We start from the raw sequence: 70,283 nt of genomic DNA on the forward strand, positions 1-70,283 counted from the left end.
TAGAGTCCAAGATCTATTTAAGACACACTTAAATCAACACATTTAGTTACCCTTTCACATTTTGAAAGGAGAAAAAAAAAGAAAATAATTTTATCAGATTTGAAGAGAATCCATCTAAGGTTGGAATCGAATCAGCGAATTTTGCACTTTATTCAATGTTACAACACAGAAATGTGGAGCGACTAATTAAATAAGTTTGTGGACACGAATCCTTGAAAGTCTTTTTCCCCACGAGGGTTGTTTTCCTCAAAAATCTTCATATCATGTCAATTCCTTTTAACTTGGGTGTACTTCAGTTATATTCATGTTTTGTGTAAATTATTAATGTCGGGGGTTCTTGACTATGTTCACCCAGAGCCTTGAGGTTTGTTTCAATCGAATCGGTCTTAATGGCAAGGCTACCATTCCAGTAAACAACAGAAAGGCATACCATTGACGTCTCATACGAGTCTAAACCCAATCCATTGTTGCCGGCTGCACTTCACAGACTAGATGGTCACATGGAAATAGTAGAATACACTATTGATCCTCTTGTGAGGAAAATTGTCCTCAGACAAGCCCTCAGGGGCGTTTCAACAGCTTTAACCATCAGGGGTTACATTTCTTGCTTTGGGAAACATCTGGATCGAACCAGCAATATTCCAGTGGGGATGGCAACAGTTGGAAGCTTTTCTCTTTTCTGAAGCTAAAGGTAGTGGTCTCCCATCACCGTGTGATTCTGGGCTGTGCATAAAGAAAGGCAATAGTTTGTATAATTTAGTTTGTATAGAAATGAGTAAAACATAAACGTTCTACGGAATCATTTCCAGTTGATTTAGCCGTGTAGTGAGATGTATTTACCATGCATTAAAGTACATTCTTTTGCCAGTTAAGCAATTTTATTTTCAACGTCCTGATGCTAATGTTGGTCTGAAAAAAGACAGCAAACATTAAACGGGTCTGTGGTGCAAATAATGTTGGCTATGCCTGGCTTTAGGGATGAAACTCATCCTTTGAACTTAAATAGGTTTTCTTTCTTAATGTTAAAGGGCAATTAATGTGTTGATTTGAGTTCTGGTGTGTTTGGACAACATGTGGGAGAACTTAAAGTATATATATATAAAGCAATAAGTTCAAAACATGGTCATGATGAGAGATTTACTGCATCTTGGAGAGGAAGACTTTTCAAACATGTGAGTAAGTCAGGAGAGTTGGAGTTTCATTTTAGTTTCCCTATATTGTCTTGCTATTAGAGGCACTGCTTAAATATACACAAAATTGTATTTTGAGTTAGTTTGCAAAGCGAGAAACATGAGATAGTTTGACATGTAGACAGTACAATAGGGGATGTGAACGAGCCTCTAAGATTTTTGAAGGGAAAAGAATACTGGAAATTCAGACACACCTCTGTGATCAATCCCACTTTACAACTCATTTGAAAGAAACGGGTTTAATTGATTCTAATTCTGTACATTCTTGAATGTTCTATCCCTCCATTCCCAAAGCAATCTAAAGCGAGTCCTCCTATGAAAACATTACAGTGGAATGTAAATTGCTTCCATCGTTCCCTGAGGGCTTTATTCCTCGGTCTTGCATCCAATCACCATGGAGGGCCTTTCAAATCCAGGGCACAGCTCAACTACTGATCAATAAGGCTGGGAGGCTGTTGAGTAGACCAGGGCAATCTTATTGCTTTTAATACTTTCTTTATTTGGACTAAAAAGTCAATCTTTGGGCAGTAATCGTACAGCTAGGGTGAGACCACACTCACCAGCCACTATTCGGATATTGGAGTTCTTCATGGCAGGGGTTACAAGATTTTTTAAAAACATTCCTTAGATGTTTTGGTTCAGAAATATATGGTGGTCACCGTTACTGAATGCCTCATATGACTCTTACTCATATAGAGCCATTTCTATGCCGATTCAGCAACCAAAGCGCTTTACACTAAGTCACGCATTCACCCCTTTACACACACTGATGGGAGTAGGCTGCGACGCAGCGCGCCAGCTCAACCATCAGGAGCAATCAGGGTAAAGTGTCTTGCTCATGGACACAACGCAAAATCTTCTCCGTAGCTGGTATTGAACCCGCAACTTCTCAGGCCACAGGCCTACCACTCTCCCATCTGAGCTATGACGCCGCCTACTGAAGGTTTTTTTTGGCTGCACTCCCATAATGCACATCTTCTAATCAACCACTTACCAAAGGTATTGAGATGTAGTAAAAGTCAACGCTGTCACGGGCAGCCAAATGTCAATCTGTAACCTTTTTCCTTTGAGGAAATAGCACCAACCACGGCAGTCGGACACGGCAAAGGTTTCCAAATTACCTTTTTGTGAGTCTATGAGGAAAAATGAATTTTCTTAGCTGACTTCTATGGCGTCCAACTGAGCTAATCTGCTTCAGACTTAGACGCGATTGTATTCTACACACCCTGGCACATTGCATTGTTTGACCTTTGACATCACCCAGGCATGCTGGATTTTTTTTTAAATCCTTTTCAGATTGTTTTTAGTAAACCATAGCGGTAGATCAGAAAAAAGGTTCTGACCCAAGACCAACCCCGTCTGGCAACCAACAACCATGTCACTTTCAAAGACGCCTTTTTTTTTTTTTTCTCAATTTTGGTGCTTGGCTCGAACTTCGGTGCCTAATCTATAGATTCTTTACCGTGATCGTCATTAGCAACGTTTCTATCAAGCCGAATATATTCTTTTGTCCAGGCATGTTCTCCGTCTACCACTAAAAGCTTTCAATGGAAGTGTCCCTGTCCACCGAGAACATGGCGAACCTTTATGTCGCCTTCACCTTTGATCTACATACTTTTCAACCAAATATCTGAGTGAAGATGGAACTAAAAAGGAAGGACTGAAAAGAAAAGATAAATGAAGCCACCAACGCTCACAGATGTTGCTCCCGAAAACCCAATTGATCCTAATAAGCAGGTGATCTTTGTTACCATTTGGCGTGACGTTGCCATTTCAATGAACGAGTGCACTCAGAACGCTGGTATCCACTCATCCCTTTCAGCAAAAGAAATCTCCCTTCTAACACTAAATTATACGACCTGTTTGATTAGAAGCCTTTTAATTGAAGGGCTGGTTTGTATGCGGATAACATCAGCACTCTACCTCTCCGCACATACATTAGTCATAAGGTGTTGCCATGGTGAAAAAACAATTGTCAAGTTCATTAAATGTGCGGGCGGCTTCGAGATCCCAGTCGCCGCTGTGACGGTTAAGTAGGGTAGATGCTCAACGATTATCGCCCAGCAGGAGGTTATTATTTTCTTTTGTTTTTGTTTCTAATACCTCAGACGCAAAAAAAAAAAAATGAACTGAGAAAAAGTTGATATATAACGCAAGCTCAGGTTAGTGTTAGTTTTCGTTCAGTTGTGATGAAGTTTTATGAAGCATTGGCCTCATTTTTCAAGGCTCCACTAGATGTCACTCTCGACTTTGAGTTTAATTTGGTATCGCCACCGACTCAGCTCGGAAAATAAGGACGCCATTAGAGGCATCCCTGACCACGCCCACTCTCGAGGCTCCAAAGGTTCTAGTCCACCAAACACACTGACGGAGAACCACTTTGATTTTACATCTTACAACTTTTACATATTTGGATGTGTGTTGGTTGAGCACATTTGACCTCATTTCATTTGAGTTTTGTTGACATCTGTCAGGTTAGGGATCTGACTGAGAGTTCAAACAAAGATCATCAGATTTGGTTTGAAGTCGCACCAATTTTACTTGTACAAGGAGAGAGTAATAAAGAGTAGTTTCATGTCCTGGAGCAAGAAATGTTTCGGTTGCATCTTTATGCCCCATCTTGAGTTATTCATAAGAGACCAATGATTAAAAAAAACAAGCAGTGATAGAACATGTTAATATGTACAATATAATAATAGTAATAAATACCTTATTAGCTTCCACCTTGAGGCACCCTGTGTGGATTTTGAAAGTACTCACTGTGCTTTCTAATGTCCAAAAAAAAGTACCTTGTCTAGGGTTTCTTAAATGTGTAATTTATGTAAAAATTAAATTTTTGTTTTGTTAATTTTGTAACTACATTTTAAAGTTCTAAATATAGATACCATTAAATCACATCTGCTTGGAAAGAGATTTTCAGTCGGGCGGAGTGACCGGAACTTCTAGCAGTGAGGGGTCGGGCGACTACCAAGGAATGGTCGTACGTCCGTAGCCCAAATTTAACGAATGAGCGACCGTCGTAGCATTCAGCTGTCCGACTACGTGACTTGATTCTGTGGTCCAGACAGTCGGGTTTTAATATGAACTAATTTATTTCTCTGGTGTGCGCTGCATTATTCACGGGCCTCAACCAACGACCCTCCCAGGACCCCGACAGACACCATTGCTTTGCCATGTGGGTGTGAAATAGGAGGCAGTTGGAAAAACACAAGCTGTCACTGGGCCTCTGTCTCCAAACTCGACTTAATAAATAACTAAATCATTTGCAAAAACACGACGGACCTCTTGAACCGTTTTTTGTGAATGTATTAAATATTTATTTGAAATGACTGCAAGTTACGGATACCGGAGGGAAGGAAGAAGAAAAAAAAGCATAAACTAAATGAGATGTGGGATTTAAAGAAGAATGAAAAAGTGGTTATTTAGTCGAAAATAACTTTTTATTTCCGTTAATGAAATGTCAGAATTGTTTGTGCGACTCACACTCCCTTGAATTGTATTATTAATGCAGACTGAGCATTTATTTTGTATGTAAATTGCATTTTAAAACATCTTGCATCAGGTTTTGCTTCAGCCTGGCAGTAGTTTTACGACCAAATTTCTGCATTTTCTTTGTAACACTGCTGCTTAAAAAGGTCACTGAAGTAGTTTAAAATGGTCAAAGTAATTTAAACCTTGTGTTATCTCAGGGTCAAGATGACCCAGAGGCCTGAAAACAAATGTTTTTGGTATCCCTTGTGTTTCCTAGGGGGCAAGGTGAACGACCTGACCCTGAGATAACACAAGGGATACCACAGATACATTTTTCTTCTGGCCTTTGGGTCACCTTGACCCAGGGACAACATAAGGGATACCACAAACACATTTGTTTTCGGGGCTTCGGGTCACCTTGAACCAGGGAAAACACAAGGGATACAAAAAACACCTTTCGTTTTTTCGGCCCTTCTGGTCACTTTGATCCAGAGACAACACAAGGAAAGCAAAAACACATGTTTTCGGATTTTTGAGTCACCTTGACCAAGAGGACACACAAAAGATGCCTCAAACACATTTGTTTTCCGGGACTTGGGGTCACCTTGACCCAGAGAAAACTAGCGTAATATTTTTTTCGATTTCAAAGAGGCTTTTTTTCCTTCAATATTTAAGTAGAAAAACTACATTATTGCATAGAATCACTCGTTGACACGTGACACGAGAGGTGAGCTTGTTGCCGTGACTACCGCATCCCTGGCAACAAGTGTCGTAATGAAAACATTAAAAAAACAAAAAGAATGTACCTCTGCTAATGGACTAGTTCATGATGGAATGAGAATTTGTTTAAATTAAAATGAATTTGGAAATCATTATTATTATTTAAAAGCACTAGTGATAAAGCTTCATGAAGCATCATTTTTAGAGCTCAGTAGATGGCGCTGCTGGTTCATAAAATAATAGCAGGTTTCATTGAAATATAGCCAAATAGTCTGAAAAATGAAGCTCTATGAAGCTTTGTGAGGTTATCCACGTCCCACTAATGACATATCAATATAAGGGTATAATTTATAATATAGGCTGAAAAAGATGTAGAATATGAGAAGGTTGTGTCCATCAGTCTTTAAGTGCAAGACGCTGCATTGCACCAACAGAAAGAGAAGAAAGGTTGCAGTGAATTAATCTCTTGCAGAGTTTGATACAACAGAACCACTGACTATCTTGAAAAAATGCTGTTAACCCAGTTTTTTTTTTTACTGTTTGATTAAAATATTGTTTGATTCGAGCTGAAGCCTTTTTTTTTAAAAATATACTTCAGCCTGTCCTTCAATGGAAACATGACATTAAAAAGGTCATCTTTTCAAAAAGACATCGGGACGGAGCAGCTTTCTACAGCAGCACAATCTGATATCCGGAGTGTAAAATAAAAACCGACAGGTGGAACAATCTAGCTTACAAGAGCGAGTCCGAACCATCCGGAACTGTGACTTCTCTTAAAGGGCAACTAATGTTAAACTCAACTTTCCTGACTCACCCACAAGTTTCAAGTCTTCCTTTCCAAGATGCAGTAAGTCCCTCATCATCAATATTTTAAACTTATTATAAAGTTCTCCCCCGTCTGAAATCTCGGCGAATGAGCAGTTACAAGAGCGAAGTCCATTACGACCAAATAATGGTTTCACTCCTCCTCCAGCCAGATTGTAATCACGCCCGCTTTGTTTATACAACGAGGCCCTTGGAGGTGGAGACTTCCGGGATTGAGGACGCGTGGTGACATAGCCAATCAATTTTCAGTGGGCGGGGCTTAAGATCTATATTTCACTGAAAAGAGAGTTTTTGTACAAACGGAAACATACTGATGAGTAAATAATAATAAATAAAGGGATAGCCAAAATTCAAATTTCACTCATTTTCTACTCATCCTCATGTCGACTAAGGGATTATTTTCAAAGTAATCTGTTCCTGTTTAGAGAAGAGGAACAATCAAAAATGTTAATAACATTCCTCTTTTCTTAACTTAAAAACATCCAAATACCTCCATACTGCTCGTCTGTGATGTCCTTCTTGTATTGAAGCCTCGACACGAGGAATATTTCAGAAAAAAATAAATACTACCCAGAGTGCTTCCTGTCTGTGTAGCATGTTAGCCTTTTAGCTTCTGCTACATATAAGCCTAAATTATAGATGTATTTGGATGTTTTCAAGTGGACATCTGTTTCTTCTATTTTCTTTACTTGCAAAAAGGAACGGATTTCTCTGAAAATAATCCCAACCCTTAGTCGACACGAGGGTTGGAAATGAGTGACATTTGAATTACTATCCCTTTAAAGCAGCACTGGGTAGTATTGGGTACCTTATTATTTTGCACTAAAATAACTTGCGATGACACATCAACTTAAAACTAGTTGAATGACTCATATACCGTGACTTGAGGCGATTTGTGTGACTTTTATTTTCACTGTAAATGTTCTTGTTCATGGTGTGAACATGCTACATATCGCACTACCACTTCAGTCCACTGGGGTCGCTCGACTTAAAATCCCATTGAGCTGCTTTAAGCAAAAGTCTTGTGACGGAGCAAAACGTTGAATAGTTTTCCAAAATGAAACCTATAAATTAAATTAGTAGCAGCAAGTTGACAAAACAGCAGCTCCAGCGCCTCCAAACAAATCTCCCTCTTCAACTGTCAGTCATTATGCTAATTTGCTAATGCAGATTAAAAAGTAATTGTTAACAGTGTATATACGCAATAATCTGCCTCGGCTGACTGCAGTAGCCGCGATAAGAACGGGCGGCGAAGATGGTCCAGTGTCGAGCATTTTATGCTTCATTACACACTTTTGTTCAGCCACCGCTCGTTCGGAGAGATTCAGAGGGAGGGACACGAAATGTTGAATCATCTCCATCAACGGCTCTTATTTAACCAGCATTACCAGCGTAAAAATGTGACTTTTAAACACTTCTTAATTTGACATCATTTGGGTAAATAACTAAATATTTCTCTCGTATCAATTCACTAACAAGCACTTATGACGAGAGCTGTTTTAAGGAATGAATAGAATTGTTTTTGGCTTTTTTTGTTAAAGTCATGAATGCTTTTGGTTTTATCTTCCCACACAAGCAGCACATACTTGAAGAAACATATTAACCTGTTTTCCATCATTCACACTGGAAACCTCTCATCATAAATCAATTTGTATCAAAGTACTTTTGTCCACTTTTTTTTTTTCCTGAAAGTGAGTTGATAACATGACACCATGTGACATCTTCAGAGCAGCTCAAGTTTCAATGAAACCTTGTTCCTTAATAGATAGACTTTATTCATCTCTCTGGAGATCTCCTTCGGTTCATTGGATTTCCAGTTCAAAGCAGACCATTCTGACAAGAACAAAGTACAAAGTGCAAGGGATGACAAAGTGCAAATATAAAAGAACAAAGATCAATAGAAACAACACACGAAACAGATAAAAACCTTAACTTTAGAATAGCTTTTATCTGAGCTAATGCTAAACTGGTTCATCAATTTTACCAAATATAAAGCAGAGCAAAAAAAATGAAGATTTTCCCAAAATGATTTAGAAACATTTTTATTTTTAACACAATTTTTCTTCAGGTGTGTTGTCAGTAACAGGTTTTTAACTTTGGGGCTAAACTATGTGTGTGAGGCAGCATTGTATCGATCTATACAATACTGTACTAAAATATCAAAAACTTTAAACATTTATTTTTAACAATAGTTCTTTAATGGTTTACTTTTAAAAAAGATTTGATTTCGATAAGAGAATGTGTTGTTGTTGTTTAACTTACAATTGACATGCAGATATTTACAGTGTTTGTTCATATCTGTGTTGCAATTCAACTTCCGACTGCTAGATGGCAGCAGTATTGACGTCCTACGCTGTTTGGAAATATTTCGGGTTCAAAAACAAATGAAAGCAGTTATTAAAGTACTCTGACAATAATCTAAATATATCTTTGTTTCTACAGTATCACACTATATTGTGTTGTTGTCCCTGTATTGTGTCGCCAGATCCTAGCAAATACACACCCCTTAAACTTATTTTAAAAGGAAACTAATGTGTTGATTTAAGTGTCTTTTAAATTCATCTTGGACCCAACATCGAGGGTCGTCACCTCGCATCATCAGTCCCGGAAGTCTCCTCCTCCAAGTGACTCGTTGTATAAACAAAGCGGGGCATGATTACAGCCGGCTGAAGGAGGAGTGAAGCCATTATTATGTCATACTAGACTTTCGTAACCTCTTATTCGCTGAGATTTCAGACGGGGGAGAACTTTATAAAGTAATAAGTTAAAAACATGGTCATGATGAGGGAGTTCATCTTGGAGAGGAAGACTTCAACACTTGAATCATGTGAGTGAGTCAGCAAAATTGCCAACCCTACTTATGTTTTAATTCATTCATTTTCTAACCCAATTTATCCCTTATGGGGGGTCACTGGAGTCTATCTCAGTTTCATTGGGCGTGTAACCCCCGGTTCAGATCTAGGGTCACCCTGGACAGGACACACAAAGACCAACAACCATTCACACACACACACTGATACATCTGGAAAATAGCCCCAAGTTTCTAATCAACTGTAATCTGTACGTTTTGGGATTTTGGGAGGAAACCGTAGTGTCCGGCGTAAACCCGACGAACATACAAACTCCACACAGAAAGGTCACAAGTTGGCTACTGACCTGGAAGCGAACCGGCAACCACCATTAACCACTGCGCCACCGTGAGCGTCACTGGTTTTTAATGTACTTAAAAACCATTACTTACCTTATTAGCCTCAACCATTTCATCTCGTCTTCGTCTCACGCAAGACAGCAGAAGAATGAAGTGAGTGCAGGAGACGTCAAAATAGCTCTTGTGTTGACGTCACGGCTGAACCGTGTTAGCCTTTTAGCTTCTGGAACTAAAAAGCTAGCTTATAAAACGATTAGTCATCTTGGTGTAGTAACACGATGGACGTTACAGACGAGATGTATGGAGGTATTTTGATGTTTTTTAAGTATTAATGGACAAAGATGAAGAAGGCGGACATTAGCATGGATGTACATATTTAAACTCTAAAAAGGAACAGATTATTCTGAAAATAAACCCAACTCTTAGTCAACACGAGTAGAAAATTAGTGAAGTTTGAATTATGGGGGAACCACAACTTTAAGGACCTAATGGGTTGACAACGCCTTGGATTGGATAGCCAAGAGTGCCATCTAGTGGGCTATGAAAAAATGGCACTGTTTCATGAAGGTTCAATTGCCGATTATTGATGAATATATGAAAACATATCTGTATCTTTGGATCACCCTCATGTATTTTCACTTGACTTTTTTTCAGCGCTTCCATGCGTGAAAGACACGCTACTGGTGGACTTGTGAACATCAGACCTACTCAACATGCCTCCATCTGTTCCTCTGCACAGGGAAAAACTCAAGAAAAAAAAAAAAGACAGGACAAGAATGGATTTGAAACATTTCTTATTCAGTTAGGATACAAGTGTTTGTGATGGACACGAGGTGGCAGAAATAAGGACAAGAATAAAGCTTTAAAAATGTATACAGCACAAGATTTAGCAACACAGCTTCAGCGGTTAATCCTGTACGTGCTAAGATACAAGTTCATGGCAGAAATTACAATTAGAAAACTGTGGCGTCGTCGTTGTCGTCGGTGAATCCACGAACTGAATCAGGGCCGTTTCATTACTCTTTTCGTGGCGAGGATGGGGTCGCGAACCTCTCCATTTTACAACATCTTCCGCTTCTCAAACTCCTGACAACAAAGAGAGGCAGAGAAGGACACAGATGATTTATTCATGGTGCACTCATGGATGTTTTGATCATGTCCAGCTGATTTGCCATTGAAGGGTTTGGAAAATTGGCAGCAAAATGCACAAAAAGTGCTCCACGTCCGCCACGCTGACTCGGAAAAGGCCAAATCCAGGAGCGCGGACGCACCGCCGAGTCTGAGTTGTCGACATGAAAACGTCTCACTTTGCCGTGATAGATGGCGGCGGCGGAGCTGCCGCAAATCTAATTTATATCGAAGCAGCAGTTGCTGACTGCGTCTGCAGATCCCAACAATGTGACTGTGACGGAGCAAAAACATTGTGGCAGCCATTAAAATAAGGGATGTGGATATTTACATATTTAATTTTTGGCTGAACCACCCCAGAGAAAAGGGGAGACGGTTTGAAAAAGACATTTCGGGTAAATTTCTTTATTGCACTGGCGGAAAGAGGTTTCATGCAAATGTAATTTATCAAGGCTGCCCATCAGAGGGACTGGAAACCTGAAGGAACACTGCCACCTCAAGGCAGGGAACGGTACTTCACACAATTTAAACTATTTTTTTCCTTCAAAGTTATGTTAATACAGTCAACGCCAATCTGCCATAACATTATGACCTGCTTTAGTTGAGAGTGTCAGGAGACATTAAACTAGTTTAGGATTTGTTTCCAGTTTTAAGAATATGAGATACTCTATAAAAAGGAGAAAAATGAATCTTTATAACTTTGTTAAAACGAGTTTGCATCCGATAACACCGTCAATAAGCTCCTTATTTTGACGGATGAAAAATGTCAATATGTGACAGGAAGTCAAAACGACAGAATCTTTTTTTGTTTGCACCAGGATGACGAAAGAACGACGTCACAACCGTTTTCTCTACCTCAGCCCGTCACCATGGAAGCCACCGACGAGGCAGATTTGAGGTTTGCGAGAGCATTACAACGCCACACACAGGCCTGGCATGTGTACTACATCGAAGGTCGGTGACCGGGATGATGAGTCGGCAAGAAAGAAGTTATTTTTACTTTTAGAGGAATTGACTCAAACGGTTACGAAGTAAAAACCGGAAGTTTCCAAATTGGTGTAAAAGAGCAGAAAAAGGAGAACAAAAACTTATGCACGTTTCAGAGGAAATAAGTAAATTGTTGAGAAAAGTAAAAAAGTTTCTTCTATAATTTCAGATTAATCTCCCTAAGTGCCGGAGTGAGACGGTAAGAAAGCCAACCGCAGCTCAAAGACCAGGCCAAGAGGCTTTCATTTACTAATGATCATGTCTTTTTGAACAACGGCTGCATCTACACAAAACAAACAGCGACTGCGACTCAAAAGAGACATCTGGAAGAAAAAGGTGACTTTTTTTTTTTTTTTTTAAAAACAGCTGCGTCAACACATCTGGAGAAGGAGTCTGCAAACCACATCTGTTTCCACACGTGTGCACAAATTTGGATATCTTAAATGGAGGCAACTATCTTGGGCACGTCAACTTTAATGATAGGACTTTTAATTGCACCAATTATCGTGTGTGTACGGCGGGAATTTGCTGAACGGAAGCAAATAAATGAATGAATAATGCATAAACCAATAAACATTACAAACCTTAACAAGGGGCAAACGAGGCTGCCTTTAAAAATGCATTCGGTTTAATAGTCCAGTGGACTCACGAGGAAGAAATCAAACATTCTCTTAACGCAACATCACTTCTTAGACGCCACATACCTGCGACGAATCTGCTTTTACCAGAGTCTGAATCAATCACATGATCTGAGAGACGGATGCTAGTAAGGCTTGTAGTCGATTGATCGATGGGTAATAGTTATTTTTGGAATGGGGTCACTTTTTAGTCGTCTTTAAATCTATCAAATATGTGAGTTGGGGACATTCCATTTTAGTCACATAATAGTACTACTTACTTACTATTCAATAATTGAGACGGATGGAGATGAAAAGACTTTGCAGGCATTGAGGCAGTTCTCGCTAGTGTCCTCGAAAGCGTCACAATTTCTACTACTCTTTGGTCACCGATAACCCTGGACATCCGGCTGATCCATTCCGTTCGCACTCTCCTCTTCGCCTCCCTCTACTCTCACCTTCACCAAAACTCTTGGGATCGAATCTCCAGAAAATATGACGCAATTCTTCGATCGCAATCAAGACTATAGTAAAGATCAGTCGTTTCTATCTTCACTTGTAAACTCTGATTTTAATCAGATGAATATTGTGAATTCAGACATTATTTTCCAAATAACTCATTACAGAAAATGTAACGAATCAATTCATCTTGAAATCCTTGAGCGACTGTTAGATGTACAGCCCCATATGTACCGTTCCTTTTCTTTGTAAGCATCAAAAGCGAATGAACCTTCGATCACCTTCCATGTTATTGCATCAATTACAGTGGCTCAAAATGGAATATAATGTGCAGTAAGCAAGCGAGCAGCTCACGAGCGTCTAATCGTTACACTCAATGATTATTAATGGAACTTTGGTGGCAAATGTTGGGTAAATCTATATCAGTGTGCAGAGGCACGCTAGCTTTATAAGATCATGACAAATGAGTGCTAAAACCCTCTTTCGCTTTTTACACATCTTGTTAACGGCGGTTCCCCGAGGAAATGGCAGAGGTATCCGATCGGCCGTGATCGTTGGGAGAGCTTGACAAATCTTGTGCGTTTTCTTGTTTAATGTTTTAGTGGGGTGTAACTGCAGAGCCGTATCTAGGAATGGAAATGAAAAATGCGGGACGGATCGCTCACTAGTTTGTATATTATTAAATATTAACAGGGGTAAAAATATCACTCGTTTGTTTTAGCCATTTTGGCTGATTATTTCAAAACAACATCTATAAAAAGAGCAATTTTTAAATACATTCAACAGACATTCATATTGAATGTTAATCTATCTATCTATCTATCTATATATATATATATATATATATATATATATGTCAAATTATAAACAGTAAAGATTATGACCATGATAATAAAGGATATCAAGGCAGATATTGTAATGATGTGCTGCTCTTAATTTTAAAAGCTGGGAGTTATTTCCTTCTTCTAACGCCATTTTGGAAACTTTCGCTAAAGTTTAGTGATTACTTTCCAAATTTAAGTGCTCACGCCATGAGAAAACAGAACAACTGATGGATTGACAGCAGCATGATGTTGTAGAAGTGTGCTGCAATGAACGAAAGACCCGCGTCTGATTGGTTGACATTGTTTGGTGCCTTTTGTGATAGGATAGATTTATGCAAAAAGGACCAACGTTTTTTATCATTAAAAAAAAAAAAATAGAGGGAGATTGAATAGCAATGAGATTTAGAAATCTTTTTTTTTTTTTTTTAAAGCATTTTACACAAATGACTCTCGAGGACTGAGCAAAAAACAAAACACTCATTTTACACCAATATAAATCGGTTACTGTGGACTCATTCATCTGGTAAAGATTAACATAATCATAAAGTAATTGTAGGAGCCCCATGTGACTCTGAAGGGTTATATAGATATTTATATACATCATAATAATTACATAAACATTATCGTTATCATTATTTTAACAATGCAAACGAAATAATAGGACATACATAATGAAATGATTAGATATTAAATTTAACTTAATTTATTATAATCTACAGGTCTGTAACTGACTGACTTGCTGAAAAATATTAAATATTTTCCATGTAGGCGGAAAGAAATCATCACAAATTGGAAATTACATTTTTGAATAAACTAGAAGTATATAATAATAATAGTAATAAATTAAGTAATATAAAATCCGTTGTTGTGCGTGTTACTGTTCCTTTAAGACCGAGATAGGTGAGGAAGGGGGGGGGCGAGGAGTCAGAGTTCTGCATTGAACTCCACATTTTTACCAATAATCATTTTTCACCCTTTCAATTTTTCAGGGCTGAAGGAGCCATGGTTCGCCAACCTCTGCATAAGATGGTGGAGTCACATGATAACTGGTGCCTTTACATGGCTCTGAAACCTTCAAATATATATATATATATATATATTTATATATATGAAGGACAAGTACTTCAATTTTTTTTTGCACACCACGACAAAACCACTTGACCACGGCGTGATTACATCTTGTGAAACCAGGTACTCACCTTGAACATGGTGCTGCCCAGCTGAGCGGGAGACATGCTGACTACGACCCCGGCTGACTGCAGTGCTGAGATCTTCTCTTTGGCCCCTCCTTTACCGCCGGCGATGATGGCACCGGCGTGGCCCATCCTACGCCCGGGAGGAGCGGTGAGCCCCGCGATAAAGGAGACTACTGGCTTAGATTTAGCACCCTGAGAACACAGAGGAAAAAAAACACGGATAAGATTTTTGAGATCTGTCAAAACATGCCAGGCATCCTGGTATTAAAAAAATCTCACAAAACACTGCTCCCACCGCTGCCATGATAAGACGTTTGTCAGCAGCCATCTTCCCCTGCTTTAGCCGGCGTTATTAAAAACAAAGGCGGCCTAATTGCATGGGCTTGTGCGGCGAGATAGAGGCTCTGGCTTTTTATTTTGCGGCTTTTATATCGTCTCATTTTTAGAGACGGTAATTAGTCATGCAGGCTCTGATTAGCATGGCGAGTGTCACCGCCACTTTCTCATTTGTGGTGCTCCCCTTTTACCGTTCCGAGGTGAAGAGCGCCGATACATCATCTCCGGCGAAGAACATCGCCGACAAGCGGGGAAAAAAATGAGGGTATGTGTACAAGTATGTGTGTTAAGGAGGCGATACGTCTTTTCTGGAGAGTCAGACATGCACAAACCAATACACCCTCTGGACCAGAGTAAGCTTTAAAACATGTCCCAACCTTTATAGTTCACGAGGAAATGCAGGGGAAAGTTGCATAAATATGCTGCGAGCATCTGGCGTACGTGTGGAAAATGCAAGTACTTAACAAATTAGCATCAGACCTCACTTGGCATTCAACAGCCAGCGCACGCTTTAGGTAAACAAACCGCCTTATGCGAATTAAGTTTTAAATTTACCTTCAATGAAAAAAAAAAAGTTTAATTACTCCCTGCCTGCCTCTGTGATTATTGATCACCAGCCAAGTGTGGAAGAGGAGATCTACCCTGTTGTTTAAAGAATGCATTTAAATCAGTCACATTGTTAGATACACCTGCACGCCCTGGGTTTAGTGGGATTCGCTGATAATTAACAGGAAGTAGGAAGAGATTTGATTTAATTAAACATGGCAGGGGAGTCAAAAGGCATTGATGGAGTTGATCGTTTTATCTTCTCTCCGGCACTATTGTTGGACACTTTTTTAAAACCTCGTTTGAAGCTCAAAGTGTTGAACGACGACAATAACGAGAATTTCTTTTTCGAAATATGACGTCATATGAATCTCATCCGTCCAGTCAGAAGAAAGACAACACTTTTAAATACTGTTGGGCAAATTATTAGTAACTTGGTAACAGTTACTAGGATATCGTTTCAAAATTAACCAAATTACTTTAAAAAGTTACTAAAGTAAAAAGTTACTTGGGAAAGTAACATCTTTGTTAGAGAAGTGTAGCGGCCACTTTAAAATAGGATGAGAGGTAAAGAAAGTTAGATTAATGAATTTAATAAACAAATAAAATGTACGCAATTTTGAAGTAGGATTTCTTATTTAAGAGCCAAGTAGAGTTTAAAAAAAAAAGGGGATCAAGCGAGAATACTTCCTAATATATTATCAACAGACAGCAATACAATAAACCAATCAGGTGTTTTATGATTATTGTCACCGACAGATGACTAGTCAGCAGATTAAAAGATCTGCCTGCGTCACTTGGCTGTGGACACCTTTGGTAGCTCCACTCTTAATGTGATTTGTTACTTTTTAGAGTTAAAGATAAAAATGTACGTCCATTTTAAACATGCTCGGTCGTCGTCGTCTTGATCCTGGTCCAAAAAGAAACTTCAAAACATCCAAATACCTCCATACTGATCGTCTATAATGTCCATCTTGAATTGAAGCCTCGATCTGAGATTGGCCCAAATAAAAGTGAGAAAAAAAAGTCTATATACATGTATATAAACAGGTTATATTATTTAGGAGTAATTCCTTTTGTTGAGGCTTTAATACAAGTGGGACGTTGCAGGCGAGCAGTATGGAGGGATTTGGACCTTCAAGTCCTTTAGGTGAACAATGAAGACAACTGAACATGGGTTGCTACATTAGGGTGGAGCAGGGCCGGGTCTAGGCAGGGGCAAGAGGGGGCCTGGCCCCCTCAAATAAATGTTGTGCCCCCTCAAACTTACATGTAAGTAAGTAAGTAACAGCACAATGCCCCCTCAAGATTTGTGGCTGCCCCCTCATACATGCCTGTCTAGACCCGGCCCTGGGGTGGAGATACATTTTTGTTTACAACTCTAAAAAGAAACAAACCCTTAGTCAACATGAGGGCGAGTAGAAAAATGAGTTTGAATTTTGGGTGAACTATCCCTTTAAATAGGACAGCTTTTTTTTGTAGTATAAGTAGTTATATTTAATTGAAAACAGTTTGAGAACAATTTTAGAAATGTGTTCTACAGCCAAGAAACATTTACGATCATCCAAATGAGGTTTCCCATAAAAAAAAGGGTCATGGTTTCATTTAATCCGAAACAGTTGCATCAATCGGTTTTGATCCAATAAATGAGACCAGACCCTCTGCTTTGAAACGCTCGCGGTGTAAAACTTTTTAAATCAGGCGCAGCAGAACCGACCTTTTTTGGTGGACTCAAAGATGCATTAGTGATTAACTTGTTCCGAGTAAATATCAAAGCGCCGTTTCATCACGTGCGATACTACATTCACACCGAGAACCAAAATTAAAAGTAGTGTTTGAAATATGTCACCTTAAATGGACAAATACTTTACGCTTTGACACATTTACCATGAGGTATCCTGTTCATTTTCAAAGCGTAAAGTGACTGTCAAGATTCCTTGTTGAGCTCGTTGGGAGTCCGTGAAACGGATATTAGTCACTCAAACTGACAGCCAGGTTGATGGAAAATGTGCTCGTACACAGATTTTAAGTGGGACAGAATGATGTTCTGGCACCTTTAATGAATAATTTAATAAACCTGATTGGCAGTTTGATACATCATGATGTCAGGCAAGTTCATTTTTCCTGTGCCGCAAATTGCCGTTTCCCCGCTGCTGAAATCATGAAGCCTTGTTCGACAAGCATGGAAAAAAACAAACCTAAAATATGTCATCCCGCTCACGCCCTTCAGATGTAGAAATTGTCCATCACTGCACATCCCTCACTTGAATGTGACATTCTTACAAGATCCTTTAATAGCAATGCACCTTTTTTGATTTATTAACAACCCTTAAATGAATAATGCAAAACACACATCGAATCAACTAGTTTAACCGGTTTTCAATTAAACCTATGAGTACTAGTGCCCTGGGACTGATAAGTGACATGTTCAGTGTGTCCTCCTGCCTCTCGCTTCAAGTAGCTGTGATAGGCCACAGACTTACAACTTCTGGAATAAGTTGAAATAAATTCCTTTTTTTTGCCTTACAATCAAACATAAAAACTGTTCAACTCAAATGATATTAATAGAGTATTATACTTCTATTAACATTTATTTATTATCTTTCATTTATTAATTAATTATAAATAAATAAATAAAATATATATATATATTTCTTTGGTGATTATTTAGTATGTAAATAATTAAATTAATACGCTAAAAAAATTGTGGAATGAGGAAAAATAGATCAATATTAGACTATACACATTTCATATATTTGCTTCGTGAAGTCATACTAGGTCATCTATAGTAATTGTAAGTAAGTAAGTAAGTAATATTTATTTATATAGCGCTTTTCCAGACCAGGGTCACAAAGCGCTTAAACAATCAAAACAATACTCAAAAAAGTACATACTTTAAAGATCAAGATAATACTGAGAACAACACAGGAGTTCCAGAAAATCAAGGAAAAGCCTGAACAAATAAAAACGTCTTAAGATGTTTCTTAAAGGAGTCAGTAGATCCATCAAACGCAAAGAGAGAGGAAGATCGTTCCAAAGCTTAGGAGCAACAGCCTGAAAAGATTTCTCTCCTCTGGTCCTGAGCCGTGTGCGAGGAACCATAAGTAGATTCTGATCCACAGACCTCAGAGCCCGAGCTGGGGTGTAAGGCTGGATCAGATCAGTGATGTAAGGAGGAGCCTGACAATGAATAGCTCTGAAAGTAAGAACCAGAATTTTAAAGTTGATCCTGAAAGAAACTGGAAGCCAGTGAAGAGTTTTAAGGATCGGAGAAATGTGAGTTCTTCTACTAGAGCGGGTCAGAATTCTCGCTGCAGAGTTCTGAATCAACTGCAGGCGAGACAGATCCTTCTTGTTAAGACATGAAAACAAACTGTTACAATAGTCCAGACGAGAAGAAACAAACGCATGGATTACACGCTCCAGATCATGTTCCTACAACATTTTCCTAAGTTTAGAGATTTTTCTCAGTTGAATTGAATTGTCCTCGAAAAGTGCTATACAAATAAAAATTACTTACTTACTCATCTCAGGAAAATAAGGGAGATGTTTAATAAAGCTTCATCAGCTTATCTCTAGCTTTGATCAGGGCATGAGTTGAACAATAAAAGTACATTAAAGAGCAGAACAAATTCCATTCTGTCCTCTGGTCACATCAGTGAAGGACAATAGTCTCACCGACGCTCACGCGTTTCTATTTCTGTCAACGTGGTCTGTATAATTCATCACATATTTAATTATGATCACAAGTATTTGTTGGCATTTAAAAGCAGAAACGCAGGTATGCGAGATGGTTTTCATGAAGATGCCAAATTTACTTCACACTCTTTAAAAGATGGATTTATAAAACGTGTTTTTTAAGAGAATTGGTTCCAAAAGAAAGAGCCAATTCCACTGAAAGAGACAAAATGAAGTGAGAAAATTGGCTGAGGAAGGATAGAAATGTCCTTAATGATGCATGAGGGTCAAATCCTGGCTTTCAAACTTTGCGGGCGCACACACACACACACACACAGTGGTAAAGTCTGAGCCGACTTCTGCTTTAATTTAATTACATTTTCGTTTAGTTCCATTGTGCACCTTTGTATTGTCTTGTTGTTTAAGAGCTTTGTGACCCTGGTCTGCGAAAGGCACTTTAAAACTGTGATAATGTCAGTAAGTGACTTCTATTTGTATTGTTAAACTGCTTTTACCAAGATTATACGCTTTAACATTTCTTTAAGCTCATTCAAAAGCCCAGCCGGAGTCGAAGGTGAAGGTCATCTTTCACACAGCATGAGATGGAAGCATAAGGACTGACATAAGCATGTACTTTTAGGAGTTTGCATAGATTTGAATTGTACAGCAGGATATGAACATAGTTTGATTACCTGAAGTGCATGCAGTTATGAATCAATTACTGTTCCTTCATAAAGAACTTTCACCTTCCCTGCGGCTCTAATTCAACCAGAGTCGGAACAGACTGAACCTAGTTTCGTCTAACATATGTTCTCTGAACTTCTTGTTCTGACCAGTCCATATGTTCAAAGACAAGAACTATTAGAAGTAGTTTGTATAGTAACTTTCATAGTGGTCCGTCTGCCATTATCCATCAGAAAGATAACACACAAATTATGAAAGATTTCAATTCAACTTTGAGGACGTGTTGAAAATAGGCCAAGGAACACACTATTAAGATGTAAAAAAAAAATGAAAAAAATACAAGTTTAAAGAAATGTTGTTAGGCTTCAAATCATCTTTTTTTTTGTGTTATTTTGTCCTACGCAGGTAAAGAAACAATGAATTTCAGCAAGATCCCGGCGATGACTGAGGACAAGAGGATACAGACGAGTAAAGCAGCATTAAAAGCTAATGTTTGGACATATTTTGGTTTCAAAACAAATAGAGGTCCTGTCAGAGTCAAGTACTCGACAATACTACAAATATATCCTTGAACCTAGAGTACCAATATATCTCTATAGATCATATAGTAAAGTACATTACACATCGCCACATTCTTTCCAATAAAAAAAACATAATATTTAAATTAAGCAGTGCTACTGGCATCCTGCAACAAACTATCTCATTGGAGACCAACAGCCAATCAAGAATTAGCTTGTAATTCCGGACAATAATGAGTGGAAATGAGCTGCTTGGCTGAGGTCTGCACTCTAAGAGCATGTGAACAGTTTATCACTCGGTCACTCATCCGCAACTTATTTGCAATAGCAGCGTAAGCAATTGAGATACAATAGTTGCTTTTCTTAATAGGGATTAAACAACTCAATGGAGCAGAAACACAGGCTAATTGTATAATTCAAAGTTTATAATCCTTCACTTCGAGGCACGTAAAGATTTCTTCTACAATTCTTTTTAGGATTAATATGGTTTATTTTTAGTCATGACTGTGTGACTGGCTACCACTAAATTCAAAGCAATATCCAGCCAAATTATCTCTTGCACAATAACCAAGTCGACTTTTGAGCAAGATTCTCCTCCGCAGAGTTTCGCTCTATTGGTCATTTCATTCTCTTGATTTATTTAGATCGTCTCATACTGTCAACACTTCCTTGTGTGTGTCCCTGTGTGTGTGTGTGTGTGTGTGTGTGTGCGCACGCTTTATTTGCTGCAAGAAATTATTCAACTGTGACACCAACAGGAGATTTGCATGCATTAGAGCAGTTGATGTAAAATCAAATCCATTCCTCAGCTCGAGAAGGAGAACACACAAACACACACACAGAGTACAAAGCACAAAACCTCAATGGGAAAAAAGTTCTTAAGTACTTGGCTGCACAGACCCATTTCCGTCATACTGTTCTTTATCAAATGTGGCCATCACAGAAGGTCCTCTCTGTTCATCAACGCTGCCGTTTTCCTACAACATGCCCTGTTAGTTTCACCTTCATCCCATCTGTCGCTCTTCATATTTACCAAGTAAATTACACAGCCGTTCATGGAATACAGCCAGAACTTTTCATTTCAAACTTTTTTTTAAGTACTGCTTTGTTAACATGAAACTTTGTCCAGAACTGTAGATCTCTGAATACCCACTCATAAGTGGCAGTAATGTGTTACTTTAGGACAAATGGATTTGTTCGGCACAGGGAGAGCAACATAATGTGGTATTTACTTACAGTGTTGTGCTCTTTCAGGTATTCTGCCGCATTCTCCTCAGCACTGCCACCGATTTCTCCTATGAGGATGATGCCCTCCGTCTTCGGATCCCGCAGGAACACCTCCAGGCAATCGATGAAGTTCGTACCGTTGAATGGATCTCCACCAATGCCTGGCAAAAGAATCAAGTTAAAAATACTTAAAAGCCAACAATTTTTTGTACCAATTGGCTTAATATTTTACAGTCATGAAGTGGATCCCTTTAGCTGTTATTTTAACAAAACTTATTGTGACAATCTACTTATGGTTCCTCGCACACGGTTCAGGACCAGAGGAGAGAAATCTTTTCAGGCTGTTGCTCCTAAGCTTTGGAACGATCTTCCTCTCTCTCTGTGTTTGATGATCTACTGACTCCTTTAAGAAACATCTTAAGACATTTCTATTCGTTAAGGCTTTTCCTTGATTTTCTGGAACTCCTGTTGTGTTATCAGTTTTATCTTGATCTTTAAAATATATACTTTATTGAATATTGTTTTGATTGTTTAAGCGCTTTGTGACCCTGGTCAGGAAAAGCGCTCTACAAATAAATTACTTACTTACTTGTCCGGAGACTATAGTCATGTGTCACATGACTAAACTGCTTAATAGCAGTGGGTCACAGACATCATTTTGTAGTTTTTTGTAGTTAACAGAAAGACGAAATGAGCATGTATCTTGTTTAGTACAGAAACTTAAATGCGGGAAATTAAGCGTAACGAAGAATTTACGACATTGCAGTTACAACTTTGGGACTCTAGGGGGAGACAGAAACACACATTCTAGAGCCTTTGAAATGTTGGACAGTAATGCAGAAGATTGAAAGTTATAATCCGAATATCGAAGAATTTGGAATATGTTGGTTGGCAACTGGTACTTATTGGCAATTTTTTTTTAAAAAAGAATCACAATTTTATAATTATAATAAAGAAATTCATCCATAAAAATGGAGTAAGAATTTCCGTGATAACTTATACAGATGTGCCACACTAATCCCTTTATAAACCTAAACTTAACTTGCATGCATTCACTCCCAAAATATAAGGAGAGTAACTGAATACTCTATCGTTCGGAGGTGCAAGTGCGTTTCCACCGCAGCTGGTATAGATGCTCGCCTGCCCTAACAACGTCACTAGTAGCTTAAAAATAATACAGGAATTGGATGCAGTGGGCGGATAGAGGCAAAACACTAATTATAAATGTTATTCGTTGGCAAAGCAAGTTTTTATCATTCATTACACATTACAAGTGGAAGATTAAAAATTGAAAAATACATTTTACTTCAATCTATTATGTTATAATGACTGCAGATGCCATTTACAATTAATATCCTCCAAGCAAGAAGAGAAGAAAAAAAAAACTGAATTTCATGAATAATGATCAAATGGAAAAATCATTTACAGAGATATTAAAATGATACTAACTGCAATTTGCTTCTGCCTCTGGGCCATAGTGAGGCTTAAAAGAAAGTAAAATAACTACCAATAAACCACACTAATGAACCTCCACAATATTAAGTGCGGTTGAGAAGCTCACTTTATGAAGTCACGATCGCAGCATCATTTAAGTGTCTTAATAATTGCAAAGCCAAAAATGATTTTACATTTATTAGGGTTTACACTAAGACAGACATCTTGCTGGAATGCAAAGGTAGATACCCAGGCCAACTTAATCTGATCATCCAATTGGAAAACGTTGCTAATCATGACATATGTAGTCGTCCTTCCAAGGCCTTGGAAAAAATTATTTCATTCCATTACTTGTAGTGAATAGAGCGGAAAAAAGCCTTGAATGAAGATTGGAACACAACACAATAAAGTAAGTACAGGCCAATAAAATATATCTATTTAAAACATAATAGGAATTGTCAAGAGTCCAATAGCGAGGAATATAAGCAGTGAAGACTTAAAACCACTTCATTTTCTGGATTATAAAGGCGCGTTTAACATCCATTTTTTTCCTTTAAACCGACTGCTTTAAAGTCCGGAGCACTTTAAACATTTGTATTAATGTGGGTTGCGCTAACTGACCTTTAAGCCATTTTGTGTGGCACACATCATTCAACTTCGTCAATGTTTTAGTACGACTTTGGCAAACCACAATGTCGCGTTGCTCGTAGTCAAGAGCATTTGCAGAGTAATATATGCTGTAATGTGTTATGTGAGGGAATCAAGAAGTAAGTAAGCAAGTAAGTCATTTTTATTTGTATAGGGCTTTTCCAGACCAGGTAGGCAGAGTTATGAGTGTTCTTTATTTAAGTTAATGAGTTTGTTCCCACAGTGCAGATCACCATCAAAACACACACAACACACTAAATCCAGAAACTCAACTTTGACCTCGCTATTGTCGTGACTTGACCGTTACAATGTGAACATGAACATGCTTTGCCATCATTCTGGGTGAATTAACTGAAGAATCCCCCGTCACCACTCATTGGTGTCAACAGGGCATTTAGGAGCAGTGGTTGACAGAAGGTGAACACATTCAAGATGGCGAGACGGCGCCGGACGACTTAGGCCACTGTCCAACTTTTAAACTTAGAACTTGAGGGATTTGTGGATGAGAAATTAACTGATAAACCAAATGTATACGGTTGTATTAAACACTATAAGTGAACTATTTTGATTTTTTTTTTTTTTTTAATACACAGCCGGCGTTCTTCACATATTACGAACATGGTTGAGTTATTGCGAACGCGTCTAAAGTTTTACTGACCGACTTATCTGGCTTTTTTGTTACACTTAATGCACCTTATAATCTGGTGCACTTAATGTGAAAAAAAAAGTTCTAAAAAAGAACATCGACAGTGCAGCTCGTGTAGTGTGGAATGTAAAAATCTTACCAATACAGAGAGATTGCCCCAGACCAACTTGTGTGGTTTGGTGAACAGCCTCGTAGGTCAAGGTCCCTGATCTTGACACAATGCCTGAAAGATGAAAAGATATTAACAGATTATACAAGATATATTTAAGTTTAAAATACAAATGCAATCTCACCAATTCTTCCTTTCTTGTGAATGTGCCCAGGCATGATTCCAATCTTGCACTCTCCCGGCTGAAAAAAAGGATATTAAACTTTTTGGATAAACAGAGGATATAGCATCAGACGCTGCATAACCTTCATGATATTACAAGGTAGAGACACTAAAAGTGAACATGTCCTTCTACGTGAGCTTCATAACGCATCAGCTGTTTCACGTTGACTGACTCGGAAGATACAGTTACCTCCGCTATAATCTCTGCTGTGATAATCGCCCCAGAATATAGTGTAACCTTTTCTTTTTACGTTACCAAGATTTAGGTAAAGGGCAACTAACGTGTTCATCCAAGTGTGTCTTAAATAGATGTTGGACTCTATTGTACTCATCAGTGTTCGTGTCTGTTTGTACAAAACTCTATTTTTATTGAAGTATTTAAATTAGAAAATTATTTTAATCCCCGCCCACTGAAAGGTAAAGTCTTGTTTACCATAATCACACCCACTCTGCTGTGATTGGTCAAGCAGCGTCATTATTACTCTCTGCTCTCGTAACCTCTCGTTCGCCTGAGATTTCAGACAGGGGATAACTTTAAAAAGTAATAACTACAAAACATCATCATTATGAGGAACTTACGGCATCATGGAGAGGAAGACCTTAACATTTGAAACATGCGAGTTAGGAAAGTTTCACATTAGTTGCCCTTTAAGCTTTTATACACGTCTTTGATGAGAATGATATTATTAAAGTGTAGAAGAGGTTTATTTTTGTCAATTTATTTTCTGTAATAGTCTGTCTCTTCTTTGGCAAACACAGATAACAGCTGTACGCTTATTAACTCAGATGAGAACGTCTGAATGAGTTCTTCATTTTCATTTAATTTTACGGCGGTAAAACTCAAAAGATGATTATAATTTCAGGACACAGCAGTGCCTTGATAAAAGTTTAAATTCTTTCATGCGTGAGCCCTCAACTCAAATTGAAAGTGTATTCAAAAATCAATATAAGATGCCTTTGAAATGGGGAAAAACAGCTTTCCCTGGTTCTTTAAAAGGACCCGGTGGGGAATAAACAAAATGATTGAATAAAATAGAAAAAGAAAAAATGAGCAGATGGCTGCATTCACACTTTAAACTCAAATAGTAAACACTAGCATACATTGGATGATTGAAGCCACTAGAGAAAGCTATTTTAAGAGCAAGTGATGGAGCAGAAACCACAGAACTTAATAACCGAATGTGCACAAGTTGAGGTCAAACACATCCATTAATATCCCCAAAATCCCAAGAGTTGTACAGGATCTTCGTGACAAACACTTATAATCACACCCACACGCGAATGTATGCTTACGTTGATGACTCCAGGGCAATTGGGGCCGATGAGGCGAGTGATGCTCTGGCGCATCAGCTTGTGTTTCACCCTCACCATGTCCTGCTGGGGGATGCCCTCGGTGATGCAGACCACCAGAGGAATCTCTGCATCGATGGCCTCAATGATGGCCGCCCCCGCGAAGGGAGGGGGCACGTAAATCACACTGGCATCAGCTCCGGTGCCATCCTTCGCCTGAGGCCAAAACCAACCGCACAGGGGGAAGAAAAAAAGAGAGACAGTGGTTAATTATTGAAGTTTTATTTTGTGATGTAATACTGCCATCTATTGCTCGGTAAAACATTATTTCTATACATTCACGGTACAGCAGGTCACACTTACCTCCTTGACGGAATTAAAGACCGGCAGGCCGAGGTGAGTCTTGCCACCCTTTCCTGGGGAGACACCCCCGACTAGCTGGGAGCCATAATCAAGAGACTGTTGGCTGTGAAATGTTCCCTAGAGAGAGAAAGAAAGTGGGGGTGTTTGTTTGTGTAATGAAGTAGGGTACATCCAGTTCTGCAGTGTCACCCCAGAGATGCAAAAGAACAAATACAAAGGCAATCAAAATTAATCACCACAGATGAGCAGAGAGACAAAAACACAGGCAGCAGCCTTCTTTGTCTTTTAAAAGAAAACTTCAAAAGAACCAGTGTGGAGAAATGTCCAGATATCAGGGTCAGTATTTGAAATAACAGAAACTAAGCGCCCTTTCCAAGATTGGTCAAATTGTCCACCATTCTTTTACAAGGAGGAAGGAACAACACAAAATAGAAAAGTGAATAAAAAGTAAGTTTCAGTAAATAAACATTTTAAAAGGATAATACACAGTCATAAACAATTGTTTCTTTAAGTCACTGACATACAACGGCTGTAGCTTTGTAATGTTTAGCTGTAACCGTCCATTCTCAATAATAATAATAATATACATCAAATGTACATTCTGCTGTAAATTCTAAATATTTGTCCATCATAACTGAAAAAACGTCTTTTTCTGGAAAAGTATTCCCATAATTATAATTCCAACCTGATCAAAACAATTCAGAAGCCTCCGTTGGTGGTGAAAATTGCTTAAGAAAAAAAAGTAATGGGTGATAAAACAGTGACAACATAGTAATTAAATATAATAAATCTGGATTTATGTCACACAATCATACTCTCCTGCCAACTTGGCTATTCCCAACAAGTATTAATAAAAATGAAAAAAAAAAACATTATTGTGAAGGGCGACCCGCGTGTCGAGCCAGAACACATTATGCACTTAATACCAATTGCTTCATTTCTCATCCTTTTCCAATTATGTGGAGTGTCGAGGAGCGCTCATCAAGAAACATGGTAAAGGACAAACGGGAGAAATTTAGACCCGATCAGAACGTATTGTATTGTAACGGTACTTCATCCATGCGAACAGGAATGATAAGATAAGAAAAAGATAAACGATCATCCCGTTCACGGTCAGTCATTTAGATTCGAGATTGAACATCATTACATTGAAAATGGAGTATCTGACCACGATATGTTCTTGTGGAATGAAACAACAGCAACAAGTAATGGCGTACAAACCTGCTTCCCAGTAAAGCCTTGGCAAATGACCTTGGTGTTCTTGTCAATGTAGAGGCTCTTTCTTGATGCGGTGTAGCAGTGTCGGACTCCGCTTTGCTGCACTAAATGAGACAGAAGACAACTAATTGTGAGAAAAAAAAGAAAGAAGGTAGATGCAGCATTGGGATTTTGAACACGAGGAATTTTATTCAGAATGACGTGTGGTCACATGTGTCTTTGGAGAAGACCTCTTCAAATCAACTGCTACATCAAAACTGCAGGTTTGAAACTTTGGTCGTTTTGTGGAACAGACCAAGACGCTTGCAGAAGTACAGAGCATTAAAGCTTTGTCTTTCAGTGCAAACCTGTGATCAAACTTGATGTGTGAATTTGAATGAGGGATAAACCAAGTACTAATAATACGTCTACATTACAACCCCATACAACGACACTGCTGCCCTGATTGAGCAAAGACCTTACCATGTGATAAACATGCTTTATCCCTCGTGTTGTCTCTGAGGTCAAAGTCAACGACCTCCCTGGCTTCCAGAAATGCCTATGCAGTGGTGGAGGTCGTTCACCTTGACCCAGAGACAACACAAGGGATACCACAAACACATTTGTTTTAAGATACCGGGTCACTTTGAGCCGTAAAAACAGTATTCCTTACTGCAAAAAAAAAAAGTTTCCCAAATAATCCAGGTTGTCGCTATATCAACACTGCGGTCATGCAGTGCAACAGGATGCATTGATAAACATGCCTCATACGATTTCTTCTCTCCGTCTTAGAGACAGTGTTCTTCTGGGAAAACAGTTCTTCTGTTCCATTCATAAATATACAGTAGAATAATTACAGCACAACTTCAGTGTTTATCATGCAAGCAAGTGAATAAACCAGAATAATAAGAACCTATGACATTCTTCCAGTCAGATAAGGACATTGATTTTGTTAAACCAGGGGTGCATACACTAAACTTAGCCTGCCATTTCTTTTTTGAAAAAAAATTATATGCTATTGATTTCCCTTTTTTTTTTTTGATCTGTGGAAATTATAGCAAGTTAGTTTTGCCACAGTGACAAAAGTTGAGAAAGAATGGAAGACTGAAGTATTTTTTTTTAATGTTATCTCGTTCATGCAAGTTCTGTGCAATAAAAAAAAACATGAATAACCTTTTAAAAAAAGAAAAAAAAAAAAAAAACGACTGACCGACTATTTCACGATAGAAGTAGTAGTAGTAGTTGATCTTACTGTGAATAGATTATATAATGTTTTAAAGCAACAGGATTTAAACTCAATTTTACAACAATTGCAAGAAAAATTATCTGCTTAAAGTGATGGTTGAAGCAAAATTCAAATGTCATTCCTTTTCGACTCGTATCGACCAGGGGGTTAGATCTTTTTTTTTTTATTTAATCAATTGTTTTCAATAATTCTAGAAGTCCAATCTAGCCATTGGCGCTCAGTTGACATTGTAAAGTAAGTAAGTAATTGTTATTTGTATAACGCTTTTCCAGACCAGGGTCACAAAACGCTTAAACAATCAAAACAATATTCAATAAAGCATATATTTTAATCGTCTACATCTTTGTCCAAAATGACTCACTTAAAAAGAACCAAATACCTTCATACTGCCAGTCTATAATTTCCCTCTTGTATTGAAGCCTCGCCATGAGGAATAATTAAAAAAAAAATTTAAAAAATTGAAAGATTATACTTTAAGCTTGTTTTCAGCGGAAGCTGCTCGGCCATCAGCATAAATCTAAAATACAGACTTATTCAAGTATTTTTCCGATTCATAATGTCAAGACTTCAATACAAGAGGGACGTAACAGGTGAGCATTATGGAGATATTTTAATCCATCTTTTCTAACGAAGATGACAACTGAGAACCAGTCGCTATTTTAAAATGGAAATACATATTTGCCAATAACGGATTACTTAATATAAAAAAAAAACTATTGGTTGCCATGGGGGCGAGTAAAAAAAAAGTTATAAAGTTTTTATTTTTTTTAGTGACTATCACTTTAATGCAGAGTTTATTCAGATTGTAGTAAAAAGTAAAACATGTTTATTTGTAACTTTAATTCAGGCTCTATTACAAAATGTGTGATTCGTTGCGTTCCCAAACAAGACAAACAATGACTAACATACAAATCCAATTATAGATCTAAATCAAAGTAAAATAAATCGAAGGTCAACAATCAGATCTAACCAGCTGTCGCTCTCTATCCCTGTGTGTGACATTCATAAGAATGCAACACAAGTGTCTGAACTTTGGTCTTCAGTGACTTATCACAGAGGGGTCAGAGTTCAACACCAAAGCGGGTACACTGTAAAACAAGACAATCCACACACATTGATAGCTAACTTGACAACTTTGAATGCATCATGCATCATAATAAGTGTTTGGCAGATGAGAACTAGTGACAATGTATTAAAACACCACCAGGCAAGTCAAAGTATTAACTGGCATGAGTATTCCGGCGTGCCAGATCAAATGTCAAGAGTTATTCTAGCCTGTGTTCTTGCAGGCTGGAGGTTAAAGTTGCACTGAGGCTAGGTGTTAGCAGCAAGCTAACTTGCTAACAGACAAACAACAACGATAAGCTGCGACTGTAAAAAAGACGCACGATTTTCTTCAAGCATAAGAAACAAGTTTAAGGAGCTCAGTGGTTGGAATATATAATTATTACGAAATGATATAAAGAAATACATACAGAGCAGCCTCGCGAACAGCCTGGTGTGTGACATCTTCGGTCATTCGCCAATGACACGGGAGCTTGACGTCCTGAGAGCAGGCTTGTAGGTGACCTGATATATTCCTGTTCACAAAAACACCAAACAAGGTTTACTAAAAAACGTAATTTTCTCGGATTATGAATAACTGTTGCAATGAATTAATAACAAATAATAATAATAATATTGTTAAGCCTGTTTAAAATATATAGGCAGGCATAGGCGCAGGATGCGTCGGTAATTGTGGATTGTGGGAAATGTAGTATTTACCGACCGGATTTATTCAAACATAAAAATAAACATCATTATTGTGGTATTCGCTACGTAAGTATTTCTTTTTTTAATTAAATACAAATTCCAATCAGAAGAAATAAGTAATACATTGGTGTAATAATAACAAGATTAATTAAGATTAATTTATCTTATTTAAGGATTCATATTGCTATCACGTGCATTTCACGATTTTAATTTAATATTAGTGAATATAAATCTTTATGAATGCGTGAAAATGTACGTAGAAAATGCATGTTAAAAATACAACGAGTATTTACGTAAGTATTTCTTTTTTTTAATTAAATACAAATTCCAATTAGAAGAAATAAGTAATACATTGGTGTAATAATAACAAAATTAATTAAGATTAATTTTGCTTATTCAAGGGTTTATCTTGCTAAGAGGTACATTTCACGATTTTAATTTCATATTGGTGAATATAAATCTTTATGAATGCGTGAAAATGTACGTAGAAAATACATACAAAATACAACACCATTTTAAGACGCCCGTTTATAGGGACACTGCAGTAAAGGTAAAACTGTACACTTAGTTGTAAGATAAATACGTGAATGTATTTAATTGTGTAGTTTTTATTTATATATAATATCTTTCTATGTAGTTGATAAATAAAAAGTTTTCTTCTTTTTTTTGTTGTACTTACCAAATATGTAAGTAAGTAAGTAATTTGTATTTATATAGCGCTTTTCCAGACCAGGGTCACAAAGCGCTTAAAAAATCAAAACAATATTTGTGAGGATCCTTATGGTACAAAAGAAGAAATAATATATAATATAATAAGAATTATTTTTGCAATTTACGGAAACAAAATTACAAAAGAATAACTTCCGATTTCAGCGAACTACACAGAGACTACCGCCATTGTGCCGCCCTCCAATCAGATGGCACCAACTCCTCGCACGCTGATTGGCTTTTAAAACCGAAACGTCACTGGTCACCACTTTTTTTTTACGGCTATTCAGGAAACGATCTACGCTTTTTCCTGGTTCACTTCAAATGACATGCATCGGATTTGCGTACCGGTTGACGGATCGTTCTTAAGAACACAACGACGTAAACAGAGGAGACAGTAAAAAAAAAAAAAGCTTCTCCATCAAAAGAATAATCCAAGATGTTTTTAGAAAGCATTTCAAAGATCGTTAAAGTCCAGCTGCCTGCGTACCTGAAGAAGCTTCCTCTTCCAGAGACGATCGGCGGATTTGCAAGGTTAACAGGTACGACTGAAAAGTACTGAGAACAGTTTTTCCTGCACAAAAACTTTCACCTTCAGTCGTCAAACATGTCATTTTGGTGAACCATAACAAACACGATGATCCATGTTTTTGATGCTTCGAATCTATCGTTCAACGACTAAATAGTTGTCAGCTGATCTTTAGCTGAATATTTATAATTTATCACTCAATTCAATGGTCTTGCAAATTAATTTCGTTTGCTTTTCAGTCGCTACATTAGTGCATTTTGTTATAATACTGAAATACTTGCGTAAAATTCCCGCATTTATATGTTTTTTTTTGTAATATTAAAAAATAAAAATAGTAGACAACAGTAATAGACAAACTTTGCTTGTAAATATAAAATAAAATCATCACTAAAAATTGTGCGGAAGTCTGTTTTTACAGATATATATATATATTTATAAATATAACACAACTTAAAAAGTGTATTAGTTGTTCTTTGTGCTTCATGGATCTACTTCAAGAAACATCTTAAGACATTTTTATTTGTTCAGGCTTTTCCTTGATTTTCTGGAACTCCTGTGTTGTTCTCTGTGTTATCTTGACCTTTAAAGTATATATTTTATTGAGTTTTGTTTTGATTGTTTTATTGTTTGTGACCCTGGTCTGTGAAAGCTCTCTATGAATATAATTTACTTACAGCTGACGATACTTTTGCATACACAGCTGTTCCCTTATGATCATGTTTTCCTATGTTTCGTTCCTCACTGGTCAGTTTAATGAAATTCACTGCATGTCTTCAAAAGCGGGTTTTCATTTTTAGCTCAAATGCACTTTAATTCAGGTGCTTATCTATAACTACTTTTTTTTTAATCTAATCTTAAGATCTGATACAATGCTGCATTTTTCACAAGTATATGAAACAATAATGAATTCCCATGAAATCATATCAATTTACCATCTACAGATGGATAAGAAACACTCATCCATCACATATCATACTTTATTCTTTCACCTCTGGTAGAAAATAAATGGCTGGGATAAACAATCTTTTTTTTTTTTTTTTCCAGTGTCCGAGTGGCTCCGCCTCTTACCCCTTCTTGGTATCCTGGCTCTGCTTGGCTATCTGACCATCCGACCTTTCCTCCCCAAAAAGAAGAAGCAGCGAGACTGCCTCATCAACCTGAAAGTCCAGAAAGAAAACCCTAAAGTGGTGAACGAGATCGACATCGAGGATTTAAACAGCTCCAATGTTTGCTACTGCCGCTGCTGGCGTTCCAAAACTGTAAGTCAAACTTCTTCTTAATTTCTAAGTAAAAATTTGAATTTCACTGGATCGTCGGGTTTGACCATGAATAGATCTGAAAGTAAGAACCAGAATTCTAAAGTTGATCCTGAAAGAAACTGGCAGCCAGTGAAGAGTTTTAAGGATCGGGGAAATGTGAGTTCTTCTACTAGAGCAGGTCAGAATTCTCGCTGCAGAGTTTTGTATTAACTACAGGCGAGACAACTCCTTCTTGTTTAGACGCGAAAATAAACTGTTTAAATAGTAATAAATTAGAAGACACAAACACATGGATTACAAGCTCCAGATCGTGTTTTTACAATTCTAAAAAATAACAATTCCGTCGGAGCCACATTATATCCTCTGAATGAAAGATGAACAATATTAATATACATATTGTTTCAAAGACGAAAAGTGAGAATATATTCTAAAATATTATGTTGTTGAAACTGAAGCAGTCATTTTGTGGATTTAAACATAAAGAGAATAAAGATTAAACCAAAACTTGTTCCCTTTTTTTACCTACTTTCATCTTTTTAATGTTTTGGTTTTTTCCCTGTTGTTTTCTGTTTCAGTTCCCAGTCTGTGACAAGTCTCACCTAAAACACAACGCGCTGACCGGAGACAACGTGGGTCCGCTGATATTGAAAAAGAAGATTTTATAATCACTCCCTGCGATACTAGCTGTCCATGTGCAAACTTTATCACGTACTGTGGGTTGTGGGGTTTTTTACATGCATTTATTTAACACAGCTCTCAGCTTCAACCCTTTTTGTCTCTTAATGAATCGTTTATTTGTGAAATGCATTCTCTTTAAAGCCTCAACATTTCAGGTTTTTGGATTTCTTTGTAACACAACAGGACCAGAAACACATCATGACTCATAAAAACAATAACGTAAGAGATTGTTCTGCTTCATTTTTTTCTCTTGTTTGTTTGTAGCTTAACGTGTTATTGTGTGAATGCTGAAGGCGGCAAGATCCACTTTTTCCTCTTCTGACTTGAACTTTGTACTGGATCTCCTCCTGCAAATTGTATCTATCGATTTGAACCCATCAAAGTTTTATCAATTCAGCTCATTCCTGAAATGCAGGCTATGTTCTAGCTTTCTTTTATCTCTTCAACTCTTTTTTTCTATTCCTCCTTTCACTTGAATGGGGAAAACTCATGTTTTAACTCCTTCCACTTTGACCTTCAGGTACATTCATCTACTCAAACTTCATTATACTTTAAAAACACTTTTGCCTACTTACTACCACTACTACTACTTTACTACTTATTCTACTACTACTTATTCTACTTCTAGTACTCCTACTACTACTTCTTTTACCCCCACTTCTACTACTAATTCTACTACTTCTACTATTTATATTTCTAAGTATTATTCTACTACCACCTCTACTTTTTCTTCTACTCCCTCTACTACTTCTTTTACTTCTACTACAAATTCTACTTTTTTCTTCTTCCTTTTCTTCTGTTTTCTTCTTCTCAACCTTTTTCAGTTTATTTCAATGTTCTCACATAAGTCTTTCTTCTTCATGCCATCATTTCAGCCGTTTCCACACATTTTTACTTTACATACTGTACATACATACATACTTTACATATTCAGCATTCACACTCGATTTCTTCTGGAAATGCAGTTCTTATAGTTATTCTAGTTATGTTTCTCTGTCAGGACTCTTAGAGATTCTAAGTGACTCAAGAACGTCGCGGCATTAGAAACGCACTCGGAAACAAAAATCCATGTTTATAAAATTTATTAGCGAAAGGTAAAAAACAATAATTACAATTGTCTTAATAACGCTATTTCTTTTTGTTTATTTTACAACACTTGCTAATTTATCTGACAAAACATTTACAGCAGATAAACACAAAATAACTTTATGAAATCACACTGCACAGTAGAAACATTTTTAAATAAATCATTCCATAATTTCCAGATAAATAAGTCTCTGGTATGATAAGAGAATTATCGTAGTGATGAAGGTTTACAAAAATAACTTTGGTTATTACCTGAGTGTTGCTTTGCTGCTTGAACCAACAACACAGCCCTCATTTAAGAGACACGTCACACAAAACATTCATCTGCTGAATTTTCAAACATTCTACAAATGTTGCTACCAAGAGCACTCAATAAATAAGATACCACTCTGCATTATAAAATTGTAAACAATATCCTCTAGAAAATTATTACAGATAAAAAAAAAAAAACGCAGGTCACTTTTGAGGTGAACGACACCTCAGATGTGAACACTAGAGCAAAACACACACAAAAAACTACTCGTGGAAAAGAAACAACAAAAAAAACAACCTGTTATGTTCATCTCTGTTTATCATCAACGGTTTATAATCCTTCTTTCTAGCTTGAGCATCACTTCAAATCAAATCATTATCTCTTATTCTTCAAAGAGCAATGTAAGTTTTTGTAAATGTTTTGCCATATTATGCTTTTTTTTCCCCCCCCAAACATGCTTATTTTGGCAACAAAACAGAATTGGCCACTTGAACAGCTTTATGATTAAAATAATAATCAGTAAAACATTTTTAACGCCACATTTGTCAATTTTGATACGAAATACAAACAAATACTGGTCGAGTGTGTCGATTATTTATCTTTTCAGGTGATCGGACTCACTCGCCTTCTTCTAATTTCCATAATTCCCATTTTAAATATCTTTGTCTTAAACAAGGCAAAACCTAATACCAAGTTGCATCAACCGCTCAAGTGTGTGTGGTTGTGTTTTTGAAGTGTGACTCGTGAGTGGAGACGGAGCTGACATGATTGATGATGATTTACCGGCTGAGCTACTGAACTGTAAGAGCCCGGAGAAAAGGATTGTGGGTACAAGTGGATGAGCGATGGGGTGAGGGACTTAAGAGAAGAACTGAGAAGCTTCCTCCTCTCTAGGAGGGAAGGGGCCACAGTTACTGGGGCCTCTGGGCGTCTTTGAACCGTCTGCTGCTCCAGCGATACGATATATTATGGTACTAAAAATTGTGATCTTGTAGTACGCGTGTATTCAAAAGAGAGTAGAGCGGCTCTGACTGGCGTCAAAGAGTACTTTCATAGGTAACAGGGGTTTCATTGTCATCTTCTGTTCCTGCTTCCGCACCTGAAGAACAACAAAATGAAATGTATTCAAATATAATTCAGCAGCATCCAACAGAGCTGGCAGACAGACAGATTTGCGAGCTCCAACTACGACATTACGAGAGTGCGGTCCTTGACGTACCCAGGAAGAAAGACGATAAATTCGGTTTGACTCGCTCACCGCAGATTGAGTTTTTGGGTTTCTGGAGGAGTCGAGGCCCGGCCAGCCCTATGATCAGAGCTCCTATGGGGGCGGTGATGAGGATGGAGAGGACGGCCACGGTCAGCACGATGAGGCCGTAATCCACCAGCTCCTGGTTGTCTCTGGACCGGGCCATGTCCAGAGCTGTGGAGCCTATAGCAGCCTGATGTGGACGGAGGAGATCTTTAACATTTCATTGCATGCGATGGCTTCGGAGTGACGACGGGGGGGGGAATTTGGTGGCAAACCTGAACTGTAGCTTTAGGCATCCACGCAAGTGCGATGAAGATTTTTTCCTTCAGATTAAAACCGGCTTTCAGCACACACACGTAGGTGAACAGCAGTCGTACCAGCAGGGCCATGAGCAGACAAGCCACACCAAGACCTTAAACCACAACAGAAATGTCATATAATTGTATATATATATATATATATATATACATACACATACAATTGATGAACACATGTGGAATTATGTACTTTACAAAATCAGCGTGAAATAACTGAAAACTTGTCCTATATTCTAGTTTAACTGGTGATAGTGGCTTCCAGTGATCACTTTCAGGGTTGTTTATGTTCCTCGCAAATTCCTCATTTGTTGTCAAACAGTTATTGTTTGCAGGTTATATGATGAACATAGTTTTCAATTCAACTGTTTTTTTTTGCAGATAATCATAAAAAACTTTATTGAAGTTAATATAATGTAGTTGAATATGTGGTAAGTTTTGCCTTGTTATTCAATGCACGACTACAGTATGTATCAATGCAATGGGTGCATCCCTAGTTTAGTTCTTTAGTGACAGAAAACATGGACTCTTTATCTTTTAAGCGCAAGTCACCATGGCTTCCTGAACTTAAACAGTACGTCCGAAGTCCTGTGGTAGAATCAATTGAATTTTCTTTGTCCATCCATACTATCCTCAAATTGATTAAATCTGATATCACTCACAATTTACTGTACTGCACTGCTTTTTACGTGATAAAACAGCGTCATCCTTTCACATCATCATCACATCACAATCCTTTATTTGTCCCGCGAGGGGAAATTCGGTTTAAACAGCAATATACAAAAAAATAAAAACACCCAGAAATAAAAATAAAATGAAAAAAATCTAAATAGAATAGAATACAAATCTGCCCTATATTATATATATACACTAACATATTTACAAAAATAACAAGAAGAAAAGGTGCAGTTAAATATTATCTGGCTGTGTTCTTGTTGTGGAGTCTGATGGCAGTAGGGAGGAAGGACCTGCGGTACCTCTCCCTCACACACCTGGGATGGAGCATCCTATCACTGATGGAGCTCCTCAATGCCCTCAGTGTGTGCTGGAGAGGGTGAGATAAGTTCTTCCTCATGGAGGCCAGCTTGCTCTGTATCCTCCTCCCAGACACTTTAACACACTCATGACAACAAAAAACATCAAAGTAATCTAAATGTAATTCATTTTCTTTGTATAGTTTTGTTAACAAGGAATGACAACTTCATTATGTCAGGACACTTCCCAGCTGCCTCGTCTGTGTTTGTTTTGTGTTTGTTTTATTGACTCACCGACTTTCAGTCCCTCCAGCTCAGCAACTCTAATTTCTGCTCCTATTAGTCCAAAGAGCAGCGGCTGGAAGATATCCCACGCCCAGCTGACCACCTCTTCCACACGAGCCTTGCATTCAACAGTGAGAAAAAAAATTTAGTTTGTTGCAGAAAAAGTTGAATTGAATTACTTTTTAAACTTAAATCGTTTATAAGATGGACTAATTGGGTATTTGAAATAATATTTTTAGGGGGCACCTTTTCAACACCCCATCCAATGCCAGCAATGAATGCCAGCACCAGCGTGCACAGGCCTCCAGAGCCCGGAAACCCGGCGACGGAGCTGCCGAAGACGGCAAACACAGAGAGGCCGAGCACCAAGAACGAGCGCTTCATCACTAAATGTTTCTGGAAAAGAACAGAAGGACATTTAGATGACTTGTATCTGATGAACCTCATCTATATATGGAGGTTTTAAAATTGTGGATGACTCCGGAATACTTGACGGAATCTCTACCTGGTCCAGACTTGGGAAGTATTGGATGAGAAAACCGAGAAGAATCCCTGCAAGCAGGCCGCCGCCCACCTCCAGAACGCCTCTCAAAAGGTTGTACCAAGTGGAGCCTTTTTGAGCAAAGCAGCAATGAATTCCGTTACATATCTGACATAACTCAAAACACATCGCATGGCAGTGAAAAAATGAGGAGAACTCACCGGTGGAAAACGCCATGCCTAAGCATGTGGTGAAGCCCGTGATGGCGAGAATGTCGTCAAAGCTGCCGGCCGCCATCAGCAGCGTTGGGATGCCCTGCTCCAGTCCATAGCCACCCTTCTGCAGCAACAGCATGGAAGGAACCACCACGGCTGGAGAAACCGCTCCGAGCACAAACCTGGACGATCGATCATGTCGTTATGTTTAAAAAATGTACTCAAGTTCGTGTTTTTTTGCATTCCTTATTACAAAGCTAGAATTTACGAGACCATGACAGATGTCAGTTTTACATACCAACCCTTAAAACGACATCACACCACTTTTCAAGAGCTAATATCTCACAAATGTACTGTAAGTTCTGACACAATTTGATATCATGCATTTGCTTTTTTTTTTATCATAACTTTACTACCCTTTAACATAATACATTTTTTAGAGGACATATAAAAATATTAAACTGGATGATAAACAAGTTGGCCCAAGGGGGTTTAAAGAAAATCCTGTAGTACTTTATGTTGCAGATTTAAACTACTTTCTATGTAGAATTTTTAAGACTTTTTTTATAATTCTTGGGAAAAACAATGTTGCATTGTGCCTTTAACAGAGCAAAATGAAAAAGATTTAAAGAGGAATATGTCTGATATGGGAAATATATGTCATGTTGATAAGATATGATGATTTTAAAAGGGAAGTGGGAATGTAAATTATTTTATAATCCTCAGGCGTGACTGGATTACAATGTGCTCTACATTCTACAATCACCCTGTAACTTTAGCGTTTAAGCCTGGAAACTGAAAACTGTGTAAAAGATTGTTGTGTTGGAAGTGACGATAAAGTTTGCTCTCAATAGATAAAGCGGTAATTACCCGAGGATGAAACCCCACACCCAGGGCAGACCCAAGAGGAAGTGCGAAACCAGAGCAAGCGTGCAGGCTTCTATTATGCACGGGCCCATTGCCATGCGTAGACACACCGATTTGAGTTTTCTCAGCGCCTGGTGAGGAGAATAAACTCGTTAGATCGCACTTAAAAACATTATTTTATTCTCTTGTGCTGTGAAAGATGCAATGATCTGGTTATATGGAAATATGTTTAAAAGGAAATGGGTAAAGTGGTTCAAACAACCTTCTCAATAATGTAAGTAAGTAAGTAATTTTTATTTGTATAGCGCTTTTCCAGACCAGGGTCACAAAGCGCTTAAACAATCAAAACAATATTCAATAAAGTATATACTTTAAAGGGCAAGATAAAACTGATAACACAACAGGAGTTCCAGAAAATCAAGGAAAAGCCTGAACAAATAAAAACATCTTAAGATGTTTCTTAAAGTCAGTAGATCATCAAACACAGAAAGAGAGGAAGATCGTTCCAAAGCTTAGGAGCAACAGCCTGGAAGGATTTCTCTCCTCTGGTCCTGAATCGTGTTCAGGAACCATCAGTAGATTCTGATCCACAGACCTCAGAGCCCGAGCTGGGGTGTAAGGCTGGATCAGATCAGTGATGTAAGGAGGAGTCTGACCATGAATAGATCTGAAAGTAAGAACCAGAATTTTAAAGTTGATCCTGAAAGAAACTGGAAGCCAGTGAAGAGTTTTAAGGATCGGAGAAATGCGAGTTCTTCTACTTGAGCCGGTTATGCTGCAGAGTTCTAAATCAACTGCAGGCGATACAGCTCCTTCTTGTTAAGACATGAAAATAAACTGTTACAATAGTACAGACGAGAAGAAACAAACGCATGGAATACAAGCTCCAGATCATGTTCCGACAACATTTTCCTAAGTTTAGAGATTTTTCTCAGTTGAAGGAAACTGTTTCTGGTCAGTTTTCTGCAGTGTTGAACTAAAGACATGTCTTTATCAAATACAACACCCAGGTTTCTCGGGCTCATTTTGACAGACTGACATAAGTCACCCAAGTACTGACTCAACCCTGGAACCTTATCATCAGGAGCAATCACCAGAGTTTCAGTTTTGTCCACATTTAGCTAATAATGGAGACCTGAACAGCTCCCATAAGGCTTTGCCGCCCAGCCAACCAATCACAGCTGTTGAAGACTTCAAATAGCAGCATAGACGTTCTGTAGAATGTAAATACAGTATAGTAGTGACCAGTCAGCCGACATTAAATAGATCCATGTTTAAAGGCATCACTGTTTTGTTGGCACCATAAGTAAAGTGGATGCTGAAATGAGTGCCTCAAAGAAAGTTCTGCGGTTGTGTTGAAGTTCATCTGCTGCTCAAATAAATCACATGTCTTGTTGTAAACAGTGTGAAATATCAGTTTGTCCAGGAGAAATACTAGAAAGAAATCCCAAGCCACTCTCTTGATGTGGAGGATTATTTGTTCTACCTCTCCTGAAAGACTGAGCTCTGCACCTACACTGGATATTATACCAGAGCCATAAAAAAAGACCCTAGAGCCACATCTACAAGGCCTAGGGCTGTGTATTTGCAAGAATCTGGCAATATGATAAACATGTGACGGTACTGTAGCAACAACGATATATTGTTTGTATTGTTTAAGAACCTTTTTCTTTTTTTGGCACGGAGGAAATGACAGAAGTTCAATTGCACCAAACAAATGAATAAATGCTCTGAATATTTAATTGTTAATTGCAAAATAAAACATAGAATTATCTTCTTTTATACACACACTATTGTAATGTAAACCATAAAATAACTTTAAAATCCCATTTTATATTAATTCAAAGTCGTTTTGCTTATTGAAAGAGTGCTATTGAATATCGAGTCATCAATCCTGTAAGTCTCCACCTCCAAATGACTTGTTGTATAAACAAAGCGGGGCGTGATCACAGCAGGCTGGAGGAGGAGTGAAGCCATTATTACAATATAATGGACTTTGCTCTCGTAACCCCTCATTCGCTAAGATTTCAGACGGGGGAGAACTTTATCAAGTAATAAGTTCAAAACATGGTCATGATGAGAGACTTACTGCATCTTGGAGAGGAAGACTTCAACATTTGAATCATGGGAGTGAGTCAGGAGAGTTGGGTTTTGATATTAGTTGTCCTTTAAATGTCTTTTTTGACTCGTAGAATCATCCCGGTCGGAGAGTTGAAAGTCTCACTTGCTAATTGTGGTCGTCGGCTCACAAAAGTGTCTGGAATAAACATCACAAGGAGGCTCTAAACCCTGCATTCACGAACGCCTCATCTGCAACCTTCAAATGTCAACATTTACATAAAGACTTGCAGGACAAATAATTCAATTCAAAGCCCTTTTGATTCATCAATCTCCCATTTCCACTGCTACGCTTCTGACGAAAGTTTGAAATGCAAAATAGTTCCGGAACAATTTATACTCACAGAGGGATCCAGGCCGAGCCCGGCTCTGGCCAGAATGATGGCCAGAGCAATGTTCCTCAGGGAGGCCGACCACCTGTAGTCGATGTAAACCCAATCTGTTACAACCGGGATGTTTCTCAGCGTCAGGCCCATCAGCAGCATACCTGCATCACAGGGAAAGTATTAGCTTTGTTTTCCCTCGAAATTACATATTTTCTTTCCCACATGTAACGCTCTATACAGTGGCAGCTGGTGAGAAATATTTTAGGTGGGGCTCTTTTCCAGTACATCCCCCCCCATGCTATATATTACATGTGAAAATCAACACATTAATAGTAAGTAAATAAGGGTTATGTGTAAAGCGCCTTTAACCTTATCACTTTAAGTTAATGATGGATAATAATGTTTATTGTGGTCCTTGTTTCTTTCCAAATGAAAACATATTTTAATTATACTTTTATATACTCTTATTTGTTTAGGCTTTTCCTTGATTTTCTGGAAATCCTGTTGTGTTATCAGTTTTATCTTGACCTTTAAAGTATACACTTTTTTTGAATATTGTTTTGATTGTTTAAGCGCTTTGTGACCCTGGTCTGGAAAAGCGCTATACAAATAAAAATGACTTACTTACTTATATACATCATACAGAACAAACCAAGTTATTAAAAAAATAAAAACCAACCGGTTGTATGTGCCGGAACAATAGATATACTTTCTACCAAATCATCACGAATGCACAGAAATATACTGCAAAGAAAATAAAATTGTATTTATGAATAAGTATTACTGAACGAATAAACTAACCAATTAAACTACTAATAACAGAAAAAAAAAGTCAAACTAAAATGTCGGGAGAGGGACTTGAATCGGCGAAACTTCACGCGGTGAAATTTAATTAAGAACTATAAAACGATAAATAAAGTTTAAAAAAAAGGCAAATCAGTGGGATGTCGGCGCCCCAGCGCCCCCTATGGGCCAGCCGCCACTGGCTCTATACAACAGTAATTATTTGAAACTTTAGGAGGAAATAAAATAAAATATCAGATCAAGATAAATATTATATCGTGAGTTTTAGATAAAAAGTGTGAATGAATTAAAACTTTTTTTTTCACGAACAATGACCGAGTACTCACCGAGAAGTGGAGGGAAAGGTGGAAGTTTTGGGAGACGGATGAGAGCGACGATTTTGCCCCCAGCGAGTGCAGAGATGAACAACACAGTAATGCCGAATAGGTTTCCTTTCGGGAGACACTCCTTGCCCGTGATGGACCAAACCACTCCAAACAGAACCGACGCTAGAAGAACTGAGGAGGAAACAGGAAACGAATGTCATAATGAATGTTGCGCAACTGTGTACAATGTCAATTTAGTTTACATGTATGGCAGTATATCAGTGCCATCAGAATATTATATGATTTAATTTAATATTGCTAATCTCTCTTTGCGCTTGATGGAGTCTACTGACTCCTTTAAGAAACATCTTAAGACGTTTCTATTTGTTCAGGCTTTTCCTTGATTTTCTGGAACTCCTGTTGTGTTATCAGTTTTATCTTGATCTTTAAAATATATACTTTATTGAATATTGTTTTGATTGTTTAAGCACTTTGTGACCCTGGTCTGGAAAAGCACTATACAAATAAAAATTACTTACTTACTTACTAATATTTAAACTTGGAATTATTTGATTAAAATGTTTTTTTTAAGCATTGAATAGTTGTTTTTTTTAATAATTGAATGCAATCATTTCTGTATTGAAAGGTAACTTTTCTTCGTTGCTTGAATTTAAAAACTGGAATATTAAAAATGTCAAAAGTTGGACATTCCAATTTAAATAATTGCAAAATACGTTTTTTAAATCCAACAAAAAGATATAAAATATAAAACATCCAATGAAGAAATTGTTGCATGAAATTATTTAAAGAAATATTTTAATTTAATATGGCAGACATAATAATAGTTACTTTGTCATTCGTTTTTTTCACCTTCACAAGAAATATTTCATTGAGTTTCAAACATAATCTACTTTGTCAATATGCACAAAACTGACGTGTAACATGTGATCAATTCTGCACAGTTATTTCCTCTCCATGTCATGAGAAGTGATGGATTTACCTCTGGTGATCAGAGAGGCCAACAGGCCTCTGGGAGGACACGGGCAGAATCTTTGCAGCAAAGGGCAGCAGATAAGTGGCGGTTCTGTGTTTGTGCCGGCATCCACCACAGGGTTCCGAGGAAGAAAATAAGTTGTTTCTTCAGTGACATTTGGAGTGGAGCAGCGCCGGACCACCACCTGGATCTGGTTGACATTCAAGTGCTGTGGCAGAAAAAGGATGTTGAGAAAAACATTTCTGTATGATTGATTCACGTCTGGTACATGATGCAGTAGAAGGGAACCAGACGGAGCTCATACATAGATAGTGTTGGGAGTAGTTATTGAACACTTGCCTCCTCTGATTCTTTCATTACTTTTGCCATTTATATCCATACAAAAATCATATAGCGATAGAACTTTACGTTATTAATCTTTCAAAATAAAAATTAACAATGGATACATGGAGGAGGTAGAACGGAACAAACATGAACTTTCACTGCATTCCTTTCTCACACGCAAATGATGCATTAAAGGACAATGCTATGGTGGGTTTAAGAATGCATGATATTTAACTAAACACTGTATGCTGGAACACTGTTTTAATTTTAAAAAATGAAGACAAAGAAAACATATGGACTTTCAAAAAATGGATATTTGTAAATGATGAGGAAGAGCCGTCTGTCAGGTAATCAGACATAAATACTTCTTTTTGTGGAGGAAAACATGCCATTATTGAATTGATAAGTGAAGTTTACATCGTGGGTTTGATTAGTTAACTGTCTGCTCTTGCTTTTTTTCAAGTTGTTTATTACTTTATGTTAAAGTTTTTTTTCTAATTGTATTATGTTTATTAGTGATTCATGTGTGTGTTAAGGTTAATGGAGAAAAATCAGTGTCCAATCCTGACGAAACAACCAAATAAATTATATAAATAAATCGCTACTTGGTTTGCAATGTCTGACAATCCTGGAACATTTTACATTACTGTTTAATTTCTTAGCTAAATGCAAACTAAAGGACTAACTCACACCAGCAAAACATTAACTCAGAAGTTGGCAGAAGTAATACACATCTTTCTTCTATGGTTGTCAAACTACTTCTTTTTTTTAAGAACAATTATAGCCGATGAAGGGCCACTGTGACACAAAAACCAAGTCTCATTGTTCAGCTACTGATACTGTTCATATCAGCCAGACGCGAGTCCTTGCCAGACGTTTTATTTCACAACATATAAACTAAAGATATCAACTCGTTCAACCTATAAGGGAGCAAAGGTTTGAAAGACGATGTCTATAAAATGAACGGTGGAGAAACCGTGAGCTCGAACTATAGTGAGGTCAAAGAGGAATCAGATGATACTTTTATCACTGAACCCATGAAGACCTGCAATAAACTAGGATAACATTAGGAAACATCTTGTTGAAAAACATGGATTTTTTGGAATGAAATCGAAAAGTTATTTGTCACAGAAACAAATTTAAAAAAAAAAATGTGTAAATGTTTTACCTCAACATGGTTTGGGGCCGGGACGAGAATCCTGTCCAGCATCGGGCTGGGAGCTGGACTAGGAGCCGGGCTCGGTGCCCGGCTGTGTGCAGGACTTGCGTCCGGCGAGGCAGGCTTGGACTGTGTCTCCTCCATGACAACTGGAAGCAGGATTCCTGGTCCACTCCCCTAAATCAGCGCTTGAAGATGAGGGGTGGAGTTTGCCATGGAAGGGAAAGTATTCCCTCTTTAACTTCCGTGAAGAACTCAGCGCTCACCACACAATGTCCTGCTGATAAAAACAGGACTTTATCAGGACTTGGGAAATTATTTTATAACAAGCTGGAACTGTCGGGGGTGGCAGCCTCAAGTAAAGATTAATTCATGACATTTACAATTGAGAATGATCAGATGAAATTGTCACAGATTATTGCAGCAGATACAGGAAATTCTGAGCTTATGTATGTATTAATTTTTAAGGAAATATTTTTGATGGGAAAGGAAAGAAATCAAATGTTAATGGCGTTTTCGCCGACAAAAATAAATAAATAAATAAAGCTAAAACCTGACCATTCATTACAGCATACAATGAGGCAAATTCCCTTCCAATTGACATATTCATAGACCTTTATTCTTGTCACATTGAAAGAATAAAATGAGTTGTTTCTGCAGGACAAGATTAAACAAACATACATACATTAAAATAATAACAAAAATAATTATGAATAAAATGATTAATGTTAGCTTAATTGTGACCCAGATATGCCCTTTTTCATAGAGCACATTAAAACATAAGCATGTAGGTCCAAACCCTGGTTTATAGTTGGATTTGTTAATGAATAATATATATTTTTAAAATGTCACTGAAATAAGCCATCTGCAATAAACCTTTGCATTATTGCATCTTTACAGGCACTTGACTCCTGGTATGTTCTACAGGCCCTTATGCAGGTGTATCCGATTCTTCGCATCTTTTCTGGCACCTCAATTTTCAAAAATCTGTGGAACTTTTGTCGGTTTCTCTGATTCTTGGCTATATATGACTGGCACATCTTCATTGGTACCTACGTTCTGACATCTTTACTGGCACCTCAGAGTTCTGGATTGTTAGCAGGCACCCCTGTGTGTTGACTCCGATTCCGGGCAACTTAACTTAAGGTAAGGTAAGGTAAAACTTTATTGATCCCTCAGGAGGTCTCCTTCGGGAAATTGTTTTTTTTCCAGTAGCCAGCAATTTTTCATAAACAATAAAAAATAATACATAAAAAATAAAATAAGAAAAGAACATAAGAGGAAGAAGAAGAAGATGACACAATCTAAGTCTAAAGATAAAGACAAAGAACATAGAGTCAAAGAAAAACAAAGACAAAGGATACAAAGACTAACATGGAACAGAACATCCAGATACTTTCACTCCACTCCTGCCCCCGAACTCAGAATTGTACAATTTAATAGCCCGAGGAATGAATGAGTCCCTGAGTCTATTAGTTTTGCACCTGGGTAGGAGCATTCGTGCACTCATTCTGCTTCTCTGCTCACTGATGACAGTGTTCAGAGGATGACTGTCATCATCCATGATGGACAGTAGTTTGTTCAATGATCTCCTCTCAGCAACTGTCACCAGTGAGTCCAGCTTCATTCCAACCACAGAGCCAGCCCTCCTGATCAACCTGTCCAACCTGTTGACACTCCTCTTGGACACATTCCCACCCCAACACACCACAGCATAGAACAGGACACTGGCCACCACAGACTGGTAGAACATGCAGACTTGCACCTCTATTGGATTCCTTTGATTCCTGTTATCTTAACTGACACTACTGATACCGAATATCAATAAAGTGACAGACTAGCATCCTGTCCAGGGTGTCCCCTGCCTCTCGCCCCATGATACTTGGATAGGCTCCAGTCTCCCCACGACCCGACATAAAGCGGTAGACAATGAATGATTATAAAAATAAAATGTAATTATATATATATATATATAATTTGACAACAATACAGCAAAGTGGTATAAGACAGCAAACATTACTAAAAAAAAGAACTCATTAAGAACGTCATATTTATTTATGAAGTAGTCTGAACACAGTGGGCAGAAAGGAGCGACATGATCCCTTAGAGGAATGGTAACTTTTGTTATTATCGTTTAAAAAATTAGTAATAGTAAGTAAGTAAGTAATTTTTATTTGTATAGCACTTTTCCAGACCAGGCTAATACAATTAATGAGCATAGTAATTCACAATATTGATCAAGGGCTTTATTTTAATACTACAATTATTCAAACGTTTTAATTATTATTTAGATAGATAGAACTTTATTGAAATTGTTTTTCCAATTACTACACAGCAATACAGACGATAATTAAATACACATAAAAAATACAAATAAGAACAAGAACAAAGTTTCTATAAAAAGAAAGTACATTGATTGGTTATTCACGACAGTAGTTTATTAAGTATTGGACGCTTGGTACAAGAAGACCCACGTTATTTTTATTTTAAAAAGAAAAAGGGGCCAAAAAGAAGTTTTATATTTACAAGGAATTAAAAAAAAAAAAAAATCCCTTCAGGTATATTTTTCCGAGCCATGAAATATTAGACAAGAAAAGTAGACGGAATGAGTGAATGATATCATCCCAGATCTGTTAACCTATTTAAGGAGCGACGTTATTATTCTGCGTGTGTCGTTCTGGGCTCTTAACCTGTGCAGGGATGAAGCGTCACTACGGTGTAGTGACACTAACGCGTTGAGCTCCACAGACGCTCCTTAATCTACTTTCAGGCGTAATCGACGCTTAAAGCTCCACCATATGTTCACTCGCTGCCCGGCAAGCAGGTTAACACACACACACACACACACACACACACGGTTAACAAATCTGGTCAGCGAGGCTGTCACAGGCGAGAGATGCAAGAGATGCGGGGGTTAAACTCCGGCGGTTTTTTTGGGGTGCGTTTTTCCAAACCACGTGACTGCTAAAAACATACACCTCGGCGCTAGTTAGCACGTTAGCTCCTTCTCCGTCGTCCCGGGGCGTTAAACACCAAAATAAGGTCAAACGAAACGTGACGACCAATAGGTTAATTGTTGACAAATCGTTTTCTGTATTTTATTTTAATTAAAAAATATTCTGTTTTGCTGTATCTCTTTAAATAACCCACTGTCAAGCTAGCTTGCTAATGTAGCTATACAGTGCTAACACATTGCTAATATTATAGGACAAAAAGGCGACAGGAAGGAGTTTTAAAACTACGGAAGCCTGTAGTGTTAAAAAGCACACAAAAAAACATGTCGTTTGGATTCAACAATACTCGGAACATTTTCGATCAGGCTGTTTAAATTAGCTTCTGTGTCCCCGGTGTGTGTCCTCCATTAAGTCCACCCCTTAAATAAAAAGGTAATAATAAAGAGCCACCTTACATTTCTTGGAGCCTGGATCATCTTCCTGAGCAGAGACGCTTCTTCATGAGGTCCCGCCGACGACAGGTCGTTGAAGACTGAGGAGGATTAGTGAAATCCATGCAGGTCCAGGAGAGACTCAAGGAGGAACTCGGTCAAGTTGTGGAAGAGTTTCAGCTACGTTTTAAAAAAAAAAAGGTTCGTTTTTCACATCGTAGTATTGTTACATTTTAACATGTATATTTAATATACCGCTCCCACCAAATACTACGGAAGCCCAGAGCGAATTGTCTTATTACACTTTAATATAAAGTTAGATTGGCTTAATTCGAAAATAAAAAGAGAACAATATACAATTACATGAGGAGATACGCGTAATTCAAAATGTGAAATATGTTGTAATCGAAACAGAAGATTTGCGTTATTATTTCTATTGATTTATACACCCCTGAAATATGCCTCTCCTGTCTTCAACAATTATTACCATTCAACTTAGTTGTGTGTAAAAATATACTCTTAAAATGTATCATATACTAACAATGAATGGGTTTGGGTTTTTTTATACAGGAAATTAAGAATAGTAAGTAAGTAAGTCATTTTTATTTGTATAGCGCTTTTCCAGACCAGGGTCACAAAGCGCTTAAACAGTCAAAACAATATTCAATAAAGTATATACTTTAAAGATCAAGATAAAACTGATAACACAACAGGAGTTCCAGAAAATCAAGGAAAAGCCTGAACAAATAAAAACGTCTTATAACCATTCATATTGCTGTGTCCTATGCAGAACTTTTCTTGTGTAAACAAAAGAGATGTATATGTCACACTAGAGACTGGAATAAAGTAGAGTCCGGATCTCTACTAGTAGAGATTGGAATTCTTCTAGTCAATCGGGATCTGAATATTGGGATTCCAATCTCTACTAGGAGAATTCCAGATTCTACTAGTACATAAAACATTTGCGTATGGCCAATATGAGTTAATGACTCAATATGCGAAACTGGTTTTTCCCGTTCCTTAGTGACTCGGTATATAAAAGTCAGTTCCAAAGTTGATGTCAAAAAAAGTGTTAGAAAAATGATGTTTGTATTGTTTGAGATTTTGAATCTTACCTATAGAAGTTCAGATTCCAAGTCTGTATGTGTGGATTCTGATTAAAATCATGGTTCGTTTAACACCATATCATGAAAATAAATTGGAGTCACGGGACAATCCGCAATGGTCCAAATGAATAAGGTCTATGACCTGGACCAGACGGCTGTCCCCATGGTTACAGTGTGTATTAACAGAGGCGTTTTCAGATATCTAAAACATGAAGTAATTCACCTAAAACAGTAATGGTGAATGTAGGTATGAAATGATTCAGTCCATTTTCCAAAACATTTTGATTCAATCCGAATTTCTCCTATTAGAATCGGAGATTGTCCTGGTAGAATTCCAATCTCTACTAGTAGAGTTCCGGACTCTACTGGATTCCAGTCTCTACTGTAACATATATACATTATTTCATTTATGGTTTATTTTCTTCAGAAATGCAGATCTATGACCTTTGCCCCCAAGATACTGTAGCTATGCCTTGTTATTATAGCATTGAACAGAAATGTGATATTTATGGAACCAACAGTGTTTTTTCTTCAACCCAAAGCATTTTAATCTTTCTATAATTGACGATGATAGTTTGATGAACTCAGAGTCAGCCATTTTAATTTGATCGGTTGGAAGCCAGTTTATGAAGATGTTTATCAAGTTAATAAAAAAGAAGACAATTTTTGCTTCATTATTTATCTTGGTAAAATTCAACGTGACATTTCTACATATGTGGTTAATTTCCTAAACTGTCAAAATATTAGTTTCCGATTCAGGAATATTTGGTAGTGCTTGATCAATATTCACAATTTCTGGAGTCCACTTTCATCAAAGTGTATTCGTATTTCATTTTAAAACGGCCTCATTTTTAAGGTTCCATTTTCTCATTATTCAGAGACGCCATCCTCCGTCGATGATCTGCTCGGTCCCGGTCACGTAGGCCGACTGCGAGGAGTAAAAGCACGGTTAATGGAAAATGAAATTAAAAAAAATCGCTTGTAGGTTTGGTTAGCTTTTCTTCAAACAGTCACGAGCAGTTAGTTTAAGCAAACAAAGTTCAACAACGCTGACCTCGTCTGAGGCCAGGTACACACAGAGGTGCGCCACTTCTTCCGCTGTGCACATCCTGCCATATTTCTGTCGAGCCATAAAATCCTTGTACGCCTGCGAGGGAAACAATAATGAATTCACGTGGTTATCTTAAAGAGTTAACCCGGAGTCGAAGGAGGCAGGACCTGGTCCGGATCCGGTTGAGCCTGGATCCGATCTCTAAGCGATGGAGTGTCAACGGTACCTAAAAGGGAATATAAAAATTCTACGATGAGACGAGGCAGTTCTTAATGGTCGAATGACATCGTGAGCCAAGATGAGTAACGAGACCATTAGCCCCCGTTATTATTATCATTTAATTTACTGCCACGTTTTAAAAAACATGGTTACGAGATGATTTCTTACGCTCTCAACCGGACATTTTTAAACTGCTTTTATTCACGGGGAAGGTGGAGATGGTCTCCTCACCGGGGCAGACACAGTTGCACCGGATCCCCTGCTCGATGAAGTCGGCGGCGATGGATTTGGAGAGTCCGATCACGGCGGCCTTGGTGGTGCCGTAGACGCAGCGATTGACGACACCTGTGACGAGGGAAACCCATATGTCACTCACACGTTCGACTGCTAGATTCACGTAAGAGGATTACACCTCAAGACATTACTTAACGCCTCTTCTGGCCGATAACGTTATGTCTTCACCGTTGGATGATTATTAACCTTTAATGCTTGAAACTACAGACGCCATGTTGATGATGTTCCCCGATTTTCTCTCCAACATCTACAATGGGGGGGGAAAAAACAAACAGATTAGCAAGATTAATTATTAAAAGAAAAGCTACAAAGTTTGAGGCGGGGTTAAGATTTGATTTTGTGAAGGACAAATGAAAGAATGGCAAGAATCTAAAAGTCCACGTCCAGAACGGTTCGACATTAAAGCTGGATTAGCTTTTGGGCAGTTGCCAGCCTTTGAGACGCAGGCTCAGGTTAATACAGCTAATCCCGAAAGACAAAAGGATGAGAGCAAAGAAAAGCATATGCCACTCAAACCCAACGACAGCAAATATGTTCTTGGTTCAACTGAAGGATTCAAATAAAAGGTCAAAGGTCACCTTCGGGAGGAAGGCCTTGCACATGAGGTACATGCTCCGGATGTTCACGTTCATGGTGAAGTCCCAGTCGGCTTCTTCGCACTCCAGTATGGATCCGTGATGCACGAATCTGAGCGGAACACAAGTCATGACTAGGACCACGACATTTTAGTGCGTTACGTGCAGCGGCTGTTGTGTAAACAATTTTTTCTTTGTCCTTCAGGGCCACCATAGTCTGTGTCGTAACTAGCGATGGTCTGATGAAGCTTCATGAAGCAGTGTCATTATTTTCAGAGTCCACTAGATGGCGGTCGCTGCACTATTTTCCTTTGTTTTGAACATCATTTTGAAACTGATGGGGCCACCTACTGACCTCTAAACAGCATCACACTGTTTCATGAAGCTTCATCAGCCCATCACTCTCTGTAACAGCACTCGGTACATACGGCTGGCAAAAGCTTCCAAACGTTAATACAAATTAGAGTTTTTATCATTAAATATTTTCAATAAAAGTCCTTAAAATTCATATTTGTTATAGATGTATTTAAGTTATGCCCTAATAAGTGACTATTTACACAAGTCGTCAAAAAATATGTGAAATTGCATCATGAAGTTGTGCTATGTTGAGTGTCTAAGGTTGTCATTATGAAAATAAATAACTGTAGTTTTTTTGTTGTTTTTTTTTAATGGTAAATGGAAGGAAAATATGAACTATCTTTTACGAATGAAACATCATCACTGGCCCACAAACTGTTTATCTTCAGATAAAAAAGAAGAAAAAAAAGAAGTAAGTAAGTAAGTAAGTAATATTTATTTATATAGCGCTTTTCGAGACCAGGGTCACAAAGCGCTTAAACAATCAAAACAATACTCCAAAAAGTACATACTTACCCAGCTACGTTGAACAGCACGTCCACATGCGCGTGTTCCTTGGCCAGAGCCTCCACCTGGTCCTTCTTTGTCACATCCACCACCTTGATCTTGATGCCTGTCGAAAACCATTAAATAAAAGGATGATTTTTTAATTTATTTGTCAGTCCCGTCGCTGCCGACAGGAGATGCATCTCATCACTCAGAGGGCGTGTTGATGCTCCACAAGTCACTGTAATTACCTTTTAGATAAACGTCAACTCAAAGACACAGGTGTCTTAAGCAAGTGGCAATAAAAATTCAATATGGATTCTGACGATCAATCTACTCCGTTATCTACTAATCGGGTTGCAATTAAACCACAGTATAATTACTTAACTCTTAGGGGGGGGATTTAATGTCCTTAATGGCGACAAATATGACATTTCTAAGTGGCTTTCGATAAAAAAAAGAAGAAAATTAATAATGATAATGATAATTACATTTTTTATATACATACCAGTTTTGCAACACAGATGTCAGGAATAAATACAGGCAAAGGGACAAAACTGATCTTTTGCTTCAAATTCTTTGGCCTAGATTATTAAAAAATAACCAGTAAAGTGCGACCATCAATCCTGGCATCATCAGAGAATAAAAACACATAACGAAACGATTTAAGGTAAGATAAGGTAAGGTAGAACTTCATTGATTGAAATTGTTTTTATCCAATAGCCACAGCAAATACAGCAATTTTTCATAAAAAATAAATCAAAATAAATTAAGAACAAGAAAAAAGAGAAATAAAGAGAAAGAACAAGATGATACAATCTAAGTCTAAAAATGTACATACATTTACATTTTTACTAGCACTTAACTAACCCAAAAAAACAAACATTCCTATACAGTTGATGACCTCCTCTTTATTCAAAAGGCTTGTTATAACCAGCAGAGGGAAGTATTGTACCACCTACCTGGTACTCCATCCAACTCCTTCAGCTTCTCACCATTGATATCTGTGGCAGTGACTTGAGCTCCCTCCTTTGCAAAAGCCTAAAGAGTGTTAATTACAATATTTAATTAAAAATTAAGACTTATTTTTTATTTAAACCTGGGATGCATGAGAGGCTTCTGGAAAAAAAAAAGATTTGACAAGAGTATGGATGATGTCATAGTTTTCCAGGGTCCACATAATGTAAGGTAGGCCATGTTATCTTAGTTTTACTGAACTAATGTGTACAACTGAGAAAATATTTAGCTTTATTTTGGAGGTGTGAATATAAGCAGAAGATTCTGAGCTAATGAAACTATTTGTATCATGTCTCGGTAACTATTGTTTCGGTAAACAACAAACTATTATCTTTATAGATGGCATTTCTAAAAGAAAAATTATAAAAGCTCATTACAATGGCGGCGGCGCGTCCGATCCCTTGCGCCGCGGCTGATAACACAATCACTTTACCATCCAGACGACCCATGGTGCTGCGTTCACTGGTGCAAGAATAAATACAGAGAAGAGGGAGAGAGGGGGGGGAAAAAAAGACATTTGTTTTTATGATGATGCCATTATGAAAGTCCTGTGATGTTGTCATTAGTTATTCAACAGTGGGAAGATTGCGTGTTTTTCACATTTGTTGCTTTTGACACTAGATTAAATACTGGACAGTTATTCCAAGAATACAAATGGGTTTCATGAGTTTTCAAACTTCAAAAAATGCCTCAAAACTTAAAATGCATGTTACACCTGTTAATATTGGTTTACATTATTAATATTATGTATTGTAAAAAAAATATTAAGTTCCATATATAAGTAAGTAAGTAAGTAAGTAAGTGTTATTGGTATAGCGCTTTTCCAGACCAGGGTCACAAAGCGCTTAAACAATCAAAACAATATTCAATAAAGTATATACTTTAAAGGTAAAGATAAAACTGATAACACAACAGGAGTTCCAGAATGTTCCATATATAATAAGCACTTTACATATTTTAAAATGAAAACTATTATCACTTAAATGTTGCTTGTTTAATTTTTTTATATATATAGTACAGTAATATATATAAATACCAATTCAAAACATAATGTCTGTCTTTGACAAAAGCTCCCTGTTCTTTTAAGAAAGGATTAAAATAACCTTTCGAGTAATAATCCATAATACATACCAGATTAAAATATGTATCAAGTCAAGTTCAAGTTCTTTTATTGTCAAATATGCATGTATTAAGACATACAGCATAAATTAAATTGTGGCCCTCTCTGACCCACGATGCAAAACATGAATACAATTGAAAGGACTTAACAACAGACACTAAACACTTAAAACAATTAAAGACTTAACAATTAAAGAATTAAACAGACATTAATTAAGAAATTCAAGAAAATAAATAACCAACAATATGAAATAAATAATCAAACTTAAATAATCAACTTATAAACAGAATATAAACAAAAAACAATGTACATGTATGCATGTGCATGTGTACGTATTAATTTAAAACAGGGTTATTCGACCTTAAATATAAATGGTAACTTGATATACTTGTTCAATGTTTTGCACTTTTTATTTAACATTAGGATGTTATTACTTACAGTTAAATACAAGAAAATAACAATAGTTTGAACTGAATAAGTGCATGTTTGTCTGAAAAAGAGTCACACCTGGAATACAATTGGATCCTTATTTAATCGATGATTTGTGTCAAGAGGTACATATTGTCTTTAAAAATAGATGTTGCACGATGATTTAAAATAGTATTTTAACCGCTTTATGAGTAAAAAAAAAAGCGAGTGTTACACATTTACTGAGTTGAGGACAAAGTGCATTTGTTTAGCTCTCGTTACATAAGGTCAACTGGAATTTAGTGACATGGAAATACTTCAGTTTTGCACCTCGAAGTAGAAAAAACAAAAGGTTTCTTGATACAACGGTGACATGTAACTTTGCAGACTGGATGAAGATATAAAACACAAACTTACCTCGTGCTGCTGACCCTAAGAGACGCTGTCAATGGATGTTTGCACGTGACACCTTTTTAGTCGAATATCATTGGCTGCTGAGAGGTCACCCGGAAGCGAGTTGTAAACAAAGAGAAAGTGAATAATGAGATGCTTCACTTCTCATGGTTGTCAGTAACGCTCTCACTTTGAGTTTCTTCAGTCCGTACTGACGACTCCCATAAGTTTCTTTATGATGTCATTCTTGAACCTAAAAAAATAATTTTCATATTTACTTTATTTATTTGAGTGTTTTGACTATGCTTAAGAGATCTTGAATAGCTATTCCAAAGTCAGTGTAAAATGAACGAGTTCAGTTCATAGTTCATATTTCAGAAGTTTATAGTTACTTTTTCTAAACTTGCTACACTATTTTTAAATATTATCGCCACAGTCCATATATTAAAACGGATGGCAATTATTATACCTGTTTTAACATTAAACATTCAATTTTCATATCATAGTATTTTTAGAATTTATTTTCAAAACAACACATGAATTGTATGGTGTTGTGGAATACAGGAAAGGAGCAAACTCAAAATAATAAATCTAAATAAAATGAGATGAATAAATATAAAAGTGTAAAACCTTCAATTGTTCAGGATCCAGAACATCTCATTTTAAACCCTAAAGAACCAGGGTTTACATCTTTCTGTCAATTGTCGCTGGTGTTGCTCGATTGTGTGTTTTCCCTCTTTAAATAAACACCTGTTTACAGTGTGTGTTGCAGTTTCTGCCTGAAAGGCTTTGTAAAAAAAAATATGGCGTCCTATTGATCGATGAATTAGTTCATGAACTATTGTTGATTGAACTAGTTCAGGCACATGACTGTCCTTAAAATGTAAATGTATATATTGTATTCAAATACTAAAGTACACTCGTAATAAACTGGTGACTAAGGGTTCGGATTCATTTCAGAGTAACCTGTTACTTTTTGGGGTTATAGGCAAAAATGTACGTTCATTTTAATCAAGTGACTAGTCCTTAGTGATCTTGTCTAATAAGACACACTTAAAAACCAAATATCAATACATTATAAAATCCAAATACTTGTATTTCACTTGTAAAAAATTGCACTGTAATTGCCTGTACATGTATCGGGACATAGGTTCCAGATTTAAGTTGTGCCTGGAGTTTTGGGGACCAAGCTCGCCAGAATACTATTATTAAGAATAACAAATCTATACAACACATGTGTGACTATTCGTTTTAATGTGCTGGTCTAAAGGGAGAAAAATATCTCTACTGTAGGAAAAAAAATTAAAAATGTATAGGATTGGAATTCAATTTGCTCGCTTGTCCTTTGATTAGAGTCAAAGCAATCTCTAGATCCTGTATTCAGTGGATTCAGCTCAAAATAGGTTTCCTTTATCTGCATTTCTTTGCTGTATATCAATCAGAACTGAGTGGAATGTGACGCTGGAGGAGGAAGACTCAATTTCACAAATATGTACGGCTTAGTTTTCAATCACGAACAAATGAGGTTGAACTATTTTCTTCATTTCTTGACCTTTTCTTTTTAATCTATTAATCCTATATCTAAATATAAATCTGAATCTATTTCTATATTTATATCTTTATCAATCTATTTCTATATTTATTTTTAAATCTATATCTACATCTACATCTATATCTATATCTATATCTATATCTATATCTTTATCATTTCTATTTCTATTTCTATTTCTATTTCTGATTCTATATCTAAATCTATATCTATATCTATATCTATATCTACATCTATATATATATCTACATCTATATCTATATATATATCTACATCTAAATATATATCTATATCTTTATCTATATCTGTATCTATATCTAAATCTTTATCATTTCTATTTCTATTTATGATACTATATCTATATCTATATCTAAATCTTTATCATTTCTTTATTTCTGATTCTATATTTAAATCTGAATCTAGATAGACAGACAGACAGACAGACAGACAGACAGACAGACAGGCAGGCAGGCAGGCAGGCAGGCAGGCAGGCAGGCAGACAGGCAGGCAGACAGACAGACAGACAGACAGACAGACAGACAGACAGACAGACAGACAGACAGACAGATAGATAGATAGATAGATAGATAGATAGATAGATAGATAGATAGATAGATAGATAGATAGATAGATAGATAGATAGATAGATAGATAGATAGATAGATAGATAGATAGATAGATAGATAGATAGATAGATAGATAGATAGATAGATAGATAGATAGATAGATAGATAGATAGATAGATAGATAGATAGATAGATAGATAGATAGATAGATAGATTCATAAGCCACACTTTAAAGGCAAATTCATGCAATAATGAATTGCTCTGTCACTTTTTCACAGATTCTGTACTTTATGTGAGACGGTTTTACAAACCTTTTAAGATTTATTATAAATTGAAGCAGGTTAAGTGTTTTTTTATTGATCCTGAAAAAGGTTCAAGGCTAACATCAGCACTCATCATGATCCTGTTTGATTGAAGATAAAAAAAATGAAACCACTTTTTACTTGATGTATTGAAATACGAGGACACAAAGATGGGATTGAAAAAAAAGTGAAAAAACTCACTGAGGTATTGTTAAAAGGTAAAAGGGTCCAGTGTGTATCGACATATTTTCTAAGATTACAATGTTTCACAGTCTATTCCATCAGGCAACAAATATAAATGTTAACAACGATTCAAGAAACTGCTGTTATATTGATTCAAACAAAAGGAATGTTTCAAAAGATATAATTTATGTCAACGCTAACCACCAGGTAAGAAAAGTTCATGGAAACTTTGTTCCACCCTAGACTTGAAAAATCTGCATGATTGAGTTTCACCCCATAATTTTTGAGAAGACAGGAAGTGACATTGAAACTGTAGTTGATGGTGATTCGTGTGTTTTATGAGGTGTTAGTTTGGATTTGAGTGCTGCAGTGATTTTTCTCAGACGCCAAATGAACCATCAACTCTCACTTACGCAGATCTAGCCTTGTTGTTTCAGGGCCCTCAAGTCAGAACGGACTATTATCGCAAAGTCTGAAGGTCACTGTGGAGGTACTTACGGTGATGGAGATCCACACTGAGGTACTAGAGCTAAATGAAGCTTTGAACAGGTAGGAATTCATTTACTTAAAAAAAAAAGAGAAAGAAAGCCATTTGATACTATATGTTGCTTTGCATTTCACTTGACACTATCATAGTTTTGTTCCTTTAATGGCATACATGTCAAACTTGTAGTTCTTTTGTCTGGTTTCATTTGGTTTTGTGAGGGGGGGGGGGCGAGGGTTCTGACAATGTTATGGCCTAGTTCTGATAAAACGCTGGATATTCCATAGACCAGCATTAGCTCGTTTTACAGTTCTGTCTGATATGGTGTTGATACTCCCTCGCTCCCTCATTCATTTTTTGACCTTTTGAATTTTGATTCTTTTTATGGACTCTTTGTATTTTGATGGAACTTTTTCAGTGTTTTTTCAAAATTCAGTTAATTTTATTATTAGATTTTTTCCCTTTTAGTTGTTGGGCGACTGGCTGCCATCTTTGTCTGTGTTTGTTCAGACTATTTGAGATTTGGACTGAAAGAAAGGACTTGTTGTTGTTTCCTGCCATCTTTTTTAGTAGTATGTTTTCCACGTTTGTGTGTGTAAATTAATTAAGTTGTATTTGATCAATTTACTATTGTTTATGCAATGTACTTCCTCTGTCCTCTTCGTTTAACTTTGAATTACAAAATTCAAGGACGGACTAAAAGTCATTTGTGAATTTGCATAATAATGGCTCAGGTTTCGTTGACTGACAAGGGAGCGAAAATAAGCCGCTGTTGCCTTAAGCTAAATGTTGGCAGCATCATCATACAATAATAACTCAATCGGGCCGACCTCCGTCTTTTGACCGGAGCTTTGTCAAAAGCAGACTAGATTTCCGGATTGGCTTCAAACCAGTCGTCCAGTAACAGATCGATGATGTCACAGATTCTACGCCATTACCCAGTCGTTGCTAGTGTTTGGGATGAGCTAAGGAATGTCAACTTTACTTCCAAAGAGAGAATTCAATGGAGAATACGTGGATGTTTGTGCTTTAAATACAGTGTATTTCAGTATTTTTCTGTCGTTTTTGGTTCAGATAATCATGCTATTCTTAGCTATCGTGAATTTAAACAGTCTGAAATCACAGTCACATAAACAAAAACTTTTTAAAGTATAAATCTACATAAAAAAGGCCACCATAGTTTGTATCAGTAACTAGTGATTTTCTGATGAAGCTTCATGAAGCAGTGTCATTATGTTCAGAGTCCACTAGATGGTGGTCTCTGCACTATTTTCCTGTTCTAATGAACCATCAAATCATCGTTAAACTGATGGTGCCACCTACTGACCTCTAAACAACATGACACTGCTTCATGAAGCTTCATCACACGATCACTAGTTTATAGCCTTTTGACAAGTTTTTATTTTTGATTAGACAAATGTAAATCATTGAAGGGATAATATTTGTTTCGTATACATAATATAAATAGTATCATTTTCTACTATAATACTCAATGTCATCAAGAAAAGAACAAAGTTTAATTAATCAACTACCATCTATAATAAACTATTTCAACTGTGATCAAACCATATTTTAAATGACATCGAACTTTGTCTTTAATTATTATTAATAACATTATTATTGTTATTATTATTACTATTTTTGAGACTTTTCTCCTTCTCTGAACAAAAAGTGACTTTTATTATCAGCCGCAGAAAAACAAAAAGAAAAAAGAGATCAACTCTATAATCAAATATCTTTTTAACACGATTAATATTAAACTGTCCAAACATCTGCTTTGAATAAACATTGAATTATTTTGATGTGAATTGATTTACGGAGCAGAGATATGGTGGCTCGTGCGGGACCGATCATTTGTTTAGCTGACGGGGCAAATTAATGCCATAATCAATCGTCAGATCCGATTGTGTCGGACATCTTTGTTTCTGCCGTGGTACCATGAGTTGTGTTTATACGGGAAAGTTCTCGACTTTTTGTGGACATAGACGTTTTTTTTAAATAAACTTCTGTTAGGTATGATGATTGACACTATTCACAGGTCCCTGTGGTTTCCACATTGAAAAGGAGGAGAAGGAAACAAAAGGGATGTGAATAGTACACTGATTTTCTTTGTTTTTCAAATAAATATTACATCATTTCTCATCCTTAATACGTCCCAGAAGACTTTACCGCTGCTCGTTCTTTCTTTTCCTTGTAAAGGGAATATCTCGTAACTCAAGCAAACAAAGCTTTTTCCCTTCAAAGCAATCCTGGCTTTAGTTAATCTTCAAAAAGTAACTTAATACAGCTCTTTATAGCTCATCCCGAGGAAGATCTTTTCTTGTCACATGCTGCTTAAAGTATTTGCTGCTGGCTCACCATTCCGAGGAGAAGTGTGACTTGTTCCTCGCTGTTTTATTTTCTAGTTCTAGGAAAGGTTTGTGATTAAAACAAAGCAGGTACAAGTTTATTCATGATATTGAATTCAGGTGCATGTTTACTTCTTAAAAACTTTTACTTATTGATTTTTTTCGGCAGTTCAAATGTAGTTATTACTTTATAAAGTTCTCCCCCGTCTGAAATCTTGGCGAAGGAGAGGCTACGAGAGCGGAGTCCATTGTTTTGATTGTTTAAGCGCTTTGTGACCCTGGTCTGGAAAAGCGCTATACAAATAAAAATGACTTACTTACTTACATTATGACGTTATAATGGGCTTCACTCCTCCTCCAGCCAGCTGTAATAATCCCCCGCTTTGTTTATACAACAAGTCCCTTTGGAGGAGGAGACTTCCGGGAATAATGACTCAAAGTGACAAATCTTGATGGTTGATTTATCACAACAGAGCGGGTGTGGTTATGTTAAACAAGATTTCATCTCCAGAAAAATTACGTGTTTTAAGGGGGCGGAGCTTAAGTACATTTTCTAATGTAAATATTTTAATGAAAATATAGTTTTGTACAAACAGACACACGGATGATAAAACAGAGGTCCAACATTTTTTAAGACACACTTAAATCAACACATTTGAAAAACATGAAAACTATGGGGATTATAACCTTGCCCATTTGGTGAAGACTCACCTGTCAATCAAACTCGTTATTATGATAAAACCAGGGTTGGGCAATTATAATTCTTCAAGGGCCACACTAAATTCTGTGCATGTTGTTAGGGGCCGTCAAGCAAAAAGAAAGACGAAAAATCCCTAAAAAAAAGGACATTCATCATCAGACAGTGACATTTATTAAGATATATGAGTTTTTTTCTTAAGATTTCTTCAACTTACTTATAAAAAATATTTTGAGGGATTAATATTTATCAAAAAATTACACACAAAAAGTAAATAAGTGTTATGTTGAAATGTAAATGAATAATAAATACAAAATACATTTGTTAATGCATTAGAACCATTTATACATGATCATACTTTGACATTACAAGGGTTGCACTTTGCCCAAGTCTGATAAAACACTAATTAAATAGAAAAAAAAATAAAACACTAAGATAAATAAATGTCTGACAAACTGATGTCATCCGAAAAAAACACAGTTCGAGGTACGAAACTCTTCGTTAACAAGCCATTAAAACGTGAACCGACACTTCATTAGCAGAACTGAAGTCAGTTCAGTTTGGATTTAGTTCAATTTTACCCAGAGTTCACGTCTCCTTTGACGCGACAGTCCATTTTTTTTTTTACCAAAGTCAAAGACTGTTAATGAGACGGTGTGTGACGACGTTGATCCATCACTGTCGGCGCTTTAATTGGATATACAATTACTAACTTGAGCAGATGAGAGGGGCGTGTACACAACATGTATGTTTCTGCAGCACAAAGAAGATGGCAGCTTGTACAGGAAATGACCCGTCAGGTCGTCCGACACACACCGGCGCCGCCGACGTCTCAACCGTCGCCTTATTTAGCCGCGAACCCCTCGCTCCGGAGATTGAAAAGCAGCTCGAGTTCAAAATCACTGTTATTTGACTTCAGCAAAACCGGTGACTGATTTGTTTCTTCCTTTTCTTTTTTTTTTCCGTCGGTCTGTACATCTCAGCTGTGTGTAGGTGTGCGTGTGCAGAGGTTCTTTGGTGTTAGAAAAACAATTTGGATCAATTATGCTACATTTTCTGTTTGTGTGTAAATGTGTGACGTGTGTGTATCTGTAGGCAATTATATGTGTCTTTTGTTTTTTTTTGTGTACGAGTAAGTGTGTGAGTGTTTGCCAAAATGAGCGAGTGCATATGTGTTAATGTGTGTGTGTGTGCATATAGCTGTGTATTTTTGTGTGGGTTCCTTTGTCGGTGTATTTGCGCGAGTGATCGCGCTTGTGTATTTCGTGCCTTTATACTTGTACGTGAATGTGTGTTGTGTATAGGTGTTTGTGTGTACTTGTGTTTCTGCATACATGTGTGTGATTGCATGCGTTTCTCTGTGTATTTTGTGTGTGTATGCATGTATATGAATGCGTGAGTGTTACTGTGTGTTTATGTGTTTTTGTGCATACATTTGTACATGTTTGTTTGCCTATTTCCATGCAACTATATGTGTGTGTATATATATGTGTATGTGTAGGTTAATTTGATGTGTATTTGCATGAGTGGTTGCATGGGATTTTGTGTATTTTGTGCATTTATACACATATGTGAATGTGTAAGTAAGTTAATAAGTAAGTAATGGTTACTTGTGTTTTTTTTTGTATTTTTGTGAGTGTATGCAGGTATTTGAATGTGTGAGTGTGTTTTATATATATATATATATATATATATATATATATATATATAGGTACCTGTGAGTGCTGTGACAAACACATATTATATTATTTTATATATATATATATATATATATATACAGTATATATATACAAAATAATGTTCAAAATAATAGCAGTGTTTTTAAAAAAGTGAATTAATCTCAAAATCCTTATTATATTTTTTATTTTCTTTCATTAGGAACGCTGCACATGGTATTGCACAACAAATCATAAAGAAAAAAGTATCAATGTTTAATTACTTTACAGAATATGAAGGCATCAGCAGTGTCGGCATTTCTCATTACAAACTCAAATATCTACTAAATAAACAGAAACAATATTAACATTTAGCAATCCTGACAATGAGTTAACTAATATTTGGTGGAATAACCCCTGTTTTTGAACCTCTGGCACCTCTGAACATGCCAGCCCAGGAAGATTGGACAATCTTCCACAATTCCTCTGCATTTTTGGGGTTTTGCCTCAGAAACAGCAAATTTTACGTCACACCACAAGTGCTCAATTGGATTAAGGTCTGGGGATTGGTCTGGCCGCTCCATAACCTCAATTTTGTTGGTCTGGAACCAAGATTTGTCTCGCTTACTGGTATGTTTGGGGTCATTGTCCTGTTGAAACACCCATTTCAGGGGACATCTCCCATTCGGCATAAGGCAGCATGACCTCCTCAAGTATTGTGATCCAAATTGATCCAGGATCCCTGGTATGCGATACAAAGGCCCGACACCATGGTAAGAGAAACATATCATGATGCTTGCACCACCATTCAGTCTTCAGAGTGAGCTCTGGCTTCAGTGTTTGGGGCTCGTCTGACAAACTGTCGGCCCTTGGATCCAAAGAGAAGAATCTTACTTTCATCAGTCCACAAGATGTTTCTCCATTTCTCCAGAGGCCAGTGGACATGATGTTTAGCAAATGCACTCCTCTTCAGCACATGTCTGTTTTGCAACGGTGGGACCCTGCGGGGGCTTCTTGCTGGTAGATGAGCCTCACATAAGCGTCTTCTAATGGCCACAGCACTCACAGGTACCTTCAGACCGTCTCTGATCTCCCTGGAGTAGACCCTCGGCTTAGTCTTCTGACTATCCTTCGGTCCATTATACTACGTTTTCTTCCACGTCTCTCTGGTTTGTCTTTCCATTTTAAAGCATTGGAGATCATTTTAGCTGAGAAGCCGATCATTTCCTGCACTTTTTTTATACGTTTTCCCCTCCAATCAACTTTTTAATCAAAGCATTTCTTCTGAACAATGTTTGATCCATCTTTCCTCAGTTTTCACAGAGAACTGCACAACATGTGCTTCATCCTTAAACAAGGGCCTCCTGATTGAAACCTGTTTCTTTCACATAATGAATGATCTCACGGATTGAACTCCACACTGCTATTTTTTTTTTTTTTTGTGTGTGTGTGTGTGTGTGTGTGTGTGTGTGTGTGTGTGTGTGTGTGTGTGTGTGTGTGTGTGTGTGTGTGTGTGTGTGCATGTACGTGTTTGTGTTTTTTGTGTGTGTTTTTGTGTTCTTTACATATATGTGTGTAGTTATGTGGGCAAACATGTGAATGCATGCGTGTATTTGTGTATTTTTGTGAGCTAATGCAGGTATTTGAATTTGTAAGTGTGTTTTTGTTTTCTCTACATATAGATTTGTGTATGTGTACTTGCCTGTGTGCATACATACAGTACGTGTTTGTGTGTGTGTGTGTGTGTGTGTGTGTGTCTGTGTGTGTGTGTGTGTGTGTGTGTGTGTGTGTGTGTGTGTGTGTGTGTGTGTGTGTGTGTGTGTGTGTGTGTGCATGTACGTGTTTGTGTTTTTTTTGTGTGTGTATGCATGTATATGAACATTATGTATTTCTGTGTGTTTTTGTGTTCTTTACATATATGTGTGTAGTTATGTGTGCATACATGTGAATGCATGCGTGTATTTGTGTATTTTTGTGCGCTTATGCAGGTATTTGAATTTGTAAGAGTGTATTTGTTTTCTCTATATATAGAGTTGTGTCTGTGTACTTGCCTGTGTGCATACATACAGTACGTGTTTGTGTGTGTGTGTGTGTGTGGGGGGGGTGTGTGCATGTACGTGTTTGTGTTTTTTGTGTGTGTAAGCATGTATACGAACATTATGTATTTCTGTGTGTTTTTGTGTTCTTTACATATATGTGTGTAGTTATGTGGGCAAACATGTGAATGCATGCGTGTATTTGTGTATTTTTGTGAGCTAATGCAGGTATTTGAATTTGTAAGTGTGTTTTTGTTTTCTCTACATATAGATTTGTGTATGTGTACTTGCCTGTGTGCATACATAAAGTACGTGTTTGTGTGTGTGTGTGTGTGTGTGTGTGTGTGTGTGTGTGTGTGTGTGTGTGTGTGTGTGTGTGTGTGTGTGTGTGTGTGTGTGTGTGTGCATGTACGTGTTTGTGTTTGTGTTTTTTGTGTGTGTTTTTGTGTTCTTTACATATATGTGTGTAGTTATGTGGGCAAACATGTGAATGCATGCGTGTATTTGTGTATTTTTGTGAGCTAATGCAGGTATTTGAATTTGTAAGTGTTTTTGTTTTCTGTACATATAGATTTTTGTCTGTGTACTTTCCTGTGTGCATACATACAGTACGTGTTTGTGTGTGTGTGTGTGTGTGGGGGGGGTGTGTGCATGTACGTGTTAGTGTTTTTTGTGTGTGTGTAAGCATGTATACGAACATTATGTATTTCTGTGTGTTTTTGTGTTCTTTACATATATGTGTGTAGTTATGTGGGCAAACATGTGAATGCATGCGTGTATTTGTGTATTTTTGTGAGCTAATGCAGGTATTTGAATTTGTAAGTGTGTTTTTGTTTTCTCTACATATAGATTTGTGTATGTGTACTTGCCTGTGTGCATACATAAAGTACGTGTTTGTGTGTGTGTGTGTGTGTGTGTGTGTGTGTGTGTGTGTGTGTGTGTGTGTGTGTGTGTGTGTGTGTGTGTGTGTGTGTGTGTGTGCATGTACGTGTTTGTGTTTGTGTTTTTTGTGTGTGTTTTTGTGTTCTTTACATATATGTGTGTAGTTATGTGGGCAAACATGTGAATGCATGCGTGTATTTGTGTATTTTTGTGAGCTAATGCAGGTATTTGAATTTGTAAGTGTTTTTGTTTTCTGTACATATAGATTTTTGTCTGTGTACTTTCCTGTGTGCATACATACAGTACGTGTTTGTGTGTGTGTGTGTGTGTGTGTGGGGGGGGGGGGGTGTGCATGTACGTGTTTGTGTTTTTTGTGTGTGTGTGTAAGCATGTATATGAACATTATGTATTTCTTTGTGTTTTTGTGTTCTTTACATATATGTGTGTAGTTATGTGTGCATACATGTGAATGCATGCGTGTGTTTGTGTATTTTTTGTGAGCTAATGCAGGTATTTGAATTTGGAAGTGTGTATTTGTTTTCTCTATATATAGATTTGTGTATGTGTACTTGCCTGTGTGCATACATACAGTACGTGTTTGTGTGTGTGTGTGTGTGTGTGTGTGTGTGTGTGTGTGTGTGTGTGTGTGTGTGTGTGTGTGTGTGCATGTACGTGTTTGTGTTTTTTTTGTGTGTGTATGCATGTATATGAACATTATGTATTTCTGTGTGTTTTTGTGTTCTTTACATATATGTGTGTAGTTATGTGGGCAAACATGTGAATGCATGCGTGTATTTGTGTATTTTTGTGAGCTTATGCAGGTATTTGAATTTGGAAGTGTGTATTTGTTTTCTCTACATATAGATTTGTGTATGTGTACTTGCCTGTGTGCATACATAAAGTACGTGTTTGTGTGTGTGTGTGTGTGTGTGTGTGTGTGTGTGTGTGTGTGTGTGTGTGTGTGTGTGTGTGTGTGTGTGTGTGTGTGTGCATGTACGTGTTTGTGTTTGTGTTTTTTGTGTGTGTTTTTGTGTTCTTTACATATATGTGTGTAGTTATGTGGGCAAACATGTGAATGCATGCGTGTATTTGTGTATTTTTGTGAGCTAATGCAGGTATTTGAATTTGTAAGTGTTTTTGTTTTCTGTACATATAGATTTTTGTCTGTGTACTTTCCTGTGTGCATACATACAGTACGTGTTTGTGTGTGTGTGTGTGTGTGTGGGGGGGGGGGGGGGGTGTGCATGTACGTGTTTGTGTTTTTTGTGTGTGTGTGTAAGCATGTATATGAACATTATGTATTTCTTTGTGTTTTTGTGTTCTTTACATATATGTGTGTAGTTATGTGTGCATACATGTGAATGCATGCGTGTGTTTGTGTATTTTTTGTGAGCTAATGCAGGTATTTGAATTTGGAAGTGTGTATTTGTTTTCTCTATATATAGATTTGTGTATGTGTACTTGCCTGTGTGCATACATACAGTACGTGTTTGTGTGTGTGTGTGTGTGTGTGTGTGTGTGTGTGTGTGTGTGTGTGTGTGTGTGTGTGTGTGTGTGTGTGCATGTACGTGTTTGTGTTTTTTTTGTGTGTGTATGCATGTATATGAACATTATGTATTTCTGTGTGTTTTTGTGTTCTTTACATATATGTGTGTAGTTATGTGTGCATACATGTGAATGCATGCGTGTATTTGTGTATTTTTGTGAGCTTATGCAGGTATTTGAATTTGGAAGTGTGTATTTGTTTTCTCTATATATAGATTTGTGTATGTGTACTTGCCTGTGTGCATACATACAGTACGTGTTTGTGTGTGTGTGCATGCATGTACATTATATGAATGTTGTGTATATCTGTGTGTTTTTGTCTTCTTTATATATGTGTGTACTTATGTGTACATACATACATGTGAATGCATGAGTATTTGTGTGTGTTTATGTGTCTGTTGGTGTTACTGTATTGTTGTGTTCTTTTTATATGTGTGTGAGTTCAAACATGTTTGTGAGTTTTTGTGTATGTTTTTTTTCAGATCTAGCTTTCGTTGATTCATTCTTGACTTGCAGTAATTAAAGAAAGAAAACAACTTTTAAAATAAAATAGTAAATATTAAACAGATTAAATAATAATGAAAAGATAGTGAACGTCACTAACAAACACTCTCGTTGTCTTGAGTCGTAATTGACGTCGACGCACACGAGACTCAGTCTCTTATTTCCCTGAAGGTATTTTAATTAACCTCAGATATTTATTGATAAACTCATTCGAGACATTAGCAGCTGCAGATGAAGATCCTGGAGAAAGAATCCATCTGAGATTTGAAGAACAGGTTCGTGCGTCGGACGACCTTCAACGGTCGACGGCTCATTTACATTTTTATAGTCGGAGTAATTAAGAACGTCGTCTGATATTTCCACGGCGGCTTCATAATTGTATTTTCTCAGAATCAACGTCAACATATTTAGTTTCAACTTCAAACGCACCTTCAGACTGGAATTATGATAAAAGTTACATTTATTATCGAGACACATTTTTAGATTCTTCCAAGAGAAGTATCTGGGGGTTTTGTTCATGAGTGAAGGACAGCTGGAGTGTGTAAGTCTAAATATTTGTTTGTGCATCTGTGTATGTGTTTGTGTGCTTGAGGGTGTTTGTGTACCTGTGCAGACATACGTATAAACTTGTGTTTTGAGTTTTCTATGTGTGTGTTTGTGTTAGTGTGCAGGTCTTTGCGTGTTTTCGTGTGAATGTGTCACCGTATATGTGTGTACTTGTGTGTGTCTGTGTGCATGGGTTTGTATAGTGGTACGGGAGAGTGTGTTTGTGTGCGTGTGTGTGAATATGTACTGTATGTGTATGTTTGTGTACGTGCTTGCATATATGTCTGTCTGTTGTGTATGTTTTAGGGTTCGGGACTGTGTGTTTGTGTACAAGTGTGTAGGTCTAAATATTCATCTGTGGATGTGTTTGTGTGCTTGTGTCTGTTTGTGTACCTGTGCACACTTACGTATACACTTGGTGTGTGTCTTTGTGCAGGAGTTTGTGTGCATGTGTGTTTGTGTGTGTTTTTGTGCATGTGTGTATGTGTGTTTGTGTGTACGTGTGTACGTGTGTACATATTGGGTGTTTGTGTTGTTATATATTAGTGTGCAAAAGCATGTTTTTTTTGTTTGTGTGTCTATGTGCATGTTTGTGTACGTTTTTGCATGTACTTTTGTGTGTGTATGTCTTTGTGGTCTGGACTGTGTGTTTGTGTACAAGTGTGTATGTCTAAATGTGTGTATGTGATTGTGTGCATGTGTGTGTGTGTGTGTTGACATGTGAGTTTGCATGAATGTGTGTTTGTAGATGTGTGCGTTGTACATTCATGTGTATGTGTGTGCAAATCTGTGTGTGCATGTTTGTGTACGTGTTTGCATGTGTATGTTTTAGTGTTTGGGACTGTGTGTTTGTGTACAAGTGGGTATGTCTAAATGTTTTTTTGTGCATTTGTGTGTATGTATTTGTGTGCAGGTGTCTGTTTGTGTGTGTGTGTAACCTGTAAGTGTGTGCGAATGTGTGTTTGTGTACGTGTTTGTATATGTGTTAATAGGTGTATTGTACCTTCATGTGTATGTGTGTGCATATCTGTTTGTGTACATGTGAGCCCATGTATCTGTATCATTGTGTGTGTCCGTGACTGTATGTGTGCGTTAGTGAGTCGAACATCTGCACGTTTGGTAGCAGCAGAGCTGAAGGTTGTTGCTGCAGTGAAGCGTCTTCTCTCTCCTCCAGGGCGGGAGG

At 37.3% G+C, this 70,283-nt stretch overlaps 4 protein-coding genes across 8 annotated transcripts; 1 reads left to right on the top strand and 3 right to left on the bottom strand.

Moving 5' to 3' along the window:
* Window positions 1-10,131: 10,131 nt before the first annotated feature.
* Window positions 10,132-30,296, bottom strand: suclg1 (succinate-CoA ligase GDP/ADP-forming subunit alph). The gene is made up of 9 exons (XM_087806567.1): window positions 30,185-30,296; window positions 27,488-27,588; window positions 26,267-26,383; window positions 25,907-26,119; window positions 24,576-24,633; window positions 24,422-24,505; window positions 21,564-21,715; window positions 14,569-14,757; window positions 10,132-10,440 (listed from the first exon to the last, which is right to left on the bottom strand). The coding sequence occupies exons 1-9, from the start codon at window positions 30,216-30,218 to the stop codon at window positions 10,414-10,416; spliced, it is 975 nt and encodes a 324-aa protein (XP_087662693.1). The 5' UTR covers window positions 30,219-30,296; the 3' UTR covers window positions 10,132-10,413.
* Window positions 30,297-31,477: 1,181 nt separating this feature from the next.
* cisd2 (CDGSH iron sulfur domain 2) lies at window positions 31,478-33,858 on the top strand. The gene is made up of 3 exons (XM_087783708.1): window positions 31,478-31,711; window positions 32,743-32,957; window positions 33,533-33,858. Exons 1-3 carry the CDS (start codon window positions 31,609-31,611, stop codon window positions 33,620-33,622), a joined length of 408 nt encoding a protein of 135 aa, XP_087639834.1. The 5' UTR covers window positions 31,478-31,608; the 3' UTR covers window positions 33,623-33,858.
* Window positions 33,859-34,738: 880 nt separating this feature from the next.
* On the bottom strand, window positions 34,739-48,980 carry LOC148089402 (sodium/hydrogen exchanger 9B2). Of its 5 annotated transcripts, none has more exons than XM_087806557.1 (13): window positions 48,802-48,980; window positions 45,402-45,672; window positions 43,916-44,117; window positions 42,937-43,107; window positions 41,825-41,967; window positions 39,366-39,493; window positions 38,502-38,677; window positions 38,305-38,411; window positions 38,046-38,195; window positions 37,809-37,917; window positions 36,502-36,638; window positions 36,233-36,416; window positions 34,739-36,073 (listed from the first exon to the last, which is right to left on the bottom strand). In XM_087806557.1, exons 2-13 carry the CDS (start codon window positions 45,534-45,536, stop codon window positions 36,012-36,014), a joined length of 1,704 nt encoding a protein of 567 aa, XP_087662683.1. In that variant the 5' UTR covers window positions 45,537-45,672; window positions 48,802-48,980; the 3' UTR covers window positions 34,739-36,011. The 5 variants fall into 5 exon arrangements, with proteins under 5 accessions (XP_087662683.1, XP_087662674.1, XP_087662658.1 ...); XM_087806548.1 differs by having other exon boundaries at window positions 36,194-36,416; XM_087806532.1 differs by having other exon boundaries at window positions 36,194-36,416; window positions 38,305-38,677; window positions 45,402-45,669.
* Window positions 48,981-49,397: 417 nt separating this feature from the next.
* Window positions 49,398-55,878, bottom strand: bdh2 (3-hydroxybutyrate dehydrogenase 2). The gene is made up of 10 exons (XM_087783720.1): window positions 55,828-55,878; window positions 54,260-54,344; window positions 53,828-53,906; window positions 52,896-52,992; window positions 52,026-52,134; window positions 51,634-51,694; window positions 51,385-51,498; window positions 51,102-51,160; window positions 50,938-51,030; window positions 49,398-50,811 (listed from the first exon to the last, which is right to left on the bottom strand). The coding sequence occupies exons 2-10, from the start codon at window positions 54,329-54,331 to the stop codon at window positions 50,758-50,760; spliced, it is 738 nt and encodes a 245-aa protein (XP_087639846.1). The 5' UTR covers window positions 54,332-54,344; window positions 55,828-55,878; the 3' UTR covers window positions 49,398-50,757.
* Window positions 55,879-70,283: the final 14,405 nt, after the last annotated feature.

This window comes from Callionymus lyra, chromosome 1 (assembly GCF_982586985.1).
Source record: "Callionymus lyra chromosome 1, fCalLyr1.hap1.1, whole genome shotgun sequence".
Taxonomy (NCBI): domain Eukaryota; kingdom Metazoa; phylum Chordata; class Actinopteri; order Syngnathiformes; family Callionymidae; genus Callionymus; species Callionymus lyra.

What these genes read in the sequence shown, in the direction of transcription:
- bdh2 (XM_087783720.1), bottom strand. Translation starts at nt 54,331, where the DNA reads ATGGGTCGTCTGGATGGTAAAGTGATTGTGTTATCAGCCGCGGCGCAA. An exon ending in GTGCTGTTCAACGTAGCTGG is followed by an intron (nt 52,135 to 52,895) that starts GTAAGTATGTAC and finishes TGTTCCGCTCAG; the next exon opens with ATTCGTGCATCACGGATCCA. An exon ending in GCAAGGCCTTCCTCCCGAAG is followed by an intron (nt 51,695 to 52,025) that starts GTGACCTTTGAC and finishes CCCCCATTGTAG; the next exon opens with ATGTTGGAGAGAAAATCGGG.
- suclg1 (XM_087806567.1), bottom strand. Translation starts at nt 30,218, where the DNA reads ATGTCACACACCAGGCTGTTCGCGAGGCTGCTCT. An exon ending in TCACAAGAAAGGAAGAATTG is followed by an intron (nt 24,506 to 24,575) that starts GTGAGATTGCAT and finishes TTCATCTTTCAG; the next exon opens with GCATTGTGTCAAGATCAGGG. An exon ending in GGGGCAATCTCTCTGTATTG is followed by an intron (nt 21,716 to 24,421) that starts GTAAGATTTTTA and finishes TTCTTTTGCCAG; the next exon opens with GCATTGGTGGAGATCCATTC.
- LOC148089402 (XM_087806532.1), bottom strand. Translation starts at nt 45,536, where the DNA reads ATGGAGGAGACACAGTCCAAGCCTGCCTCGCCGGACGCAAGTCCTGCA. An exon ending in GTGTGGGGTTTCATCCTCGG is followed by an intron (nt 38,678 to 39,365) that starts GTAATTACCGCT and finishes TCGATCGTCCAG; the next exon opens with GTTTGTGCTCGGAGCGGTTT. An exon ending in GCTGGAGGGACTGAAAGTCG is followed by an intron (nt 36,639 to 37,808) that starts GTGAGTCAATAA and finishes TTGTGGTTTAAG; the next exon opens with GTCTTGGTGTGGCTTGTCTG.
- cisd2 (XM_087783708.1), top strand. Translation starts at nt 31,609, where the DNA reads ATGTTTTTAGAAAGCATTTCAAAGATCGTTAAAGTCCAGCTGCCTGCG. An exon ending in CGGATTTGCAAGGTTAACAG is followed by an intron (nt 31,712 to 32,742) that starts GTACGACTGAAA and finishes TTTTTTTTCCAG; the next exon opens with TGTCCGAGTGGCTCCGCCTC. An exon ending in GCTGCTGGCGTTCCAAAACT is followed by an intron (nt 32,958 to 33,532) that starts GTAAGTCAAACT and finishes TTTCTGTTTCAG; the next exon opens with TTCCCAGTCTGTGACAAGTC.